Source organism: Triticum aestivum, chromosome 4D (genome assembly GCF_018294505.1).
Source record: "Triticum aestivum cultivar Chinese Spring chromosome 4D, IWGSC CS RefSeq v2.1, whole genome shotgun sequence".
Classification (NCBI taxonomy): Eukaryota; Viridiplantae; Streptophyta; class Magnoliopsida; order Poales; family Poaceae; genus Triticum; species Triticum aestivum.
In genome coordinates, this window is record NC_057805.1 from 111286965 (window position 1) to 111359053 (window position 72089).

The 72089-nt window shown below is 47.3% G+C and overlaps 3 protein-coding genes across 3 annotated transcripts; all 3 read left to right on the forward strand.

Annotated features, from left to right (window-relative positions):
- Positions 1–28203: 28203 nt before the first annotated feature.
- On the forward strand, positions 28204–32478 carry LOC123096574 (probable rhamnogalacturonate lyase C). The gene is made up of 8 exons (XM_044518341.1): positions 28204–28606; positions 28923–29044; positions 29181–29240; positions 30163–30279; positions 30365–30803; positions 30883–31236; positions 31313–31728; positions 31836–32478. The coding sequence occupies exons 1-8, from the start codon at positions 28493–28495 to the stop codon at positions 32245–32247; spliced, it is 2034 nt and encodes a 677-aa protein (XP_044374276.1). The 5' UTR covers positions 28204–28492; the 3' UTR covers positions 32248–32478.
- A 4130-nt stretch (positions 32479–36608) lies between these two features.
- Positions 36609–41691, forward strand: LOC123096575 (glutamine--fructose-6-phosphate aminotransferase [isomerizing] 2). Its single transcript, XM_044518342.1, has 11 exons — positions 36609–36928; positions 37357–37529; positions 37953–38064; positions 38411–38550; positions 39216–39377; positions 39935–40256; positions 40347–40597; positions 40686–40800; positions 40904–41159; positions 41236–41404; positions 41500–41691. Exons 1-11 carry the CDS (start codon positions 36694–36696, stop codon positions 41581–41583), a joined length of 2019 nt encoding a protein of 672 aa, XP_044374277.1. The 5' UTR covers positions 36609–36693; the 3' UTR covers positions 41584–41691.
- Positions 41692–42589: 898 nt separating this feature from the next.
- LOC123096576 (putative receptor protein kinase ZmPK1) lies at positions 42590–46933 on the forward strand. Its single transcript, XM_044518343.1, has one exon. The coding sequence runs from the start codon at positions 43514–43516 to the stop codon at positions 46049–46051; it is 2538 nt and encodes an 845-aa protein (XP_044374278.1). The 5' UTR covers positions 42590–43513; the 3' UTR covers positions 46052–46933.
- Positions 46934–72089: the final 25156 nt, after the last annotated feature.

A 72089-nucleotide genomic window follows, 5' to 3' on the forward strand; every position in this document is an offset into this window, starting at 1 on the left:
TTGCATGTAGCTTCGATTCATGCGTGTAATATGTCAAATTGTTCGTCTCATGATGCTCTTCATTTTGTTTAATTGAACCATGTTCGTTAGAGGTCATCTTGATGCCCAAATCAACTGTTGGAATAGGGCTAGTTGCTGTTATCCTCTGGTTCTTAACAGAACTTGGAGATTTGTCATTTTTGTATCATTTAATCTGTGCATCTTATGGGCATGAGCTCTACATGTGTTTTGAAGTATGCCATGCCATCTTTCCAGTGGTGTAGTCCATGTATTTTTTTGATCTCTGTGGTAACTAGCACAAGCATGCAAAGTAGGCTCCTTAATGTTTCTGATTTCAGGGACTTGGTGATTTCTCTAAGTCCTTGTCTGCTGTTATTTCGTTGCCATGTAAATTGATGCTACAGAGAGATCCATGCATATTTTCGAGATGTTCAGTAAGGATGTTTTGTAGCTATTGTTGTAATTGATCCATTCCTTCCCTTGTTTGCAATTATGGAGTGCCATGGCATGACTCAATCTTGCTCTACTTTTGCTATAAAATATTCTGGCAGATTCTTAACATGATATGCAATTTTGCCAAGCTTGTTGTAGTTGATCCATACAAGCTATGCTTGTGTTCTTGCCATGGATAGCTTTATAAACATGCCATATTGCTGTAGGTATGCTTGGTTTGTCATGCATTACTCTGTAGTGAGTGCATCAAGCTCACAAAGAGGCCTACATATTATTATTTCTGCCATGCTCTGTTTTCTGCCAAGTCTGGAACCTGATAACGAAACCTGCTATGTTTACATGCTTGCCATCATATCTTCTGGTCCTTTTTGTCTTATGGTCATTAAGGGACTTTTGTCATGTGCTTTTAGTAGAACACTTCCATGCCTTGTTTTGCTATGTTAAGTTCTTGTAGCATGTTGAGTTTGTGCTCTGAACATTGCTACCTGATGCTGTTTTCTGCCGTGTCCAGTTTTTCACCAAGTCTGTGAACCTGTTATCTTTTGCACTATTGCCATGCTTGTTTGAGCTTGATATTTTGTGATCTAGCCGTAGCTCAGTGTTCATCTTTTGTCAAGCCTCTCCTGTAGATTACTGTCATATTCTTTGTTGCTATGTTGGGGTGCTGTAGCATTGTTGCTTGTTGCATTTTAAGTGCTATCATGCTGTTAATCGCAGATTCGTGTCATTCTTGTTTTGCTTGCCATTTGCAAACCGTGCATCCGTTTTCGGTGATCTTTATATCGATTTCGACCGAAATCATCTCATCTTTCCAGTGGCATGCTTGGTTTGCCAAGTTACTGCCATGTTCATCATTTTCCTTCCGGAGCACGCATATGCATCGCACCTCATATCTTGCATACCATACATGTTTTGCATCATGTTGCTTGTGCATTTCTCGTTGTTGATTGTGGTTCCGTTTGTTTGTGTTCTTGTCTTGGGTAGAGCCGGGAGACGAGTTCGTGAACGAGGAACCTGTTGAGTACGCTTACGAGGATCAAGCTTTCGACAACTCTGTGAACCTTGCAGGCAAGATGACCACCCCTCGAAATCACTTCTATCTTTGCTTTGCTAGTTGTTCGCTCTATTGCCATGCTCCGCTACCTATCACATGCTATATCATGCCTCCCATATTGCCATGTCAGCCTCTAACCATCCTTTCCTAGCAAACCGTTGTTTGGCTAAGTACCGCTTTTGCTCAGCCCTTCTTATAGCGTTGCTAGTTGCAGGTGAAGTTGAAGTTTGTTCCATGTCAGAACATGGATATGTTGGGATATCACAATATCTCTTATTTAATTAATGCATCTATATATTTGGTAAAGGGTGGAAGGCTCGGCCTTATGCCTGGTGTTTTGTTCCACTCTTGCCGCCCTAGTTACTGTATACCGGGATCATGTTCCTTGAGTTTGCGTTCCTTACGCGGTCGGGTGATTTATGGGACCCCCTTGATAGTTCGCCTTGAATAAAACTCCTCCAGCAAGGCCCAACCTTGGTTTTACCATTTGCCACCTAAGCCTTTTCCCCCGGGTTTTCGCGAGCCCGAGGGTCATCTTTATTTTAAACCCCCGGGCCAGTGCTCCTCTGAGTATTGGTCCAACCTGTCAGTCGCCGGTGGCCACCAGGGGCAACTCTGCTCTGGCCTATCGGAAGCTTGGACAATCCGAGAACGAGATATGTGCAGCTCCTATCGGGATTTGTCGGCACATTCGGGCGGCTTTGCTGGTCTTGTTTTACCACTGTCGAAATGTTTTATAAACCGGGATTCCGGGACTGATCGGGTTTTTCCGGGAGAAGGTTTATCCTTCGTTGACCATGAGAGCTTATGATGGGCTAAGTTAGGACACCCCTGCAGGGCATTATCTTCCGAAAGCCGTGCCCGCGGTTATGAGGCAGATGGGAATTTGTTAATGTCCGGTTGTAGAGAACTCGTCACTTGACCCAATTAAAATACATCAACTGCGTGTGTAGCCGTGATGGTCCCTTCTCGGCGGAGTCCGGGAAGTGAACACGGTCTGAGTTATGTATGACGTAAGTAGGAGTTCAGGATCACTTCTTGGTCATTGCTAGATGACGACCGTTCCGTTGCTTCTCTTCTCGCTCTCTCTTGCGTATGCAACTCCACCCTATATGCTTTTGCCGCTGCAGCTCCACCTCACTACACCATCCTTTCCTATGAACTTAAATAGTCTTGATCTCGCGGGTGTGAGATTGCTGAGTCCCCGTGACTCACAGATTCTACCAAAACAGTTGCAGGTGCCGACGATGCCAGTGCAGATGATGGCGTCGATCTCAAGTGGGAGTTCGACGAGGAACGTGGTCGTTACTATGTGTCTTTTCCTGATGATCAGTAGTGGAGCCCAGTTGGGACGATCGGGGATCTAGCATTTGGGGTTGTCTTTTTTTCATTTGGATCTTGACCGTAGTCGGTCTATATGTTTGTATTTTGGATGATGTATGAATTATATTCATGTATTGTGTGAAGTGGCGATTGTAAGCCAACTCTTTATCCCATTCTTGTTCATTACATGGGATTGTGTGAAGATGACCCTTCTTGCGACAAAACCACTATGCGGTTATGCCTCTAAGTCGTGCCTCGACACGTGGGAGATATAGCCGCATCGTTGGCGTTACATTTATGAGCTTCATCCTTGGCGTCGCCATGTTCGGACAGCGGATCCGTACTATGTTCGTCGTTTGCTGGTTCATCCTACTCTGCCACTGGGTTAATGTGGTCGTCGTTTCCTCTGGAGTCGACTAGGGTGTTATTTTCTCTTGCGATGTTATCGCTGTTTTTGCCGAGGCGGGATTTGGAGCGGCGCCTACGCCGACGCTTTGGTTGCTTCTCGAGGGAGCTATCCTTTGCTGCATCCTTCCGTTCCTCGTCATTGTTTTCTTTGGGTGTATCCACCATGTATATGTCATGTGATGAAGTGGCTGTCCAGCACCCTGTGGGCGATGGTTCCTGTTCCTCTCCTGCATCGTCGTCCATGCCGTCGATGTCTTCGGAGTCGAAATCGAGCATGTCGGTTAAATCGTCGACAGTGGCTACTAAGTGGGTGGTGGGTGGGCCGCGAATTTCTTCGTCGTCCGCATCCCATTCTAGCCGGACATAGTTCGGCCAAGGGTCTCCTGACAGGGAGAGAGACCTTAATGAATTTAGCACATCGCCAAAAGGCGAGTGCTGAAAGATATCCGCGGAGGTAAACTCCATGATCGGCGCCCAATCAGATTCGATGGGCACGGACACAAGTGGCTCGGAGTCCGTGGCCGGGGACGGATCCAATAGTTCGGCAACACGGGTCTCGTAGGAGGTAAGGTCAGTATTCGGCGTTATCGCCACTGAGTGTGCGGCCTCCGTGCCGGGGTCCATCCACCTGTCCACAGAGGGCGCAATTTGTTCCTTATTGAGGGCCGGAGTAGTTGCAGGTGTGATCTCCCGAACACAGTCTGGCGGTAGAGCTAAATCATGCTCGTCGTGATTGTGCAGCACACCTGACATGGGCTCGAATCCGTCGAAGATCAAGTCTCCGCGGATGTCAGCAGTATAGTTCAAGTTTCCAAACCTGACCTGATGGCCAGGGGCGTAGCTATCGATCTGCTCCAGATGGCCAAACGAGTTAGCCCGCAGTATGAAGCCGCCGAATACGAAGATCTGTCCGGGGAGGAAAACCTCACCCTGGATCGCATCGTTGCCGATGATTGAAGGAGCCATCAAGCCTTACGGTGACGGCACAGTGGAACTCTCAATGAAAGCACCAATGTCGGTGTCAAAACCGGCGGATCTCGGGTAGGGGGTCCCGAACTGTGCGTCTAAGGCGGATGGTAACAGGAGGCGGGGGACACAATGTTTACCCAGGTTCGGGCCCTCTCGATGGAGGTAATACCCTACTTCCTGCTTGATTGATCTTGATGATATGAGTATTACAAGAGTTGATCTACCTCGAGATCGTAGAGGCTAAACCCTAGAAGCTAGCCTATGGTATGATTGTTGTTGTCCTACGGACTAAACCCTCCGGTTTATATAGACACTGGAGGGGCTAGGGTTACACAGAGTCGGTTACAAGGGAGGAGATCTACATATCCATATCGCCAAGCTTGCCTTCCACGCCAAGGAGAGTCCCATCCGGACACGGGACAAAGTCTTCAATCTTGTATCTTCATATTCCAACAGTCCGGCTATCCGAGGACCCCCTAATCCAGGACTCCCTCACAACCCCCTTCCAAGTGGGAGTAGGAGAGGAGAGGGAAGGAGAGAGACGGGGAAAGGAAAGGGGGGCGCCGCCCTCCCTCCTTGTCCAATTCAGACTGGGGGCAAGGGGGCGCGCGGCTGCCCTTGGCCGCCCCTCCTCTTCTCCACTAGGGCCCAATAGGCCCATTAGTCTCCCCGCGGGGTTCCGATAACCCCCCGGTACTCCGGTATGTGTCCGAAACTCCCTGAAACCATTCCGGTGTCCGAACATAGTCGTCCAATATATCGATCTTTATGTCTCGACCATTTCGAGACTCCTCATCATGTCCATGATCATATCTGGGACTCCGAACTACCTTCGGTACATCAAAACACAAAACTCATAATACCGATCGTCATCTAACTTTAAGCGTGCGGACCCTACGGGTTCGAGAACTATGTAGACATGACTGAGACACGTCTCCGGTCAATAACCAATAGCAGAACCTGGATGCTCATATTGGCTCCTGCATATTCTACGAAGATCATTATCGGTCAAACCGCATAACAACATACGTTGTTCCCTTTGTCATCGGTATGTTACTTGCCCGAGATTCGATCGTCGGTATCTCAATACCTAGTTCAATCTCGTTACCGGCAAGTCTCTTTACTCGTTCTGTAATACATCATCTCGCAACTAACTCATTAGTCACAATGCTTGCAAGGCTTATAGTGATGTGCATTATCGAGAGGGCCCAGGGATACCTCTCCGACAATCGGAGTGACAAATCCTAATCTCGAAATACGCCAACCCAACAAGTACCTTCGGAGACACCTGTAGAGCACCTTTATAATCACCCAGTTACGCTGTGACGTTTGGTAGCACACAAAGTGTTCCTCCGGTAAACGGGAGTTGCATAATCTCATAGTCATAGGAACATGTATAAGTCATGAAGAAAGCAATAGCAACATACTAAACGATCAAGTGCTAAGCTAACGGAATGGGTCAAGTCAATCACATCATTCTCTAATGATGTGATCCCGTTAATCAAATGACAACTCATGTCTATGGCTAGGAAACTTAACCATCTTTGATTCAGCGAGCTAGTCAAGTAGAGGCATACTAGTGACACTATGTTTTGTCTATGTATTCACACATGTACTAAGTTTCCGGTTAATAAAATTCTAGCATGAATCATAAACATTTATCATGAAATAAGGAAATAAATAATAACTTTATTATTACCTCTAGGGCATATTTCCTTCACATGCTTCACCATAAGTCTGTATAAAACCATATGCTTTGATCACCTCATCAAAGTGTGTATTCCAACTCTGAGATGCTTGCACCAGTCCATAGATGGATCGCTGGAGCTTGCACACTTTGTTAGCACCTTTAGGATCGATAAAACCTTCTAGTTGCATCATATACAACTCTTCTTTAAGAAATCCATTAAGGTATGCAGTTGTGACATCCATTTGCCAGATTTCATAATCATAAAATGCGGCAATTGCTAACATGATTCGGACAGACTTAAGCATCGCTACGGGTGAGAAAGTCTCATCGTAGTCAACCCCTTGAACTTGTCAAAACCTTTTGCAACAAGTCGAGCTTTATAGACAGTGATATTACCGTCACCGTCCGTCTTCCTATTAAAAATCCATTTATTCTCTATGGCTTGTCGATGATCGGGCAAGTCCACCAAAGTCCACACTTTGTTCTCATACATGGATCCTATCTCAGATTTCATGGCCTCAGGCCATCTGTCGGAATCTGGGCTCATCATAGCTTCTTCATAGTTTGTAGGTTCATCTTGGTCTAATAACATGACTTCCAGGACAGGATTACCATACCACTCTGGTGCGGAACGTGCTCTGGTTAACCTACGAAGTTCAGTAGTAACTTAATCTGAAGTTTCATGATCATCATCATTAGCTTCCTCTCTAGTTGGTGTAGGCATCACGGGAATGTTTTTCTCTGATGAGCTACTTTCCAATTCGAGAGAATGTACAATTTGTTGGGGATCGTAGCAGAAATTAAAAAAATTCTACGCATCACCAAGATCAATCTATCGAGTAACTAGCAACGAGAGAGAGGAGAGTGCATCTTCATACCATTGAAGATCGCGAGCGGAAGCGTTCAAGAGAACGGGGTTGATGGAGTCGTACTCGTCGTGATCCAAATCACCGATGATCCTAGCGCCGAACGGACGGCACCTCCGCGTTCAACACACGTACGGAGCGGAGACATCTCCTCCTTCTTGATCCAGCAAGGGGAAAGGAGAAGTTGATGGAGATCCAGCAGCACGACGGCGTGGTGGTGGAAGCAGCGGGATTCCAGCACGACTTTGCCAAGCGCTACTGGAGGAGGAAGAGGTGTCACGGGAGGGAGAGGGAGGCGCCAGGGCTTAGGGTGCGGCTGCCCTCCCTCCCCTCCACTATATATATGGGCTAGGGGGGCGCATGCCCCCTTTGGAGATCCCATCTAGAGGGGGGCGGCGGCCCCCGGGGCGGCGGCCCCTCGGGGGGCAACGGCCCCCTTAGGGTTTCCAACCAGGGGGGCGCATGCCCCCTCGGGGGGCAACGGGCCCCTAGGGTTTCCAACCCTAGGCGCCTTGGGCCCTTGGGTGGAGTGCACCAGCCCACCAGGGGGTGGTTCCCACGCCACTTCAGCCCATGGGGCCCTCCGGGATAGGTGGCCCCACCCGGTGGACCCCCCGGGACCCTTCCGGTGGTCCCGGTACAATACCGGTGACCCCCGAAACTCTCCCGGTGGCCGAAACTGGACTTCCTATATATAAATCTTTACCTCCGGACCATTCTGGAACTCCTCGTGACGTCCGGGATCTCATTCGGGACTCCGAAATATTTCGGTTAACCGCATACTAATATCTCTACAACTCTAGCGTCACCGAACCTTAAGTGTGTAGACCCTACGGGTTCGGGAGACACGTAGACATGACCGAGACAACTCTCCGGTCAATAACCAACAGCGGGATCTGGATACCCATGTTGGCTCCCACATGCTCCACGATAATCTCATCGGATGAACCATGATGTCGAGTATTCAATCAATCCCGTATACAATTCCCTTTGTCTATCGGTATGATACTTGCCCGAGATTCGATCGTCGGTATACCGATACCTTGTTCAATCTCGTTATGGCAAGTCTCTTGTGAACAACTCCTTGATCACATTGAGCTCATTATGATGATGTCCTACCGAGTGGGCCCAGAGATACCTCTCCGTCATACGGAGTGACAAATCCCAGTTTCGATCCGTGCCAACCCAACAGACACTTTCGGAGATACCTGTAGTGCACCTTTATAGCCACCCAGTTACGTTGTGACGTTTGGTACACCCAAATCATTCCTACGGTATCCGGGAGTTGCACGATCTCATGGTCTAAGGAAATGATACTTGACATTGGAAAAGCTTTAGCAAATGAACTACACGATCTAGTGCTATGCTTAGCATTGGGTCTTGTCCATCACATCATTCTCCTAATGATGTGATCCCGTTATCAATGACATCCAATGTCCATGGTCAGGAAACCGTAACCATCTATTGATCAACGAGCTAGTCAACAAGAGGCTCACTAGGGACATGTTATGGTCTATGTGTTCACACATGTATTACGATTTCCGGATAACACAATTATAGCATGAACAATAGACAATTATCATGAACAAGGAAATATAATAATAACCATTTTATTATTGCCTCTAGGGCATATTTCCAACAGTCTCCCACTTGCACTAGAGTCAATAATCTAGTTACATTGTGATGAATCCTACACCCATAGAGTTCTGGTGTTGATCATGTTTCGCCCGTGGAAGAGGTTTAGTCAACGGATCTGCGACATTCAAATCCGTATGCACTTCACAAATATCTATGTCTCCGTTTTGAACATTTTCACGAATGGAGTTGAAGCGACACTTGATGTGCCTGGTCTTCTTGTGAAACCTGGGCTCCTTGGCAAGGGCAATAGCTCCAGTGTTGTCACAGAAGAGAGTCATCGGCCCCGATGCATTGGGAATAACTCCTAGGTCGGCAATGAACTCCTTCATCCAGATTGCTTCATGTGCTGCCTCCGAGGCTGCCATGTACTCCGCTTCACATGTAGATCCCGCCACGACGCTTTGCTTGCAACTGCACCAGCTGACTGCCCCACCATTCAGAATATACATGTATCTGGTTTGTGACTTAGAGTCATCCAGATCTGTGTCGAAGCTAGCATCGACGTAACCCTTTACGACGAGCTCTTCGTCACCTCCATAAACGAGAAACATATCCTTAGTCCTTTTCAGGTACTTCAGGATGTTCTTGACCGTTGTCCAGTGTTCCATGCCGGGATTACTTTGGTACCTTCCTACCAAACTTACGGCAAGGTTTACATCAGGTCTGGTACACAGCATGGCATACATAATAGACCCTATGGCCGAGGCATAGGGGACGACACTCATCTTTTCTCTATCTTCTGTCGTGGTCGGGCATTGAGCCGTGCTCAATTTCACACCTTGCAATACTGGCAAGAACCCCTTCTTGGACTGATCCATATTGAACTTCTTCAATATCTTGTCAAGGTATGTGCGTTGTGAAAGACCTATGAGGCGTCTCGATCTATCTCTATAGACCTTGATGCCTAATATGTAAGCAGCTTCTCCAAGGTCCTTCATTGAAAAACACTTATTCAAGTAGGCCTTTATGCTTTCCAAGAATTCTACATCATTTCCCATCAATAGTATGTCATCCACATATAATATGAGAAATGCTACAGAGCTCCCACTCACTTTCTTGTAAACACAGGCTTCTCCATAAGTCTGTGTAAACCCAAACGCTTTGATCATCTCATCAAAGCAGATGTCCAACTCCGAGATGCCTGCACCAGCCCATAGATTGAGCGCTGGAGCTTGCATACTTTGTCAGCATTCTTAGGATCGACAAAACCTTCCGGCTGCATCATATACAATTCTTCCTTAAGGAAGCCGTTAAGGAATGCCGTTTTGACGTCCATTTGCCATATTTCATAATCGTAGAATGCGGCAATTGCTAACATGATTCGGACAGACTTCAGCTTCGCTACGGGTGAGAAGGTCTCATCGTAGTCAACTCCTTGAACTTGTCGATAACCCTTACTGACAAGTCAAGCTTTATAGATGGTAACATTTCCATCCGCGTCCGTCTTCATCTTAAAGATCCATTTATTTTCTATCGCTCGCCGATCATCGGGCAAGTCTGTCAAAGTCCATACTTTGTTTTCATACATGGATCCTATCTTGGATTGCATGGCTTCAAGCCATTTGTTGGAATCTGGGCCCGCCATTGCTTCTTCATAGTTCGAAGGTTCACCGTTGTCCAACAACATGATTCCCAGGACAGGGTTGCCGTACCACTCTGGTGCGGAACGTGTCCTTGTGGACCTCTGAAGTTCAGTGGTAACTTGATCATGATCGTCATCATTAACTTCCTCTCTAGTCGGTGCAGGCACCACAGAAACATTTTCTTGTGCCGCGCTACTTTCTGGTTCGAGAGGGGTCATCTCATCAAGTTCCACTTTCCTCCCACTTACTTCTTTCGAGAGAAACTCTTTCTCCAGAAAGGACCCGTTCTTGGCAACGAAGATCTTGCCTTCGGATCTGAGGTAGAAGGTATACCCAATGGTTTCCTTAGGGTATCCTATGAAGACGCATTTTTCCTACTTGGGTTCGAGCTTTTCAGGTTGAAGTTTCTTGACATAAGCATCGCATCCCCAAACTTTAAGAAACGACAGCTTAGGTTTCTTTCCAAACCATAATTCATACGGTGTCGTCTCAACGGATTTTGACGGAGCCCTATTTAAAGTGAATGCGGCAGTCTCTAAAGCATAACCCCAAAATGATAGTGGTAGATCGGTAAGAGACATCATAGATCGCACCATATCCAATAGAGTGCGATTACGACGTTCGGACACACCATTACGCTGAGGTGTTCCAGGCGGTGTGAGTTGTGAAACAATTCCACATTTCCTTAAGTGTGTGCCAAATTCATGACTCAAATATTCCCCTCCATGATCTGATCGTAAGAACTTTATTTTCCTGTCACGCTGATTTTCAACCTCACTCTGAAATTCCTTGAACTTTTCAAAGGTCTCGGACTTGTGTTTCATTAAGTAGACATACCCATATCTACTCAAGTCATCAGTGAGGGTGAGAACATAACGATAGCCACCGCGAGCCTCAATGCTCATTGGACCGCACACATCAGTATGTATGGTTTCCAATAAGTTGGTTGCTCGCTCCATTGTTCCGGAGAATAGAGTCTTGGTCATTTTTCCCATGAGGCATGGTTCGCACGTGTCAAATGATTCATAATCAAGAGACTCCAAAAGTCCATATGCATGGAGTTTCTTCATGCGTTTGACACCAATGTGACCAAGGCGGCAGTGCCACAAGTATGTGGGACTATCATTATCAACCTTACATTTCTTGGCATTCACACTATGAATATGTGTAACATTATGTTCGAGATTCATTAAGAATAAACCATTGACCAGCGGGGCATGACCATAAAACATATCTCTCATATAAATAGAACAACCATTATTCTCGGATTTAAATGAGTAGCCATCTCGCATCAAACGAGATCCAGATACAATGTTCATGCTCAAAGCTGGCACTAAATAACAATTATTGAGGTTTAAAACTAATCCCGTAGGTAAATGTAGAGGCAGCGTGCCGACGGCGATCACGTCGACCTTGGAACCATTCCCGACGCGCATCGTCACCTCGTCCTTCGCCAGTCTGCGCTTATTCCACAGCTCCTGCTTTGAGTTACAAATATGAGCAACCGCACCGGTATCAAATACCCAGGAGCTACTACGAGCGCTGGTTAGGTACACATCAATAACATCTATATCACATATACCTTTGGTATTGCCGGCCTTCTTATTCGCTAAGTACTTGGGGCAGTTCCGCTTCCAGTGACCGTTTCCCTTGCAATAAAAGCACTCAGTCTCAGGCTTGGGTCCATTCTTTGTCTTCTTCCCGGCAGCTTGCTTACCGGGCGCGGCAACTCCCTTGCCGTCTTTCTTGAAGTTCTTCTTACCCTTGCCTTTCTTGAACTTAGTGGTTTTATTCACCATCAACACTTGATGTTCCTTTTTGATCTCCACCTCCGCTGATTTCAGCATTGAATATACCTCAGAAATGGTCTTTTCCATCCCCTGCATATTTAAGTTCATCACAAAGCTCTTGTAGCTAGGTGGGAGCGACTGAAGGATTCTGTCAACGACCGCGACATCCGGGAGATTAACTCCCAGCTGAGACAAGCGGTTGTGCAACCCAGACATTTTGAGTATGTGTTCGCTGACGGACCTATTCTCCTCCATCTTACAACTGTAGAACTTGTCGGAGACTTCATATCTCTCGACCCGGGCATGAGCTTGGAAAACCATTTTCAGCTCTTGGAACATCTCATATGCTCCGTGCTGCTCGAAACGCTTTTGGAGCCCCGGTTCTAAGCTGTAAAGCATGCCACACTGAACCAGGGAGTAATCATCAACACGTGTTTGCCAAGCGTTCATAACGTCTTGGTTTGCTGGGACGGGTGCTTCACCTAGCGGTGCTTCAAGGACATATGCTTTCTTGGCAGCTATGAGGATGATCCTCAAGTTCCGGACCCAGTCCGTATAGTTGCTACCATCGTCTTTCAGCTTGGTTTTCTCTAGGAACGCGTTGAAGTTGAGGTTGATATTAGCGTGGGCCATTTGATCTACAAGACATATTGTAAAGATTTTAGACTAAGTTCATGATAATTAAGTTCATCTAATCAAATTATTAATGAACTCCCACTCAGACAGACATCCCTCTAGTCATCTAAGTGATACATGATCCGAGTCAACTAGGCCGTGTCCGATCATCACGTGAGACGGACTAGTCATCATCGGTGAACATCTTCATGTTGATCGTATCTTCTATACGACTTATGTTCGACCTTTCGGTCTTCCGTGTTCCGAGGCCATGTCTGTACATGCTAGGCTCATCAAGTCAACCTAAGTGTATTGCGTGTGTAAATCTGGCTTACACCCGTTGTATGCGAACGTTAGGACCTATCACACCCGATCATCACGTGGTGCTTCGGAACAACGGACTTTAGCAACAGTGCACAGTTAGGGGGAACACAATTCTTGAAATTTTAGTGAGAGATCATCTTATTTAGGCTACCATCGTTCTAAGCAAATAAGATGTAAAACATGATAAACATCACATGCAATCAAATAGTGACATGATATGGCAAATATCATTTTGCTCCTTTTGATCTCCATCTTCGGGGTGCCAAGTTCATCATCGTCACCGGCATGACACCATGATCTTGAAATATCATGGATGTCGCCTAGAGGGGGGTGAATAGGCGCTTTAAAATAATTACGGTTGAGGCTTGAAAAAATGCGGAATAAACCTAGCGGTTAATTTGTCAAGCACAAAACCTACAACAACTAGGCTCACCTATGTGCACCAATAACTTATGCTAAGCAAGAAAAACTACTTAGGTGATAGCAAGATATATGACAAGAAACAATATGGCTAACACAAAGTAAAGTGCATAAGTAAAGGGCTCGGGTAAGAGATAACCGAGGCACGCGGAGACGACGATGTATCCCGAAGTTCACACCCTTGCGGATGCTAATCTCCGTTTGGAGCGGTGTGGAGGCACAATGCTCCCCAAGAAGCCACTAGGGCCACCGTAATCTCCTCACGCCCTCGCACAATGCAAGATGCCATGATTCCACTAAGGGACCCTTGAGGGCAGTCACCGAACCCGTACAAACGGCAACCCTTGGGGGCGGTCACCGAACCCGTACACTTTGGCAACCCTTGGGGGCGGTCACCGGAACCCGTCAAATTGCTTGGGGCGATCTCCACAACCTAATTGGAGACCCCGACGCTTGCCCGGAGCTTTACACCACAATGATTGAGCTCCGAACACCACCAACCGTCTAGGGCGCCCAAGCACCCAAGAGTAATAAGCTTCTCAACTTGTAACTTCCACGTATCACCGTGGCGAACTCAAACCGATGCACCAAATGCAATGGCAAGGGCACACGGAGTGCCCAAGTCCTTCACTCTCAAATCCCACCGAAGCAACTAATGCTAGGGAGGAAAATGAGAGGAAGAACAAGAAGGAGAACACCAAGAACTCCAAGATCTAGATCCAAGGGGTTCCCCTCACATAGAGGAGAAAGTGATTGGTGGAAATGTGGATCTAGATCTCCTGTCTCTTTTCCCTCAAAAACTAGCAAGAATCCATGGAGGGATTGAGAGTTAGCAAGCTCGAAGAAGGTCAACAATGGGGGAAGAACAAGAGCTCAAAGGATAAGGTTGAATGGGGAAGAAGACCCCCTTTTATAGGAGCTCCCAAATCCAACCGTTATGTGCTCAGTCCGCGCACGAGCGGTACTACCGCTCAGGGGAGCGGTACTACCGCTCGGGCGGTAGAACATAGAGAGCGGAGCAAAACAGAGGGCGAGGCAGAGCCGTATGAGCGGCACTACCGCTGGAGCCAGCGGTACTACCGTTGGCCGCAGCGGTACTGCCGCTTGGCCCAGCGGTACTAGGGGCGGTGGTACCGCGGTACTACCGCACACGAGCGGTACTACCGCTCCTACTGCTGCTACTACTGCCGCTGAACCCGACACGAGAAAACCACGTCTCGAGTCGAGGCGGTACCGGCGCGGAACCGGAGTCGTACTACCACTTATGGCCATAGGCGGTACTACCGCTATGGGTCGGCGGTACTACCGCTTGTGGCGATCCGCGGTACTGCCGCTCCGGTCCAGCGGTACTACCGCTGGCGCCAACCTTATGCCAAGTCCACGAAAACAAGTACACTCCAAGGAAGACTAGGACTGCCATAACTTCTGCAAATGAGCTCCGAATTGAGCAAACTCAAGCTTGTTGGATACAAGACTTGAGCTAGATGATGACGATCTTGACTCCCTCAAGATGGACCACCTTTCTTGATTGCGTTGGCTCGATGAAGACTAGTTGATTGCTCCCCCATGCTCCACTATGGGTGAGCCACCCTTCCGCACATCTTCACAAGTCCATTGTCACCACAATGGCTTCAAGCATTTGATCTCTTCGTGATTCTTTACTTGAACTTGCCTGCTTGACTTGAACTTGCACACCACAACCTAACCCCACAAAGAACTCTCACGAAGACCATGGGTTAGTACACAAAGCGTAATTGACAATGCTTACCATACCATGGGATCGCTTGATCCCTCGGTACATCTTGTGCGCTTTGTGTGTTGATCAACTTGATTCACTCTTGACTTAGTCTTGATCAACCTTGACTCTTTCCAACTCTCTTCATTTGGATGATGTCTTGAAGGTAAACATGAATGATCACACAATCTTCTTCTTCAAGACATGCTTGCAATAAGCTCAATTCTCACATGACCAATCTTTGGATAATTCCTTAATAACACCTTGGTCACCACATAAACTCCTTGAAACCAACACATGGACTTCAAGAAATGCTTATGGACAAATCCTTCAAATATAACTCAAGGCAACCATTAGTCCATAGAGATTGTCATCAATTACCAAAACCAAACATGGGGGCACCGCATGTTCTTTCATCCATCATCATGATCTCCATCATCGTGTCTTCATGAAGTTGTCTCGCCAACTATTACTTCTACTACTGTAGCTAACGGTTAGCAATAAAGTAAAGTAATTACATGACGTTCCAGTTGACACGCAGGTCATAAATAAATTAAGACAACTCCTATGGCTCTTGCCGGTTATCATACTCATCGACATGCAAGTCGTGATTCCTATTACAAGAACATGATCAATCTCATACATCACATATCATTCATCACATCCTTCTGGCCATATCACATCACATGACACTTGCTGCAAAAAAAAGTTAGACGTCCTCTAATTGTTGTTGCAATTTTTTTTAACGTGGCTGCTATAGGTTTCTAGCAAGAACGTTTCTTACCTACGCCAAAACCACAACGTGATATGCCAATTTCTATTTACCCTTCATAAGGACCCTTTTCATCGAATCCGATCCGACTAAAGTGGGAGAGACAGACACCCGCTAGCCACCTTATGCAACTAGTGCATGTCAGTCGATGGAACCTGTCTCACGTAAGCGTACGTGTAAGGTCGGTCCGGGCCGCTTCATCCCACGATACCGCCGAATCAAGATAAGACTAGTAACGGCAAGTAAATTGACAAAATCGACGCCCACAACAACTTGTGTTCCACTCGTGCATGGAAACTACGCATAAACTTGGCTCTGATACCACCGTTGGGGATCGTAGCAGAAATTAAAAAAATTCTACGCATCACCAAGAACAATCTATGGAGTAACTAGCAACGAGAGAGAGGAGAGTGCATCTTCATGCCGTTGAAGATCGCGAGCGGAAGCGTTCAAGAGAACGGGGTTGATGGAGTCGTACTCGTCGTGATCCAAATCACCGATGATCCTAGCGCCGAACGGACGGCACCTCCGCGTTCAACACACGTACGGAGCGGAGACGTCTCCTCCTTCTTGATCCAGCAAGGGGAAAGGAGAAGTTGATGGAGATCCAGAAACACGACAGCGTGGTGGTGGAAGCAGCGGGATTCCAGCAGGGCTTCGCCAAGCGCTACTGGAGGAGGAAGAGGTGTCACGGGAGGGAGAGGGAGGCGCCAAGGCTTAGGGTGCGGCTGCCCTCCCTCCCCTCCACTATATATAGGGGCTAGGGAGCGCATCCCCCTTTGGATATCCCATCTAGAGGGGGGGCCCCGGGGCGGCGGCCCCTCGGGGGGCAACGGCCCCCTTAGGGTTTCCAACCAGGGGGCGCATGCCCCCTCAGGGGGCAACGGCCCCCTAGGGTTTCCAACCCTAGGCGCCTTGGGCCCTTGGGTGGAGTGCACCAGCCCACCAGGGGCTGGTTCCCACGCCACTTCAGCCCATGGGGCCCTCCGGGATAGGTGGCCCCACCCGGTGGACCCCCGGGACCCTTCTGGTGGTCCCGGTACAATACCGGTGACCCCCGAAACTCTCCCGGTGGCCGAACTGGACTTCCTATATATAAATCTTTACCTCCGGACCATTCCGGAACTCCTCATGACGTCCGGGATCTCATCCGGGACTCCGAACAACTTTCGGTTAACCGCATACTAATATCTCTACAACTCTAGCGTCACCGAACCTTAAGTGTGTAGACCCTACGGGTTCGGGAGACACGTAGACATGACCGAGACAACTCTCCGGTCAATAACCAACAGCGGGATCTGGATACCCATGTTGGCTCCCACATGCTCCACGATAATCTCATCGGATGAACAACGATGTCGAGTATTCAATCAATCCCGTATACAATTCCCTTTGCCTATCGGTACGATACTTGCCCGAGATTCGATCTTCGGTATACTGATACCTTGTTCAATCTCGTTACGGCAAGTCTCTTTACTCGTTCCCGTAACACACCATCCTGTGAACAACTCCTTGATCACATTGAGCTCATTATGATGATGTCCTACCGAGTGGGCCCAGAGATACCTCTCCGTCATACGGAGTGACAAATCCCAGTTTCGATCCGTGCCAACCCAACAGACACTTTCAGAGATACCTGTAGTGCACCTTTATAGCCACCCAGTTACGTTGTGACGTTTGGTACACCCAAAGCATTCCTACGGTATCCGGGAGTTGCACGATCTCATGGTCTAAGGAAATGATACTTGACATTAGAAAAGCTTTAGCAAACGAACTACACGATCTAGTGCTATGCTTAGGATTGGGTCTTGTCCATCACATCATTCTCCTAATGATGTGATCCCGTTATCAATGACATCCAATGTCCATGGTCAGGAAACCGTAACCGCATATTTCCAACACAATTACCTCATCAAGTTCTACTTTCCTCCCACTCACTTCTTTCGAGAGAAACTCCTTCTCTAGAAAGAAACCATTCTTAGCAACAAAGATCTTGCCTTCGGATCTATGGTAGAAGGTGTACCCAATAGTTTCTTTAGGGTATCCTATGAAGACGCACTTCTTTGATTTGGGTTTGAGCTTATTAGGCTGAAGCCTTTTGACATAAGTGTCGCAACCCCAAACTTTAAGAAACGACAACTTTTGTTTCTTGCCAAACCATAGTTCATACGGTGTCGTCTCAACGGATTTGGACGGTGCCCTATTTAACGTGAATGTGGTTGTCTCTAATGCATAACCCCAAATGATAAAGGCAAATCGGTAAGAGACATCATAGAACGCACCATATCTAATAGAGTACAGTTACGATGTTTGGACACACCATTACGTTGTGGTGTTCCAGGTGGCGTGAGTTGTGAAACTATTCCACATTGTCTTAAATAAAGACCAAACTCGTAACTCAAATATTCGCCTCTGCGATCAGATCGTAGAAACTTTATTTTCTTGTTACAATGGTTCTCCACTTCACTCTAAAATTCATTGAACTGTTCAAATGTTTCAGAGTTGTGTTTCATCAAGTAGATATACCCATACCTACTCAAATCATCTGTGAAGGTGAGAAAATGACGATCCCGCCGCATGCTTCAACACTCATCGGACCGCATACATCGGTATGTATTATTTCCAATAAGTCATTAGCTCGCTCCATTGTTCCGGAGAACGGGGTTTTAGTCATCTTGCTCATGAGGCATGGTTTGCAAGTATCAAATGATTCATAATCAAGTGATTCCAAAAATCCATCCGCATGGAGTTTCTTCATGTGTTTTACACCAATATGACATAAACGACAGTGCCACAAATTTGTTGCATTATCTTTATCAACTTTGCATCTTTTGGCATCAATATTATGAATATGTGTATCACTACAATCGAGATTCAATAAAAATAGACCATTTCTCAAGGGTGCATGACCATAAAAGATATTACTCACATAAATAGAACAACCATTATTCCCTGATTTAAATGAATAACCGTCTCGCATTTAACAAGATCCAGATATAATGTTCATGCTCAACGCTGGCACCAAATAACAATTATTGAGGTCTAAAACTAATCCCGAAGGTAGATGTAGAGATAGCGTGCCGACGGCGATCACATCGACCTTGGAACCATTCTCGACGCGCATTGTCACCTCGTCCTTAGCCAATCTTCGTTTATTTCGTAGCTCCTGTTTCGAGTTACAAATATGAGCAACCGAACCAGTATCAAATACCCAGGCGCTACTACGAGCATTAGTAAGGAACACATCAATAACATGTATATCAAATATACGTTTGTTCACTTTGCCATCCTTCTTATCCGCCAAATACTTGGGGCAGTTACGCTTCCAGTTACCACTCCCTTTGCAGTAGAAGCACTCAGTTTCATGCTTAGGTCCAGCTTTGGGCTTCTTCATGGGAGCGGCAACTTGTTTGCCGTTCTTCTTGAAGTTCCCTTTCTTTCCTTTGCCCTTTTTCTTGAAACTAGTGGTCTTGTTAACCATCAACACTTGATGCTCCTTCTTGATTTCTACCTCCGCTAATTTTAGCATCGCGAAGAGATCGGGAATTGTTTTCTCCATCCCTTGCATATTATAGTTCATCACGAAGCCTTTGTAGCTTGGTGGCAGTGGTTGAAGAACTCTGTCAATAACACTCTCAACTAGAAGATCAATTCCCAGCCGAGTCAAGTGGTTATGATACCCAAACATTTTGAGTATGTGTTCACTGACAGAACTATTCTCCTCCATCTTGCAACTATAGAACTTGTTGGAGACTTCATATCTCTCAACCCGGGCATTAGCTTGAAATATCAATTTCAGCTCCTGGAACATCTCATATGCTCCATGACGTTCAAAACGTCTTTGAAGTCCCGGTTCTAAGACGTAAAGCATGGCACACTAAACTATCGAGTAGTCATCAGATCAAGCTTGCCAGACGTTCATAACATCTTCATCAGGTCCTGTAGCAGGTCTGTCTCATAGCAGTGCATCAAGTACATAATTATTTTGTGCAGCAATGAGGATAATTCTCAAGTTACGGACCCAGTCCGTGTAGTTGCTACCATCATCTTTCAACTTAGCTTTCTCTAGGAACGCACTAAAATTCAGGGGAATGGTAGCATGGGCCATTGATCTACAACATAGATATGCAAAACTATTAAGACTAAGTTCATGATAAATTAAGTTCAATTAATCAAATTACTAATGAACTCTCACTTAAATTAACATCCCTCAAGTTACCTAAGCGATACATGATCCAAATCAACTAACCCATATCCGATCATCACATGAGATGGGGTAGTCATCAATGGTGAACATCTCTATGTTGATCATATCCACTATATGACTCACGTTCGACCTTTCGGTCTCCAGTGTTCCGAGACCATGTCTGTACATGCTAGGCTCATCAAGTTTAACCCAAGTATTCCTCGTGTGTAGATCTGGTTTACACCCGTTGTATGTGAACGTAGAGTCTATCTCACCCGATCATCACGAGGTGCTTCGAAACGATGAACTTTAGCAACGGTGCATACTCGGGGAGAACACTTTTATCTTGAAATTTAGTGAAGGGATCATCTTATAATGCTACCGCCGTTCTAAGCAAAATAAGATGCATAAAGGATAAACATCACATGCAATCAAAATATGTGACATGATATGGCCATTATCATCTTGTGCTTTTGATCTCCATCTCCAAAGCATCGTCATGATCTCCATCGTCACTGGCTAGACACCTTGATCTCCATCGTTGCGTCGGGGTCGTCTCGCCAACTATTACTTCTACAACTATTGCTAACGCATAGCGATAAAGTAAAGCAATTACATGGCGCTTGCATTTTATACAATAATTAAGAGACAACCCTAAGGCTCCTGCCAGTTGTCAATATTACAAAACATGATCATCTCATACAACAATGTATATCACATCACATCTTGACCATATCACATCACAACATGCCCTGCAAAAACAAGTTAGACGTCCTCTACTTTGTTGTTGCAAGTTTTACGTGGCTGTTATGGGCTTCTAGCAAGAACCGTTCTTACCAACAGCAAAAACCACAACGGTGATTTATCAAGTTTGTTGTTTTAACCTTCTTCAAGGACCGGCCGCTGTCAAATTTGAAACTAAAGTAGGAGAAACAGACACCCGTCGGCCACCTTTATGCAAAACAAGTTGCATGTCTGTCGGTGGAACCGGTCTCATGTACGTGGACATGTAAGGTTGGTCCAGGCCGCTTCATCCCACAATGACGCCGAATCAAAATAATTCGTTGGTGTTAAGCAGTATAACTATCACCGCCCACAACTCTTTGTGTTCTACTCGTGCATATCATCTACGCATAGACCTGGCTCTTGATACCACTTTTGGGGAACGTTGCATGGAAAAAAAAATCTGCACACACGCAAGATCTATCAATGGAGATGCATAGCAACGGGAGGGGAGAATGTGTCTACGTACCCTTGTAGACCGTAAGCAGAAGCGTTTAGTAACACAGTTGATGTAGTCGAACTTCTTCGCGATCCAACCGATCAAGTACTGAACGTACGGCACCTCCGCGTTCAGCACACGTTCAACTCGGTGATGTCATCGCCTTCTTGATCCAGCAAAACGGGCGAAGTAGTGGATGAGTTCCGGTAGCACGACGGCGTGGTGATGGTGATGGTGATGCTATCTCCGCAGGGCTTTGCCTAAGCACTACAAAAATATGACCGAGGGACGAAACTATGGAGAGGGGCGCCGCACACGGCTAAGACAATGTTGTGGCTTGTGTGGCGCCCTCTCCCCATGTATATATAGGTGGGGGAGAGGTGAGGCAGCCAGGAGGCGCCCCAAGTGGGGCCGAATCTCACTTGGGCACCTGCCCTTGGCCGCCCCCCCTTCCTTCTTTTGGCGCCAGGGAAAGGAAGGAGGAGGTGGCGCCCCCCCCCCCCCCCCGTCCTTTCTCCCATAAGGAGGGGAAGGCTGGAGGAGGTGGCGCCCCCCTTTCCTTCTTCTAGGGCCGGTGGCCAGGGAGAGGGCGTGCCAGCCCCCTTGTGGGCTGGTTTGTGCCTCCCCTTGGCCCATTAGGTCCATAGACCTCCCGGGGCCTCCCGGAACCCCTTCCGGTGTTCCGATGACTACCCGGTACCCCTGAAACTCTTCCGGTGTCCAAATAGTATCGTCCTATATATCAATCTTTACCTACGGACCATTCTGCAGCTCCACGTCAGACTCCGAACAACATTCGATCACCAAATCACATAACTCATATAACACTATATCGTCAACGAACGTTAAGCGCGCAGACCCTACGGGTTCGAGAACTATGTAGACATGACCGAGACACATCTCCGGTCAAACCAAGAGCCGAACATGGATGCTCATATTGGTTCCTACATATACTATGAAGATCTTTATCATTCAAACCGTAATGACAACATACGTCATTCCCTTTGTCATCGGTATGTTACTTGCCCGAGATTCGATCGTTGGTATCTTCATACCTAGTTCAATCTCGTTACCGGCAAGTCTCTTTACTCGTTCCGTAATACATCATCTGGTAACTAACTCCTTAGTCATTTTGCTTGCAAGGCCTCTTATGATGTGTATTACCGAGAGGGCCCAGAGATACCTCTCCGATTCACGGAGTGACCAATTCTAATCTCAATCCATGCCAACTCAACAAACATCTTCAGAGATACCTGTAGAGCATCTTTATGATCACCCAGTTACGTTGTGACATTTGATAGAACACAAGGTATTCCTCCAGTATCCGGGAGTTGCATGATCTCATAGTCGAAGGAATATGTATTTGGCATTAAGAAAGCGATAGCAATAAACTGAATGATCATATGCTAAGCTAACAGATGGGTCTTGTCCATCACATCCTCCTAATGATGTGATCCCGTTATCGAATGATAACTCATGTCTATGGTTAGGAAACCTTAACCATCTTTGATCAACTAGCTAGTCTAGTAGAGGCCTACTAGGGACACGGTATTTGTTTATGTATTCACACATGTATTTACGTTTCCGGTCAATACAATTCTAGCATGAATAATAAACCTTTATCATGAATAAGGAAATATAAAATAATAACAACTTTATTATTGCTTCTAGATCATATTTCCATCAACATGTTCCAAAGCTAAAGTTGTTTCATTAATCATGATTGGTGGTGATCCCACCAAATTTCCCATAGCATTAAAAGCATCCATAGGGTGACTACCCAAAAAATTACCCCCAGTGATAGTATATAGAACAAACCTATACCAAGTAGTAACTCCCACATAAAATTTTCGAAGAAGAACATTAGTGGACTGCTTACGGGTAGATATATTTTGAGCATCGCAAATTCTATACCAAGCATCTTTTAGATTTTCTCCTCCCATTTGTTTAAAATTAAGAACTTCACTTTCCGGGGTACTAATTACGATAGAAGGACTAGCCATGATAGCAAGCAACAAATTTAGCACACAAGCAAACAAAAGACAAACTAAAAGACGAATGGAAAGAAAGCGAATAAAAAGGAAAATATTTTGTATTTTTTTGAAAATGTTTTAGAAGTGGAGGAGATGAAAATGAGAGGCAAATGGCAAATAAAGTAAATGCAAGAGATGAGTGTTTATGATAGGTACTTGGTAGGCTTGATGTAGAACCTCCCCGACAACGGCGCGAGAAATTCTTCATGCTACTTCTTGAGCTTGCGTTGGTTTTTCCCTTGAAGATGAAAGGGTGATGCAACAAAGTAGAGATAAGTATTTCCCGCAGTTAAGAACCAGGTATCAATCCAGTAGGAGGAACACACAAGTCTCCAATAATAGCACCTGCACAACAAACAAATACTTGCACCCAACGCGATAAGGGGTTGGCAATCCCTTCTCGGTTACTTGCAAGGATTAGATCTGATAGTGATAGATGTAAAAAAATAGAAGTAAATAAAACTCAGCAAGGTATTTTTGTGTTTCTGATTTTATAGATCTGGAAATAATATGATAAAAGTAGACTCGTGGGCCATAGGTTTCACTAGAGGCTTCTCTCTTGAAAGAACGCATACGGTGGGTGAACAAATTACCGTTGAGCAATTGATAGAAAGCGAATAATTATGACGATATCTAAGGCAATGATCATGAACAAATTACAAGTAGACCGACTCATGCCTGCATCTTCTACTATTACTCCGCACATCGACCGACTCTGCCTGCATCTAGTGTAATTAAGTTAAAAACAGAGTAATGCTTTAAGCAAGATGACATGATGTAGAGGGATAGATCCAATCAACATAAAATAAACCCCATCTTTTTATCCTTAATGGCAACAATACAATACGTGCCTCGCTACCCCTTCTGTCACTGGGTGAGAACACCGCAAGATTGAACCCATTACAAAGCACCTCTCCCATTGCAAGAAAAAACAATCTAGTTGGCCAAACCAAATCAATAGATCAGAGAGAAATACAAAGCTACCAAATCATGCATATAAGAATTCAAAGAAGACTCAAATAATATTAATAGATAATCTGATCATAAACTCACAATTCATCGGATCTCAACAAACACACCGCAAAAGAAGATTACATCATATAGATCTCTAAGAACATCGAGGAGAACATTGTATTGAAGATCAAAGAGAGAGAGAAAAGCCATCTAGCTACTACCTATGGACCCGTCTGTGGTGAACTACTCACACATCATCGGAAGGGCGGCAAGGTTGATGTAGAGGCCCTCCATAATTGAATCCCCCTCCGGCAGAGTACCGGAAAAGGCCCCAAGATGGGATCTCATGAGGTTAGAGGCTTGCGGTGGCGGAAAAGTATTTTTGGTGTCCCCTCTGATGTAAAGGGAATATTTGGGTATTTATGGAGCAAGAATTAGGGTTAGGGGGGCTATTAGGGACCCACAAGCCCTAGGGGTGCGCCACCCCCCGGGGCGCGCGCCCTGGCGGCTTGTGGCCACCTGTGGCTCCCCTGGCCTCCTCCCGAAGCTTCCTAGATGTCTTATGGTCCAAGAAAAATCATCAAAAAGTTTCGTTCCATTTGGAATCTGTTTGATATTGATTTTCTGTAAAACACAAAAATAAGGAAAAAACAGCAACTGGCACTAGGCACTAAGTTAGTAGGTTAGTCCCAAAAAATGATATAAAATAGCATAATAATGCATATAGAACATTCAAGATGGATAATATAATAGCATGGAACAATCAAAAATTATAGATACATTGGAGACGTATCACCGCCCGTGGTCAGCTGGGCCATAGACAATGATCACCTCCCAACTGAGGTTCACACGCTGGTCAGTGACAACCATACTAAGGAAGAATTCTCGTTGGTCAATATCCTCAACCGAGAAGAGATCCTCCCTGGCCCCCAACAGGATGCCTCCCGATAGCCCAGCCGCCGGCAGCCATCGCCAAGTGAATGGGTGCCTGGATAGGCCCTGGAGTTCCTGAATGGAGAAGTAATGTCAAATCGTCTCTTGCAAACCCATTATATCGATCTCTTCCTGCCTAATGTCGTCGATAAACTCGCATCGCCGGCCCAAGTTGTCGAAGCCCCTAATGTTCCAACATAGAAGCTTCATATGGGATCTGAGGCTGAGCTACTAGGCCCCTCAGGAGGAGCCGAAGTAGCCCTCCTGCCCTGAGCAGGGCGATGTAGCTGCCTTGTCGGGCGACCGCGGCGTCCCTGCTTAGAGGGGGCACTACGTACGATCTGTTCTTCCCTAGAGGGAAACCAAACACTAGCACCTCGGACCACCAAGACCACCTGCTCGCTGGGATGGAGGTGTGTAGGCTGTCTACCCCTCTGGGTCCTTCCTACTGAAGAACCACCAACGGGGTCAACTGTAGAGGACGGGTGACTGGACCCCAGACCATCCCTGGGCTCTCCATGCCCAGGGACGTAAGGGGTCGTGTCAGTCGTCACTCCATGCTCTGCTCAAGCGTGGGCCTCTACAAGGGCCCCGTCCAGCCGCTCCTTAGCACGGATGGCAAAAATCTGGTCCAGCCGGGCCCCTTTTCTCCACGGAACACAGTCGCAATCAGCAGCTACATCGCCAAGGTGTGCGAGGGGAACCGAATTGAGAGCCGCGAACCGAGAACCAAAATATAATGGACTAGAGGGGGATGGTACCGTACCTGGGGTGAGGTCATGAGCAGCCGCGCGCATGGCCGCCTTCTCCGTGATTGTCGGGACCCGGGCGTCCATGAGGATCCGAGTCCGGCTCAGGCGGGCGCTCTTCCTGGCTGCCACCATGGGAGAGGACACCGAACTGACCCCGAGGTCGGCACCGGAGGGCTCGAGGCTGGCCGTGACATCCTCCAGATCAGCCATCGGCGATGTCGCGATCACGCGAGCCGGGAACCCCAAGGCTGGAGAAGGAGGGGACCCAGGCAAGCGGGTGTAGCAGACCACCCCCGGCGAGCGCAGATATGACGGGGGGCACACCTCCATCCCCGAGTTCCGAGAGTCATCCATAGTAACCGGCTAAGATGCTGGCGCATCGACAGGGGCCGACTCCTTCCCAGCGGCCGAGGACCTAGGGCGACTCGCCTCCTGCGCCGATGAAGCAGGCCGGTCGCCTGTGTCTGAGTAACTGCCCTCAAACAAGTCATCACCCCCATCCTATCCAGAAGCTGGCGGCGCCGGCGGAGGCCGAGGCACGTCCCACTCACGCTCTTCCAAGACCTCCTGGTCCAGCTCGTAGATGAGGCAAGCCCCCCTAGCCTTACCGAAGTAGAAGACCAGAGAGAGGTCGTCGATGACGTTAGGAGACTAGCACATGACCTCTATGCGCGCTGGGCCAGCTCCCTCCGGAGAGTCCACGTCAACCGTCAGAAGGTTGCTCACCGGCTTTGAGATGGCCTTCAAAATGTGGTTGCACTTGCCCCCATCTGGGAGCCCGTAGATGTACAACCACACCTGAGACAACGGGGGCAGCGCATCCAGCTCCACCTCAGCCTTCTTGATGGAGATCATGAACTTGTTGATCAGGCACTTGACATTGTCTCTGGTGCAGACATTGAGCATCTCAGCAAAAGGGAAGGGCACAGAAAAGATCATAAGTTCCGTCTCCGTGACCACCCAAGAGAAATCGTTGTCCCTGTAGTCACCAATGTATGCTGACAGCTCCGCGTGAATGACCACCGCGGTAATCTCAATCGCCGGTGGCGACACCTGACCCGGCACGACGGTGATCGTCGCCAGGTGGGGCCTGACGGGGGCCTCTGCCAAGGCCATGTCAGCGTAGTAGAACCCACCATCGACCTCCCCATACCCCTAATAGTATACATGGATGGCTAGGATTTAAACCTTCCATTTCCCCCCTAAAAAAAGATAAACCTTCGATGCATTGTTAGATGCAATCAATAACTTGTTATTATTATTTTTTGAAACGGAGGCATAAGAGTTGCCTCATCTATTAAATAAGGAGAGAATAGAGTTTCGAGTTTTACATAACCCCACACACAAACGGCATGAGAATTACTCGCACAAAATTACAGACCCAAGCTTCTTTGCGCCGGTAGAAACCCATAACTTTGTTTCTTCAAGAATGGATCTAAGGAGAACAGGCGGTGGAGCAAATTTTCGACGGAACACTCTAGCATTCCGCTCGTTCCAAACGGTCCATGAGATGAGCATGGTGAGGGAGGTCATGGCATGCCAGTGTGGGTTGCAGTTATCGGTTCGTTTGACCCACCACTCGTTGATGGACTCAACAAGATGCCACTCAGAGGTGTTGACGTGAGGTAGCCCAAGCTTCTCGATGATAGATCTCCATAGCCTAAGCGTGTGGCGACACTTGAAGAAGAGGTGAGGCCCCGTTTCTTGTTCTCTCTTGCATAGTTGTCAAAGGCCACAGTTTGCCCAACCACGCCTCTCCAACCGATCGGCGGTCCAAATACGGTCTTGTAGAGCTAACCAAGCGAATAATTTAACCTTGAGGGCGGGGCCAAGCCTTCCAAACCATGCGGTCCATGGGTGAGAGAGTCAAACCAAGGAATTGAGGCTTATACGCGGTGGACGCCGAGTAGATCCCATCATTCGCATGTTTCCAAATGATATCATCTTCGGCTTGCCCATCAAGGTGGAAGTCATGGACAAGCATCCAGAGAGTGAAGAATTTGTGGGGATTGATTTTGAAAATCCAAGCATTTCCCTTGAGAGCCTCTCGTACCTTCCAATATTTTCTCCTTGAGGCCTCGAAGATTAACGATGCAATATCCTTGGGCTTCCGCGCAAGCAGCCAAGGAGAGTCCCAGAACGGCGTCTTATCACCGTCACCTTGCACTGACGACCTGGAGTTTTTCTACGCCTCTATAACTTGTTATTATGGGTGAAATGCCCATGTGCCAAACAATCCCTATTCAATCGATGGCTAGAATTTAATACTCGCCTTATCTCCAACTGTTGCTATAGGCAAGTTGGATATGCAGGATATCCATTAATTAGAACCTCGCAATCCATTCAGAAGAGATTCACTGCCCTTTTTTAGAGGCAAATTAGAACAGAGGGATACCCAGCTACGAACGTTCTTTGGCAAGCTACATATGTCTCGGTATATATAGTCCGCCATGTTTTGGTGTTTGGGCGAGCATCTTTGCGTGGCCGCCGGCGCAACGAACTCGTACGTCCGTCGGCGTCGACTCCGGCGCGGCGCCTTTATAAAAAGCGGCAGATCCATCGCCGCGCGCAACGAACCCGCGGCCAGCTAGCTTGCTTCGCCTTAAACTATTCTGCCGTAACAAACAGCAGGGCAGCGGGAGCAAGAGCAGCTGCCTTCGATCACGTACATATATAGAAGCCATGCAGCTGTGCGGCTGCTAGCTTGTGTTGCTCCATCGGATCCGGCATATCGACGACGTGCTCTGGATATATAGCTAGGCGACGGCGCCGATGGCGGCGGTTCTGATCCTCCTGCTCGCCGCCGCGGTGGGCGTGGCTGCGCCGGTGGCGCCGTCGCCGGCGGCACGCGGCGCTGGCGTTACGCTGCATGTAGAGCATCACCAGGTACGTACGCGCTGTGGCAGCCATTCCTTTTAACTACTCTTCTTCTTCGTGCTGCATATAATGGCGTCGGTCGATCTTGGTGTCTCTTACATACGTTTTCGCGTGCTGCTCCAATCAATTGATTGTTGTATTTCTCAAGTACTAACCGGCGTACGTTATGTTTTCCAGTATCGCCGCGCGCGTTATAGAATTGTCGAGATAGCTTTCCGGGTCAAACAATTGTTAAGCCTTGGCATGGACATTTTGGTTTGGTTTTGTTTAATATTATGTACGCGTACGTGCGTGCATGCATATGCATGGTGATGGTGTGGTGCAGGTTGTGGTGGACAACGGCGTGGTGCAGGTAACGGTGTCGAAGCCGCAAGGCCAGATCACCGGCGTCCGCTACGCCGGCGAGCGCAACCTCCTCCACTTCACCAGCGACGAAAACTCTGGCGGGTAATTAACCATGCATGTGTATATTCGGTTCTCTTATATATATATATATATATATATATATATATATATATATATATATATATATGTGTGTGTGTGTGTTTCTGATCAGTTGATCGTCATATCTGTATGTATGCAGGTACTGGGACGTGGTTTGGAACTTTCCAGGGTCCGGTCATCCAAGAGGCATGATCGACATGTACGTACAATCTCACTGCAACTGACGTGTATTATACTAGTATGTCTTAACAACACTATACAATTGATGCTGTCGGTACATGCTTTTTATCTCTTCCGTGTTAATCTTTGCCTGTGCTTTGCATGTAATTATTTCCGTTAATCTTTAGGCTAGTCTTAGTTTAACTTGCCAAACTCAAGAGTATCATATACAGCCGACTATTCTGCGTAGCCTAACCGTAATCGTACGGTTCAACCTCAACCACAATAAGCAATCCTACTTTAGGATGGATTAAGTTTTTGCAAATGCAAATACCTAGCCAAAATGTTTTCTTTTCCATTGCGAAATTTTTTGCGTCTGAGAGCACATACACAAACCGTACCATGGGATGTCATAAAACCGCAGTTATAAATAAAAGACTAACAAGCATAGAGCCAAAGATTTGCAGCCATATTTGCCAGTTCTTTTTCAAGTGCTTACTCTGTCCTGTGCCGCACAGCTCAATAAATAGTTAGTGTGCTTACTTTGTCCTGTGCCACCATATTTCATTAAACAAAATAAAAAACAACCCACTAAATCAGCAGTACATATAGCAGCTAGCTACTTTGATTTGAAGCCACTTCACCTGATCGACCGTACCTGCATGCTAGCCGGTAATAAGGTCAGTTGATTTGGTTGAAACCAACATGGTTGATAGCATGCCATGAACAAATCTGAACGGTTGCACCGAAAGGGTGCGTGGTAGCTAGTGGTGCTATTTAACAACAAGACTGTGAACTGTAAAGTGTTGCTCCTTCAGTACAATCTGGAAAAGTAAAAATCAGTTATTGCTGAATGAACAGAGCATGCACGTACACATGTTCTGATATCTCTGAAAGAGAATCGAAAGAAGGAAAAATAGTTGCTCAACCAAATTTAGCCGTGCGTCTTTGAATTCGCGCAGGCTGGACAGCACAGATTTCCGGGTCGTATCGGCCAGCGAAGAGCAAGTGGAGCTCTCCTTCAGGAGCACCTACGACCCATCACGCCTCAACAGCGTCCGGCTCACCGTCGACAAGAGGTGCGCCGTCGAACCTCCATCTTCTACTCTGACAGGCGCATGCATGCAGCGAACCAATTGATTAACATGTGTTGTTGATGATCAGGCTGGTGATGCTGAGAGGCAGCTCCGGGTTCTACTGCTACGCCGTCCTGGAGCACGCCGGCAGCTGGCCGGCCCTCAACATCACGGAGGCCCGGCTCGCCTTCAAGCTCAACACGGCGAGGTTCACCTACATGGCGGTCTCGGACGAGATCCAGAGGTACATGCCGCGGGCGGCGGACCGGGACGCGCCCCGCGGCATGCCCCTGGCCTACAAGGAGGCCGTGCTCCTCCTCAACCCCGCCGAGCCGCAGTTCAAGGGCGAGGTGGACGACAAGTACCAGTACTCGCTCGACAACAAAGACAACGCGGTTCACGGCTGGATCGCCGGCGCTCCCGGCCCGGCCGTGGGGTTCTGGGTCGTCACCCCCAGCAACGAGTTCAAGACCGGCGGCCCGCTCAAGCGCGAGCTCACCTCCCACGTCGGCCCCACCTCCCTCACCGTAAGCGCACGCAGCCGGCGGCCAATCTTTCCTGTGAAATGAAATTCCCGCGTTACACTGTCGTCGATCTGATTTGCAGATGTTTATGGGAACACATTACGTCGGGAACGACATCGTCGCCAAGATCAAGGAGGGCGAGCACTGGAAGAAGGTCATGGGCCCGGTGTTCATCTACCTCAACTCCAACCCCGAGAGGGGGAACTTCCACACGCTGTGGGAGGACGCCAAGGCGCAGGCCGAGGCCGAGGCCAGCAAATGGCCCTACACCTTCCCGGAGTCGCCTGATTTCCACAAGGCCGGCCAGAGGGGCTCTGTCACCGGCCGATTGCTGGTCAGGGACAGGTTCGTGAGCGGCAAGGACATGCCCGCCCGCCGTGCCTACGTCGGCCTCGCCGCGCCGGGGCAGCCGGGCTCCTGGGCGATAGAGAGCAAGGTACACACCCAAAGTCACTTCCAGAATTTTATTTCTCAAGTGCCGTTTGCGACGTCTGACTTTGCGTTGCATGCAGGGTTACCAGTTCTGGACGAGGGCGTCGGCGACATGCGGCAGCTTCGCCATCGGCAACGTCCGGGCAGGGGTGTACAACCTCTACGCCTGGGTGCCCGGGACCCTCGGCGACTATATGCACACGGCTGCCGTGACGGTGGATGCCGGCGGCGCCGTTGCCCTCGGCGACCTCGTGTTCGAGCCGCCGCGGTCGGGGCCGACGCTGTGGGAGATCGGCGTGCCTGACCGGAGCGCCGCCGAGTTCTTCGTTCCTGAGCCCAACCCCAAGTACGTCAACAAGCTCTTCCTCAGCAAGGACAAGTACAGGCAGTACGGGCTGTGGGACAGGTACGCTGAGCTGTACCCCGCCGGCGACCCCGTCTTCACCGTCGGCGAGAGCCACTACTCCAAGGACTGGTTCTTCGCGCACGTCACGAGGTAGTATAGTAGACGGAAAACGAACTCTCAAATCTTATAATGCTCTAAAAAAAAGAGACACAGCACAGGTAAAAGAAAAAAAAAACTGACTTGCTTTCACCGTGCAGGAAGATGAGCAACGGCTCTGACGCGCCGACGACGCGACGGATCCGGTTCGGCCTGTCCCGCGTCGTTGCCGACGGCACCTACACGCTGCGGGTGGCGCTCGCGGCGGCCCACATGTCGAGGCTGCAGCTGCGGGTGAACGGGGCGCCGGTGACGAGGAGGGGATCGTCGGCCGACGCCGGAGTGTTCGTGACGCCGGACTTCGGCGACGGCAACGCGATCGCGAGGCACAGCGACCACGGCACGTGGTGGAGCTTCGAGTTCGGGATCAATGGGTACCTGCTCATGGAAGGGGAGAACACCATCAGCATCACGCAGGTCAGGGCCTTGAGCGAGTTCATGGGGGTCATGTACGACTACATCCGGCTGGAAGGGCCTCCCGGTTCTTGGCGAGATCCCACACAACTTCCGTGAATGAGTTTAGAAGGTTGTGCCATATGTTTTTGCAATTTTGTACACAAGTTGTAGAACGTAGGTAGTTCAGCGAGGAGTGCATTTTGACCCCCGAGCTCACCATCATGCCGCCGGGTAAACATTAAACTGGAAAGTACGTAAAAGAGTAGAAAATCAGAAATATCTGGATATTTTGGCAACAAGCATGTTTGAGTGCTATATCTGTGTTCAAATTTTTGCGAAGAATTTGTGGATTGTTGTGGCCTGAAAAAAAAAACAGCGCTCACTCAATAAGTTTTTTTCTTCATAATAAAAAGGGTCAAGCCCCCCCCCCCCCCCCCCCCCACCCACAAACAAAAAGGGTCGAAAGCAAATGCTAACCAACTACCATACCCACAGTCAAAATGTTAAAAAGAAAAGAAAAGCTACTCGCTCGGTTCCAAAATAATTAAAGTTCTAGAATTTTTCTAAGTCAAACTTTAAAGTCTATAGAAATATACACAAAAATTTGTGCTATCAATATATACAATATGAAAAATTCATTTCATAATGAATCTAATGAAGTAAATTTGGTTTTGTAGATGTTGACCAAGTTTTGTATAGACTTGGTCAGACCAAGTTTTGTTATAGACTTGGCCAGTACATCTATTCTTTTTAGATATTTTCTATTAGTTAGTATAAATATTTACAAGCTACAAGGGAACAACTAGGAAACATTGGAGATGTGATTAGAAGTTGCAGGTCCTTTTTGAATCTGATTTTCCAGTAGGTAGTGTTTGGTGTGATATGCCTGAATTTTTAATCATTTCGCCGCATCCATATATTGTGGCATGTTGTGATGATAACATCAATAGCAATTGAAGGGGGGCAATACCTGACTAGTCAAGGTGAGTTCATCATAAACTGATATACATCTCTGCCTATTGGGTAGGATTGCGTGCCGACATTCTAGGGAGAAGTTGCAGTCCCCAAAATAGGTGCATAGGAGTTTCCAGGTTTCCAGCAGGACATAGGACACATGTGTATTCAGGGATGACAAAGCATTGGTGCAACAACAAACTTCTAGTGTTCAACCTATGATGTAACATGAACCAACAAAAAAAATTATGCTTCAATCTGCTTACTGCTTTCCACGACCATTCAAAAAGAAATTAGATTCTTGTCCTATGATCAGGTGCTCGTACATATGCATAGGTCAGAAAACACCTCTGCCCCATGAGTAGGTCCATATATCAGGGGTGTCCAAGAGGGTGTTGTTGTTAGTAGAATTCTGCAACAATAGAAATTGCTGGTATGCTTGGATAGGCAATGGTCTGTGGAAGTGAGAGGCCACATCTTCAGAGTTTAGGAAAGCACTGTTTGTTATATCCTGATGGATGCCAAAAGGGAATAGTTCAGGAAATTTGTTTGCCAAAGATGTAGATGAGGGCCTTGACCAGTTGTCCATCTAGAACATAGTTGAGGAGCCTTGTCCTACAATACTAGATGCCACCTGTTTGAAACTTGGCAAAAGCTTCAGAATGGATTTCCACCAGAGTGAACCTAGCAAAGATTCAAAAGGCAGGCTAGTGGAATAGTATGTTTCCCATATGAGTTTAACCTGGGTTAAATCAACATGGTTGAAGAATTTGTGGAGGTTTTTGATCAACAAGGCTTTATTGTGGGTGGCAACATCAAGGATACCAAGATCTCCTTGCAATTCTGGCTTACAGGCTTTATCCCAGGCAATTAAGGCAGTTCCCTTATCATCCATTCCAAATTTTCTCGAGAAGTGCTTTATGTATCTGTTGATTTGATCTATCATAGCAACAGGAAATGCAAAAGAACACATGAAGAAAGTTAGCAGTGAGGAGAAAACTGATTTAATAAGGACCAATCTTTCATCATAGGAGAGGAAAGTTAAACAATGTCCTTTCAATCCTAAGAAGGATGGGATTAAAGTCTTCAATTCTTGGCATGCTGGTGTCGAGGGGGAGCCCGAGGTATGTGTAAGGAAAACTTTGAATTTGGCATCCCATACTGGTAGCAAGTGTCACAATTTTTCTCTTGGGGGACATTTATTGGCACCATCACAGATTTTCATAGTTGATATGCAGTCTAGTGAAGGCATCAAAGTGTTGAAGATGGTTTTCAATGTGTGAGAGCTGAGGTGAGTCTGGAGGCATGACAAGAATTGTATCATTAGCATACTGTATGATAGGGAAGTGAGGGCAGGAGTTGACTAGAATAGGTGTAGATATGAGGTTGTTGTGCATGGCTTCACTAAAAGTTGTCTGAAGTAGATCAGCAGGCAGGGAAAAAAATCAGAGGAGAGACAGGATCACCCTACCTCACTCCCCTTTTGCAAAGAAACTGCTTGTCTGGCACCCCATTGAGCAGCACATAGGAGAACCCAGAACTAAAGATCATTCTCATCCAGTTGAGCCATCTACCTCCAAAGCTCTTAGTCTTTAGAATATCTAGGATTGTGGAATGATCAGTCAAGTAAAAGGCTTTGGCAAAGTCCAATTTGAGCACAGTGATGTCCTTCTTAGACTTGTGACACTGATACAAATATTCAAAGGTCCAACCCAGACATTCTTGGAAAGATCTGTCTTTTAGAAACCCATACTGGTTGATATGGACAAGCTTGAGAATAATTTTTTGAAGCCTCTTGGAAAGATCTGTCATTTGGTGTCGAAGGAGTGTCTTTTTTGGGAATCAAGGTGATGAAGGAGGAGTTAATGCTTTGTAGGTTATGTTGCCATGATAGAAATCCTGTATGGGTCAGTATAGGTTCATTGTTGCATCTCGATTGGTGCCTTGAGATATCAGGAGTTGTGACAGTACCTACTTTCAATGTTGTTTTTTTGTATCCATATGTTTTATGTAAATTCTGAGTTGGTCTACATGGTAGCATAATTGCAGTTCCCTTTGAAAATGACGTGTACAACTCTGACATGTGCTACTTCCACGTTGCAACTTATGAAGAGTATCACGGTGATGGCATTGGCTGCATTATCAGTGGTTGTTCACTAGAGGAAGATATACAAGAGACCTTGATCGAAGGTGTACTTCAAGATTTTATTAGTTTTTTAGTTGCTGCCAGAACTAGGATATTACAAATGCATTATGTTAACTTCTTGGAGATATAATCATTAAACCATTCCATGATGCAAAGTAATATGAAAAGGTTGCTTATCACATGTGGCTAGTTTAGAATTCTTTTAAGGACATATGAAGGTAGGGTACATTTCAAGACATGCGATATCCTTAGTGAATTGTTTTTAAATAAGAATGTATTAGTTTATATCAGTGTTATGACAAGGCTGAATCATTTTTCTGCAGGAATGACCAGGGACACCGATTCATGTTTTGGTCTCAAACACGAATCAGAAATGAGTGTAAGTATGGGAAATACACTTTGGTTCCTGGTTGTATATGCACCCTATATGGGGATTTTTAAAAATATTTTAATAAAAAGTCAAAATAGGTAAGAACTATTTCGACAAAACACTTGACTCACTTTTGCTTGATATATAAATCTCGACGAAAAAAAACAAAAGTTGACCTCACAGCAAAAAAGACAAAATTTATTTGCTATTATAGGTCACTATTCACACTATTTTAGCCAAAAATTTGTCTTTTTTGAAAAGAAGTCCAAAGGATATTTTTTTGGGGGTATTTTATTTCTCACGAGTACAATAGAAGGTCAAGCTTATTTCAAAAATATTTTCAGGAATTTTTGACTTTTTGTTGAATTACCATTTTTTCCTATATAGGATGCATATGTCCCCATAGATCAAAAATTCCCCTCGTGTAAGTATCTACTATTTTCACAATTATACTTGGTTTAGGAATCTAAAAAAAAATCACCGGTGATGCTCCCCTATTCCGATGGAGGCACGCACCTACGTGCCGACTTGAAGCGGGTTTTTTTTCTGAAGAGGTACAAGTACCCGAGTCAAAAACCTGATCGGTTCTACGAGAAGCAGATTCATGCACATAGCAGATTGATCCAGCTGGTCGAATGCGCACCAGAGTTAGAGCAACGCCATGGGATGGAATGGGACCAAAGGTAGGGCAACGCCATGAGATGGAGATCACGTTGATTGTGATCATGATCGAGCTAGGTAGTGATTTATGTCGGGGGTGGGGGGCAGGTTAGAACATGAGCGGGTAGGCAGATCTAGCATAACATTTAGTCTCACATATTGGTTTGTGTGGCAAACTTTTGATGTGATACGAATTGTTGGATCCAATTAGTAGGCTTGATAGGACGCCCTTGATAATCCTGTGTACTTTTTTATATGGTTATAGAGTAATTTAAGTTTGCTCGTATAGTCAGCAAACACGTATTCGACGAGAAAAGACGTAAACTGTTTTCCCACCTAAAATACGCCTCCTTCTTCTGTATCCTCCACCTCGAACGTCGTCTTCGCCCGCGCAAGCACGCGGCAGAACCTTCTAGAAGACCTGCCGCCCGCCATGTGCGGGATCTTCGCCTACCTCAACTACTGTGCGCCGCGGGACCGACGGTATGTCCTCGAGGTCCTCCTCAACGGCCTCCGCCGCCTCGAGTACCGCGGCTACGACTCGTCCGGCATAGCCCTCGACGCGGACCTCCCGCCGCCTGGTTCCGTGGCAGCGTACGCGGGGGCGCCGCCACTCGTGTTCTGCCAGGAGGGAAAGATCGATAACCTCGTGCGATCCGTCTACTCCGGTGAGTACCTTCTACTTCTGACCCTGCTGCAACTATTTTCAGTTTAGGACAGGTTGTTCCTCGGCCAGAGGCAGGATTTTACACGTCCGTTTGGACTAGGTTTCATATCACATTTTGGGAGAAAAATGAAGGATCGTGGATGTCCTGTACTCATTTTGGAGGTTGATATTAAAATCCCAAACTCGCATAATTCTGGACCCTCGTAGCTCCAAATGAGATTAACCGGTTGGATGAAGTATATGGGTTTATCAGACCATACCGCTTGTCAACTCTTTTATGCAATTCCTCCCTTAAATTCCTTGCTTTTTTTATTTCCAAATAATTTTACTGTATCCATTTTCCCTACTTGCGTTGGTAATTTTACAACAGAAGCTAAAACTTACCCAATTAGTCTAGCTTTTAAGGGCTGTTTGGCGTCTGATTTCTAGAGGTTGATGAGAAGTGTGTGAACCTGGATGCCACATTTTCCGTTCATGCTGGAATCGCTCACACCAGGTGGGCTACGCATGGCGTTCCTGCCCCAATGAACAGCCACCCTCAATCCTCTGGCGCGGGCGATGAGTTCTTGGTCGTCCACAATGGAATTATCACAAACTATGAGGTCTGCTTACTCTGTTCTGTGATATTGCATATAGAATTTATTTGTGTAGTATTTGAACCTTGTTATCATCGCAGTTGTAGAATGCACATGCAGCTATGAACTTATGCCAGTGGAGACTGTAATAAGTGGCTCCTTGTGCCAAAATCTCATGTTCTGATCCCTCCAAATGGATTCTCTCCTTATTTTCCTTTGTGTGTGCGTTTTCAAGAGAATTAATCTTGTAGTTTCAAAGAATCTCCTTAGTTTGGTTGTTTGCACCATATGGCAAAAGCTTTTGTTGGAATTGCAATACATAATGTGAGACATCAAAATATGATAATATGCTCATCAAAGACCTATGATTCAAGCATCGAGTCAATGTGACATCATATGGTAACACGTGATAATTTCCATTCTAATTTGATATTTGGTGTATCTGTCCAGATTCTGAAAGAGACACTGGTTCGACACGGGTTCACCTTTGAGTCTGATACCGACACAGAAGTCATCCCTAAGCTAGCAAAGTTCGTTTTTGACCAGGCTCGTGATGGAGAAGGTATTATGCTCTATAAGATGTAATACTGTTGTCATAGCAAACTGTGACAAGATTAACCGCTTGTTCTTTATCTGGTTCAGTTCTTCCCTAGTTTCCATTGAGTTGTTTCTTTGGAGAAGTATACTATGCTGCCACCTAGGAACCAAATTTGGCAATAACGTATAAACCTGTTATACTATTTGTGGTCACCAGGAAACTTTTTTGGCAATACATTACCTTGAATGTAGCAGGAGACATACTTTAATGCAAGAGCACTCATCATAGTATTACAGAATAAAATCATTGTTGACTGAGCTCTGTATTAGTTGTAGTTAAGGCTGTTTTGAGATTTTGTTCATTTTCTCAGGTGATATGACATTTAGCCAAGTTGTCATGGAAGTCATGAGGCAGCTCGAAGGAGCCTATGCACTTATCTTTAAAAGTCCACACTACCCCAATGAGCTGATCGCATGCAAACGAGGCAGCACGCTGATACTTGTTGTCAATGTAGGCAAATAACATCCTTGTTTACTTTTAACTATTAGATATATTCAATTAAAGCAAACATAATGTCGAAATTTAAGTGCAAAATTAACTTATATTTCCATTTTTGATATTTTCATTTGGTTCCACTTGCTTTATTCCAACAACAAACTGGTTTTCTGTTTTGTGCAAGAGTATATGCTGTGCTCGGGCCTATGATGTTTGCTGTTAAAAGTTAATAAGCCTTCTAACATGTGCACTATAAGTGGCATTTCATGTAATGATGCGAAGTCACTTTTCATTTATCTGTAAGAGGCTTGTCGGCTGTCGCCACCTGCTAAGTAGAGATGTACATTACTGACGCAATATTCAATTTTACCTTTTTCGTGGCACATGACCTATAATTGTTGTTTTAGCCTTGAACTCGTCATAGGTCTGCAGTCAAATACTTGATTCCACATGATTCAGTATTTTTTGAGCAGTAGATGGTAATCAGTAGCAGATTGATCTTCTAGAGAGTTTGGTTATGACATACAAGTAATCATTCTAATCGCCTAACCATTTTCGCAATGATATGCCTATCTGTTATTGGTTATTGCAGTCTTATGGATCGCATAATCCCCCCAATTTGTGTTGACATTCCTATTTCATAGTTACACAAATCATGACTAGTATCTCTGTATTATCAGGAAGTAAGTGATCAAAATCGCGCAAAGTCATTTCAGAATGTCAAATCCCTGACAACAAATGGAAACCCCAAGGAGTTCTTCTTCTCCAGTGATTTATGTGCTATTGTAGAGCACACCAAGAACTATTTGGCTATTGAAGACAATGAAATTATTCATATTAAGGTACTCTTTACTCATTAGTTAAGTGCTTCATCTGTTAGTCTGCATGTGGTTCTGTTTTATTTTGTCCACCTTTATTTCTAATCAGCATGGTTCTGGAGTATCCTTATTTTCTGGACCTTAGTTTATTTACTCTTCATCAGTGCTAGTCTTATTTGCATGCTATGTACTATGACGCGTAAGAAATATAATTGAAATTCACGACCTTAGTCTGGTATTTTCTTTTACTTTCTCGAACACGCACCCAAATGTGTGTTGTTTAATATTAGAAGGAAGCCTCAAGATGGCACAAGAGTTGCACATCCAAAGGAACTAAAAAAAAAACCAAAGCACCCTAGGTTAGCCAGAGCAAAGAAGAAAGAACAAAGCCAAAAGTTAAGGGGAAAACAAAACCAAAAACTGTACAGCTAGCTAGCCATCAACTGTATTTTCTTACTGTGATTCTTTCCATTGACTTGAAAAGGCGTGATGAAAACGCACTATGTGCAGCAATTCTGTCATTTTTCCACAAGTGTTATACTTGACATCTTACCCAAGTTTTAACAATGTGGACACTGCAGGATGGTAGTGTGTCTATCCTTAGGTTTGACAAGGAAAAAGAGAAGCCAGCATCTGTGCAACGAGCATTGTCTGTTCTAGAGATGGAAGTGGAGCAAATAAAGAAGGGAAGCTATGACCACTTCATGCAAAAAGAAATCCATGAACAGCCGCATTCACTGACAACAACCATGAGAGGTAGACTGAAGGATAGTGGAGTTGTTTTAGGCGGACTGAAGGAACACCTCAAAACACTCAGACGCAATAGAAGAGTAATCTTCATTGGCTGTGGTACTAGTTATAACGCTGCCTTAGCTGCACGGCCTTTTGTAGAAGAACTTACCGGTAAGTCTTATCAGTTTGTCCAATTGTTTCTCATGATCTTTTTTTATCACCAGTGCAATAATTATTTAGCTAGTACTCCTTGCACCGCAGGTATTCCTGTGACTATGGAGGTTGCAAGTGACTTGCTGGACAGACAAGGCCCCATCTACAGAGAGGACACTGCAGTTTTTGTGAGCCAGTCAGGGGAGACAGCAGACACCCTCCTAGCTCTTGAGTATGCACTAGAGAAGGGAGCACTTTGTGTTGGTGTTACAAATACGGTGGGGAGCACGCTGTCAAGAAAAACACATTGTGGAATTCATATCAATGCTGGTTGTGAGATTGGTGTTGCCAGCACCAAGGCAGGTTTCAGTACACGTTCATCTTGCAGTACTTTACCAAAATTTAGGCATTTTTTTCCTAACATAACAGTATGTGGCAATCTTGCAGGCTTATACAAGTCAAATAGTAGTCATGGCGATGATAGCCTTGGCTATTGGATCTGATCAGTTATCCACTCAACCTAGAAGGGAGTCTATAATCACTGGTCTTTCAAGTCTTCCAAGTACGACAAATTGGATCAACAACCTACCATGTAGTAGTCAAGCAAAGTGTCGTTTCGCAATCACGATTTGAAACACTGCTTGAAGTATTATTTTACGATGCAGGCCATGTCAGTGAAGTTCTCAAGCTTGATGCTGAAATGAAGGATCTCGCATCTTCACTAATCGACTCAGAGTCACTCCTTGTGTTTGGAAGAGGTTATAACTATGCCACTGCCTTAGAGGGTGCTCTCAAAGTGAAGGAGGTCGCGCTGATGCACAGCGAAGGCATGCTTGCTGGCGAGATGAAGCACGGGCCACTAGCACTGGTGGATGAAAACCTTCCCATCATCGTCATCGCAACACGCGACTCGTGCTTCAGGCAAGCGCTTTGACAGAGGTCGATCTATTTTTGCTGATCATCTGATAATGGCGTCCTTCTCATCCTCCTCTTGCAGCAAGCAAAAGTCGGTGATTCAGCAGCTCCTTTCTCGCAAGGGGCGTCTGATCATAATGTGCTCCGAAGGGGACATATCCGCGGTCGGTCCTAGTGCATCATGCAGGGTCATTCAGGTTCCAGAGGTCGCTGACTGTCTCCAGCCAGTGATCAACATAATTCCGTTGCAGGTTTGGTGTCAATCGTATCCCAAAACCTTTGTTGTCCGTTGTGCTATATCTTGATTTTACTTACCGACGAGCTTCATTTCCTTTTCATGATTCAGTTGCTCGCATACCACCTTACTGTTCTCCGTGGATTCGATGTCGACCAGCCAAGGAATCTGGCCAAGAGCGTGACTACACAGTAAAGCATACCACAGGGCTGCGCCACAGCGCGCGCCCACACACACACAAAGTAAACGAAATCATATTTTTTTAGAGAACAAATAAGTAAAAGAAGCAAGTGTTTGCCGGGAGCAACTAGTTAACGAGCGCTTCGGGAGCCTCGCAACGATCAGCGCCACTTGGCGCGCTCTCAGCCATTCGCCACGTGTCGCGCTCTGGACGCTCCCTTCGGATTTTGTTTTTTATTTTTCCACACGCTTTTTCGGCTTTTTAAACGGTTTTTTTTTCGGTTTTTTCGACGTTTTGGTTTCCCCCGGTCTTTCTTAGCTTTTCGATTAAAAAAAATTAGCGAAAAGACGCGTTTTTCTTCCTTTCGCGAAAGTCACGGTTTTTCTTCCGCAAGAGGCATGGTTGTGCTTTATCGAGAGTCACGGCCGTGCCTTTCGGAAACGAAAAAAAAACGCGTTTTCTGTTTTTTTTTCGCGAGAGTCACGGTTTTTGCTTCCGCGAGAGGCACGGTTGTGCTTTCGCGAGAGTCACGGCCGTGCCTCTCGGAAAGGGAAAAACAAAACGCGTTTTCTTTTCTTTTTCTTTCGTGAGAGTCACGGTTTTACTTCCGCGAGAGGCACGGTTGTGCTTACGCGAAAATCACGGCCGTGCCTCTCGAAAAGGGAAAAAATACGTGTTTTCTGTTTTTTTTTCTTTCGCGAGAGTCACGGTTTTGCTTTCGCGGGAGGCACGGTTGTGCTTTCGCGAGAGTCACGCCCGTGCCTCTCGGAAACGAAAAAAAACGCGTTTTCTGTTTTTTTTCTTCCACGAGAGTCACGGTTTTGCTTCCACGAAAGGCACGGTTGTGATTTCGCGAGAGGCACGGGCGTGCCTCTTTCGGAAAGGGAAAAAACCGTGCTCCCGGTTCGGTTTTTTCGCCTGATTTTTTCGTCCGTTTTTTTCTGAAAAAAAATTCGTCAAAACATATCAACATGGGATCTAATTTTGAAGATCTTGACGCGAAGAATTCAATGATGAAAACGGTTCGAGATTTGGACGCACGGTTTAAGAGATAAAACGTTTTGAATAAACGGATTTACGAAAAAAGGAAAAACTCCCAGGTTGCGACAAGTGGCGCGCTCCATGTGCGCCACTTGTCGTGACTTGGGAAATTGGAGTGTTCTTTACCACGAGTACTCCTTAATTAGTGATTTCGAAGTTTGCCTCCGGGTTGTGTAAATATTTTACTGTAGGCTGTAGCGTAACTAATTTACTAGTAGATGATGATTAAGCAAGATGCCTGAGGTGGTTACCATTGCATTACACTGTGTTGATTGGCCAACTGATTACGAAGTATATGTCAGCTATTTCCTACTGATGACGATCCATTGACTCACTCCGGTTTTGCAAGGTGTCCCAGAACTGAAATTGCGTGCAGCTTTTCCATTGGCTGATGTGCCGAGCCCGCAAGGCACCACCTTGTGTATATTGTATAGTGTCCATACAGTGAGATTGTCTAGACCATTTGTCTAGAGAGTCAGCGCTACAGATCATCAAACCAAGAGCTGACTGAAATTAACTTTTGCCAATATAACCACCACCAGTGCATTATAGTACACTGTTGCCGCAGAACCATGGACAGGACAACTGGACAAGTGGTGTGAAAAGCCAATCTTTGCTCGTCAGCTTTCTTTGAGCTCAAGCATCAGAGTTCCAGTCAGATTCAACCAAACCGACCGACTAAACTCCTCGTGATGCTTATACAATAATCAGATCACAGCAACGGAACCTCCAGTGAACACTAGTTTATTACACGATGCTTAATTACCTCCCAAGAAATTCCATCTCATCTTCTTAGATCACCGTGGATGCATAAAATAAACCTGTTTGACTTGACCTGATCACTCCGTAGTACATATGAACAGTGATCTTCACTAACCTGTCCAAATCAACAACATTCTAGTGATGGTACGGTCGATGAGACCCTTCGTCCTGGTGCTTTTGATCACTGTCAGTGGTTTGAGCTTGTTGCTCCCATGCCCGCCAGCCGTCGCGGCGGCGCGCGAGAGCCTCGTCCGGGGCGCCTCTATTGCCGTCGAGGACTATGCCACCGACTTCCTGCGCTCGCCGGGCGGCACCTTCGCCTGCGGCTTCTACCGCGTCTCCTCCACCGTTTTCACCTTCTCCATCTGGTTCACGCGCGCCAAGGAACGCTCCGTCGTCTGGACCGCCGATCGCACGCGGCCTGTCCACAGCACGGGCTCGCGCCTCACGCTAGATAAGCGCGGTGGCGCGCTCATCCTCACCGACTACGACGGCGAGCCGGTGTGGAACTCCACCGTGGCCGGCGCTCCGACGGCCTCGCGCGCCCAGCTCCGCGACACCGGCAACCTCGTCGTGGAGGACGCCGACGGGAGAGCGCTCTGGCAGAGCTTCCACTTCCCCACGGACACGCTGCTGCCCACGCAGCGCCTCACCGCGACGACTCGCCTGGTGTCGTCGCGCGACGACAGGCTGCTCTCCTCCGGCTACTACAGCCTCGGGTTCAGCGACTACGCCATGCTCTCCCTCTTCTACGACAACGGCAACTTCTCCAGCATCTACTGGCCCAACCCCTACAACAACTACGTCGCCAACAACCGCAGGATCTACAACTTCACCCGCGAGGCCGCCATGGACGCGCTCGGCAACTTCCTCTCGAGCGACAACGCCAACTTCCAGGCGGCCGACCTCGCCGCCGCCGGTGTCCGGAGGCGGCTCACGCTCGACGCCGACGGCAACCTCAGGGCGTACAGCCTGGACGCGGCGACGGGGACGTGGGCGGTGTCGTGGATGGCGTTCCGCAACCCCTGCACCATCCACGGCGTCTGCGGCGCCAACGCGGTGTGCCTCTACGCGCCGGCGCCTTCGTGCGCCTGCGCGCCGGGGCACGAGCGAACCGACCCCGGCGACTGGACCAGGGGGTGCCGGCCGACTTTCCGGCAGCGCCAGTGCGGGAAGCCGACGCGGACGCCGACGAGGCTGATGGCACTGCCGCACTCCGACTTCTGGGGCTACGACCTCAACGACGGCGAGATCATGCCGTTGGCGGAGTGCGCCAGGAGGTGCCGCACCAACTGCGCATGCGTCGCGTTCCAGCACAAGGCCAACATGGAGTGCTACCTCAAAAGCGTCCTCTTCAACGGCAGGACGTTCCCCGGCTTGCCGGGGACGGTGTACATCAAGGTCCCGGTCGACTTCGTCGTCCCGGAGTTCCACGTCCACCAATGGCAAGCGCACGTACACGGCGGCCTTGCCATCCTTGAGGAGAACATCACCGGCTGCGGCGACCGCGCCGCTCAGGAGGTCCTCCTCAACGCCTCCGCCTTGTCACACAAGCACGTCGGTGACGCCGCGGGGAAACCGGTGTGGCCGTACCTGTACGGGTTCCTGTCGGCGCTGCTCGTCGTGGAGGCCGTTGTCATTGGGCTCGGCTGCCTGCTCTTCTCCAGGAAGGGACTGTTCACGCGGTCTTCCCCGGTGTACCCCATGGACGAAGGCTACAGACTCATCCTCCTCACCACAAGTTTCCAGAGATACAGCTACGCTGCGATCAAGAAGGCCACGGGGAACTTCGCCGACGAGATCGGCCGCGGCGGGTCTGGCGTGGTGTACAGGGGCGTTCTCGACGACGGCCGGATCGTGGCCGTCAAGGCGCTGACGACGAGCGTGAGCCGCTCCCACGGGGAGGAGGAGTTCCAGGCGGAGCTGAGCGTGATCGGCAGGATCTACCACAAGAACCTGGTGAGGATCATCGGCTGCTGCTCCCAAGGCAAGCACCGCATCCTCGTCTCCGAGTTCATCGAGAACCGCTCGCTCGCCACGATGTTGTTCTTGGACGAAGACGGCGACGGTGACGGCGGCGATGATCACGACGACGTCCTCGGGTGGAGCCAGCGGTTCCGGATCGCCGTCGGCGTGGCCAGGGGCCTCGCCTATCTGCACAGCGAGTGCCTCGAGTGGATCATCCACTGCAACATGAAGCCGGAGAACATATTGCTGGACCGTGATCTGGAGCCCAAGATCACCGACTTCGGGCTCGCCAAGCTGCTGGACCGCCGCCCCCTCGGGTCCGCCTCTCGCCTAGTGCGGGAGGCGAACCCGTCGCGGCGGATCAGGGGGACGAGGGGGTACATGGCGCCGGAATGGGTGTCGAGCCTGGCCATCAGCGACAAGGTCGACGTGTACAGCTTCGGCGTGGTGCTGCTGGAGCTGGTGAAAGGGGTCAGGGTGGCGGACGGCGACCAGAATACGGACGTCAGGGCCGTGGCCAAGGCTGTGAGCGAAAAGATGCATTCCGGCAGCGTGGATGATCTTGTGGATGGCCGGCTCGCCGGCGACTTTAACCGCGCGCAGGTGAAGGTGGTGGTTGGTGTTGCCTTGTCGTGCTTGGAGGAGGACAGGAACCGGCGGCCGAGCATGAGCGCGGTGGTGCAGGCGCTCGTCTCCGTTGAAGATGCGTGAACCCAAAGGTGATCTGCGCCCTTCTCCTTGGAACAGACGACGTCTACTTTATTTATTTTATTTTGGCCGATCAGTAATTCGTGTACTCAACACTTTTGCTCACTCTTGGTGATAACCGTATTCTCCGAAAACTCCATAAAATACTGTGCTGCCAAACGTAGTCTTTGCTTTGCCCCAAAAGTGCCCATCATTCAGCGTACAAAATATTGACCGAAAGTAACTGTAGCAAATATTGAACTTGTATTAAACTCCCTCCGTCTGGAAATGCTCGTCGGCGAAATGGATTTATCTATGGGATAATTAAGTTGGTGAAAATGCTTGGACACCACATGCATTTGAATGAACAGAAAAATAGCAGAAAAGTTAAATCATTCTAAAATTTTAACAAACATGGTCGAGTGTTGTACTCGCATGTGTTTTCATGAAGAAACATGATGTTTTAGGCGAAAAAGACAAAATCGAACCTCCAAAACATTCTTTGTAGAGCATCGGTTCTGTCTTTTCTTTTGTTTTCTTTTCCCAGAGCACGATTTCATTTTTCACGAAAATTCGAGCATGGGAACCGATGACGTTTGTTAAAAGTATTTTTTTTAACTCTTTGGTGCAGCTGTTGTTTATCTGGTGCCATTGCACCTAGGAGCCAAACGTCCGCGTTGGTGAGTTTGGGATCAAAATGTTTGGTTGTTTATTCAAAGGTTTACATGATTTTCATGGAGTTGCATGCTTTGTTATCCTTGTTGTAGGATTTTCACCTTTTTCACAATAATGATGAGCGCTTCCTCGACAGGGGCTACCCTTCTCCACCAAGCATGCATATAACCTTTTAACGCTAGAAGAAGGCAATTTTTTTTGCTAATGTTCGATCTAATTTTGGCTATAAAGTTGCACCAAAGAGAACAATCTTTGCACGGTTTCTATTCTGCAATAGGTTAAACTCCAAAGCAAAACTTTCTTGTGTAGACATACTGCGTCTACAAGTGAGTGTTGTCGGTGTCATCACCAACTCAAGCATGTTGCCCACATTTTTCTCTCATGCCCTCTTGCCCTAGGGAATTGGCGACGTATGGGCATCTCGCCAGTATTAATCATTGAAGGGCAATGGGATAGATGTACCCCCAGTGACTACTATTCCTCAGTTTAGACACCTATCCTTTTGTGCATTGCTTCCTCTAATCTAAGAATTTGTTGCCCCCCTGAAAGTGCTAGTTATCGACTAGAGGGGGGAAGGTGAATAGGCGATTTTTATGAAAGTCTTCAAAACACGGGGGCTTTGAAGACAAATGATAGAAATGGACCTATTGATATGCAGCGGAAGGTAGACTACACTAGACAAGCCATAGTCAAGTAAGCAATGAAGTGAAAGCACGAAGACTATTAGCAGCTAGGTAGTATAGATCAGGATGAAAGATAGTATGAAGCCAAACAACAACAGTCTTCACACAGTGAAGTCAATCAGATAATGCAAGCAGGCGATGACTTCACGAAGACAAACTGTAAGTAAAGAGAGATAGGAGATAGAACTAGTTGCTTGGGGAGGACAGGGATTTGTTGGACCAGTTCCAGTTGCTGTGACAACTATACGTCTGGTTAGGGAGGCTGAGATTTAACTCAGAAGACCGCGTCTTCACCTTATTCCCCTTGAGCTAAGGACACTTAGTCCTCGCCCAATCACTCTGGTAAGTCTTCAAGGCAGACTTCCAAACCTTCACAGACTTCGTTCAATGATAATCCACAATGACTCTTGGATGCTCAGAACGCGACACCTAACCAGCTGGAGGATTCACAATCCTCAAGTGTAATAAGTCTTCAGATCACGCGGACAGAAAGACTTCAGTGATGCCTAACACTCTTTGGCTCTGGGTGTTTTGGGCTTTGTCCTCGCAAGGATCTCTCTCTCAAATGCTTCGAAGGTGGGTTGCTCTCAAACGACAAAAGCCGTGTACTAACTCTGAGCAGCCATCAATTTATGGTGTAGGGGGTGGGCTATTTATAGCCAGGAGGCAACCTGACCTGATTTGTCCGAAATGACCCTGGGTCACTAAGAAACTGACACGTGTCCAAGGTCATATTTCAAACACACGCGGCAACTTGACTTGGGCTACAAGTAAAGCTGACTCATCCAACTCTAGATAAGATTTTCTCTCATTGTCTTCGCTTGAAGACATAGGATTTGGTTGAGCATCCTTCAGTCACTCTGACTTTGTTCACTTGGACCCCACTTAACAGTGCGGTGGTTCCTATGACTCAACAAAGAAGAAAAGGAAACTACGAAACAACTATGTCTTCGCACTCCATAGTCTTCACGTGAATGTCTTCTCGAGTCATAATCTTCATTGTGAATATCTTCACAACCACCATTGGCTTCAATGTCTTCACACATTTTTAGGGGTCATCTCTGGTAGGTAAACCGAATCAATATGGGACTACTACCTGTGTTATCCTGCAATTCTCACAGACACATTAGTCCCTCAACCAAGTTTGTCGTCAATACTCCAAAACCAACTAGAGGTGGCACTAGATGCACTTACAATCTCCCCCTTTTTGGTGATTGATGACAAACTGGTTGAAGTTTTCAACAGGGATAAAAGTATGTGAACGTTTAAGGGTTAAGGCATTGTCTTCATAAGTAGCAAAGGCTCCTCCTGAAGATGTGCATACAAGTAATTTGCTTTTGAATGCAAATGCACATGGCAGGTTTTACTTTGTGGAGATCCTCTTCAAATTATGAAGATAATTCATCATGCATATAAAGATATAGCGAAGATAATGACATGCATAATGAAAAATGGACGTCTGCGGAATGACTTCATGCGGAATTTATCATCGCATCACAAAGTAGCAGAAAAAAGTAGTAGACGACCATCGAGTTTAAGTGTTACAACCGAAGAACCAAATGTATCAAAAGACGAGAGTTGTAAACACTTAGCAAAATATGGTGCAACCACCCATAATGACCCGCTTGAAGACTATCAACTCATATGCTTCTCCCCCTTTTGTCAGTAATGACCAAAAAGGTTTGAAGACATAGAGCATCTACTCGTTCCCAGAAGGAGCAGATGATGGCACAGGGTCGATGTTGGAGTTTGGTGGTGCAGAAGGGCCTGGTGCAGTGTCGAGACGCGGCGAAGCCATGGTTGGTGAAGTGGCATCATCTTCTTCATCGACGACTCTCGCAACAACAGTTGCAGCTGAAGATGAATACGCATAGTCTTCTATGGAAGGAGTCCGACGCAAAACGGCATTCTGGGGAGGCGTGGAATCAAATTTGAAGCGCTCTGTGAAGCCATCGTCGCGAAGATCGTCTTCAGAGGATAGCAATGTAAGACTCTTCCAAGACCGCGACAGGCTTCATGTGCTACGAATGCGTTCTTGGTGGCAAGATTGCGAATGCGATTAACGTCCACCAAGAGGCTCTGCATCTGACGCTTTAGCCAGTCATTGTGTCTATCCTGTTTCTGATGTAAGGCCACAAGAATGCGTTCTTGTGCTCTCGATGAGGTGCACGCATATTTCCATAGATCCGAGTTGCAGCAAGAACTCCCTCAATTGGTTGCGTGAAGCTTTGGCGATCAACATTATGAAGATAAAGTGGCTCCTTGGCAGGCTCAGGGTAGATGGCTTCGACAGACATATCAACCTCAGGCAAAAAGACAAGATGGTTGCGCGCTGAGGGCTTATAATCAACAGAGGAGTGAAGCTTGATTAGGCGCATCACCCATGGAGCATAAAACTTCAAGCCAAACAGATCAATTCCAGATCCAGCCAGTTGTTTGATGAAGAAATCCTGAGAATTGAATCTGATGCCATTGACAATATAGAACACCAAAGTCTTCATGGCTCCTTCAAGTTTGGCTTCAGCTGAGTTTCCCTTGATGGGCCAAAGAGTACGCCTCAAAATATGATAGATTGTGCAGGGCAGGTACTCAAGGTCCTTGACGAAGAATTCCTTGGGATAATCAGCATCTTGAGGCAATGGCTTCATCATGCTGAGCATCTGACTCATATTTGGTTCAGGCCGCTGGAAGATACTCTGCAGTTCATTTTGGTGTAGCTGACAACCAGGCTCATAGAGTTCACCTGGAGTGGGCAGGGAAGTAAGCTCAATAATGTCTTGAGCTTTGGCTTCATGGTGTACATCGCCTGACATCCACTCAAGGACCCATCTCTTCGGATCCCTGTTGTGGCCACGAATGTGAAGTGTGGCGTAGAACTGCAGTAGGAGCTCTTCATTCCAGTGTACTTTATCAGTGACAAACTATAGAAGACCAACCTCCCTGAAGCAGTCAAGAGCTTCTTCCAGACAGGGCAGCCCAGTAATAGCTTCACAATCAAGGCGCATGTGTTGAAAGATTCGCTCTTGATTGTATAAGACACATGAATAATAGTTGCGCTGCTGATAGCTCCAGAAGCGATCAGATGAGATCTTTGGCTTCGAGTATGGATTCTTGGCGCTATCGAAGAAGGTGTTGTGGGCTCTGAAGCTGTTGACACTGAAGGATCCTGGTGAAGTTGCGGTACCTGGAAGCCTTGGTAGCCTGGGCTTTGGCTTCTGAACCTGTGGCCTCTGCTCCACATGATAGTCATATTGAGGTCCTGAAGCAGTGGGAGGCACCATGATGGGCCACCGAACCGTGACAAGTTCACCACGATTATAGGCCTGCTCAATTGTGTGAGGCCTTGGGGCTGGAACAGTGGCTTCGGCATTGACTGTGGCTTCAGGTTGCACACTAGCTTCAGGCGCAACATTGTCTTCATCCATGACAACGTCATTGGCTTCAGCAGTGTGTGTGGCAGCCTCAGTGTTCTCAACCTCCGTGTCCTCAATGACAGGAGGGTCGGGCACAGTCACATTCTCCTCGAGAACGACTTCTTGAGTGAGAGGGGGTGTGGCAACTCTTTCTTCTTCTTGTCTTGGTTCTTGATTGTCATCGGCTGATGCAGCTGGAATGTCTTCAGCAGCTTTAGCTTCAGACACGGAGACATTCGCAGTGGGAGCGGCTTCAGGGAACACTTGGCGTGCAACTGAGCTTTGTTGCACTTCTCCTTCTGGAATGCTCGACATGGTGACCTGTGGCCTAGGGCCTTTGCGAAGCCTGCGAAATGCGGGTGACGCCTGTGGTGATCGAGTGGTCTGCACCATGTAGCTATCGTCGTCAAGCACCGGAGAGGTGACTTGAGGTGGTGGAGTTCTTGGAGTTTCATCATGAAAGGGGGAGTCTTGAGGGCGATCGGCCCACGAATCATCTTGAGCAATTGGCGTCAAGGGACGACCAATGCTAATGAGTTCGCTGTTCATAAGAACAGGCGATGATACCAGTTGGTGCTCGATTTGAGGAAGGACTTCATCATCATCTACATTGTCTTCACGACCAATGTCTTCAGCTGTGACGGGGTCAACAGCTGGTACTTCTTCATTTTCAGGAGCCTCTGTGAAAGCAGGCTCGTGGATCACAAGTTGACGCTCTTGGTTTGTAGAGGCAGGACGAGCAACCGAAATGGGCTCGACAATAAGAGGCTCAGAGGCCGCAGCACGCTCTTTCTTTGAAGCCTTTTTCAGTTTCCTCTTTGATGGAGCATCATCAGAAACATTCTTGTGCTTGCGCTTCTTGGCTTTGGCTTCAGCTGTCTTTGTCTTCTTCAGCTCTGAAGCTGCTGTGGGGACCTTAGGCTTCAAGCCTGTCATGCTGGCAGGGAAGACAATGCGAGGTGCTTCCTGCCTTGATGCTTCAGCTTGGGCCACAGCAGACTTCTTCTTCTGTTTGGCAGCCATCTTGGGATCAATGCCAGGACGCCCAAGTGCCTTGCGCTTCTCTTCCTCATTGTGTGCTTGAGCACATTTCTCTGCAAAGTATTTATCCGCTCTCTTGAACCTTTTGCTTCTTCATGTTTCTTGTGAAACTCTTCCTTGAGGTCATGTAGCATCTGCTTGAAGCTTTGAACATCAGCCATGCTGAGCTTGGCCATGTTCTTCTTGAAGTGAGCCTTCTCATAATCAATTTTGTTCTTCAGATCGACAATCTTCTGAGCCAAGGCCAACTCATTAGCAATGGCTCCGTGGAAGGTGGCGCTGATGTCAACTGGCAGCTGGAGATCATCAATGTTGAGGCTCGGGTTGTCAAACCACTCATCGATGAAGTTGTTTAGAATATCCACATAAAAGAGGGGCAAATCGTTGAAGATCTCTGCCTCTTGCTTGATCTTGATTAGCAGCTCAAGGGCATCATCACCAAGATCTTCGTCGCTTGATAGATCAATGGCTTCATTTTTGTTCCGCAGAACGGCAGCTGGAGTTAGTTCATGCCCAGAAATCTTCATGGGCTTCTCCGTCTTCTTGGAGACACGAGAGAGATCTTCAGATTGCACACTGAGTTCAGGAGGTGCAGTTGCCAATGGCTTCTCACGCGAAGCTTTTGGTGTGGCAGAGGGCTTTGAAGCCTTTGATTTCTTCTGCTTCTGCGGCTTAGGTGGAGCTGGCGCTTCATCAGAATCTGCATCATCAGTTGAGTGCTCCACAGCGGCCCCCTATACTGCTATGTGAGTGATGAGGCCTTCGAGGTTATAGAAGGGGCCGACGACGTTTGGATTGGCATCACGGGTGCCATCAGCCCTTGGAGCAGATGGACCAGGGTTGAAGTCGAGTCCAAATGCTTTCTTGTTCTTCACAGCAGAATCTTTTGCAAACTTATAGTTACGCTTGAACAGATTGTCGTCGTGACACCATAACAGTGATGATGGGTCGGCATTCTCTGGCTGTGGTCCTAGGACCATGCAAGGATAGAAACCTTGAGCAATGGCTTCGGACTTGGACTTGGGCTGAAGATTTTTGTATAGAATATCTCCCCATGGTCGCTTGATGGCGTTCTTTCAGCATATTCAGCAGTCACAAATCTGTATTGGAACCATTTTTCTGCCCAATATCTTCGAATCCATTGGATTCGAGTCTTGCGCTGATTGTAATTCTCTTCGGGATTTGTCTTGTACATTTCAGAGAGATCTGGTGGCAAATCCTTAGCTGTATCCCCACGGCACTGCCTGCCGCCCTTTCTAGCTGATTTCTCAGTGGCCATTATATTCAAGCTGAAAGGCTTGAAGACTGTGAATGGCTTCCGTCTGCTGGACAGACAGGAACTGGCTTCAGGAGAATTGATGTGTCGCTGTAAGAACTCTGCAAATGAATGCAGACTATGAGAACCAAGGGATTCTCCCACGGACATGTGTTGGGGAACGTAGTAATTTCAAAAAAATTCCTACGCACACGGAAGATCATGGTGATGCATAGCAACGAGAGGGGAGAGTTCCATGTACCCTCGTAGACCGAAAGCGGAAGCGTTAGCACAACGCGGTTGATGTAGTCGTACGTCTTCACGATCCGACCGATCAAGTACCGAACGCACGGCACCTCCGAGTTCAGCACATGTTTAGCCCGATGACGTCCCTCGAACTCCGATCCAGCCGAGTGTTGAGGGAGAGTTTCGTCAGCACGACGGCGTGGTGATGATGATGATGTTCTACCGACGCAGGGCTTCGCCTAAGCACCGCTACAGTATTATCGAGGTGGACTATGGTGGAGGGGGCACTGCACACGGCTAAAAGATCAAGCGATCAATTGTTGTGTCTCTAGGGTGCCCCCTGCCCCCGTAAAAAAAGGAAGCAAGGGGGAGGTGCGGCCGGCCAGGAGGAGGCGCGCCAGGAGGAGTCCTACTCCCACCGGGAGTAGGACTCCCTCCCTTCCTTGTTGGACTAGGAGAGGAGAGGGAAGGAGAGAGGGGGAAAGGAAAGGGGGGGCGCCGCCCCCTCCTTGTCCAATTCGGACTTGGGGGGGGAGGGGCGCGCGGCTGCCCCTTGGCCTCCTCTCCTCTTCCACCAATTGGGCCCATGAGGCCCAATAGCCTCCGGGGGGGGGGGGGGTTCCGGTAACCCCCCGGTACTCCGGTATATATCCGATAACCCCCGGAACCATTCCGGTGTCCGAATATAGTCATCCAATATATCAATCTTCATGTCTCGACCATTTCGAGACTCCTCGTCATGTCCGTGATCACATCCAGGACTCCGAACAACCTTCGGTACATCAAAACATATAAACTCATAATATAACTGTCATCGAAACGTTAAGCGTGCGGACCCTACGGGTTCGAGAACTATGTAGACATGACCGAGACACGTCTCCGGTCAATAACCAATAGCGGAACCTGGATGCTCATATTGGCTCCCACATATTCTACGAAGATCTTTATCGGTCAGACCGCATAACAACATACGTTGTTCCCTTTGTCATCGGTATGTTACTTGCCCGAGATTCGATCGTCGGTATCTCAATACCTAGTTCAATCTCGTTACCGGCAAGTCTCTTTACTCGTTCCGTAATACATCATCCCACAACTAACTCATTAGTTGCAATGCTTGCAAGGCTTAAGTGATGTGCATTACCGAGAGGGCCCAGAGATACCTCTCCGACAATCGGAGTGACAAATCCTAATCTCGAAATACGCCAACCCAACAAGTACCTTCGGAGACACCTGTAGAGCACCTTTATAATCACCCAGTTACGTTGTGACGTTTGGTAGCACACAAAGTGTTCCTCGGTAAACGGGAGTTGCATAATCTCATAGTCATAGGAACATGTATAAGTCATGAAGAAAGCAATAGCAACATACTAAACGATCGAGTGCTAAGCTAACGGAATGGGTCAAGTCAATCACATCATTCTCCTAATGATGTGATCCCGTTAATCAAATGACAACTCATGTCTATGGCTAGGAAACATAACCATCTTTGATCAACGAGCTAGTCAAGTAGAGGCATACTAGTGACACTCTGTTTGTCTATGTATTCACACAAGTATTATGTTTCCGGTTAATACCATTCTAGCATGAATAATAAACATTTATCATGATATAAGGAAATAAATAATAACTTTATTATTGCCTCTAGGGCATATTTCCTTCAGTCTCCCACTTGCACTAGAGTCAATAATCTAGATTACACAGTAATGATTCTAACACCCATGGAGCCTTGGTGCTGATCATGTTTTGCTCGTGGAAGAGGCTTAGTCAACGGGTCTGCAACATTCAGATCCGTATGTATCTTGCAAATTTCTATGTCTCCCACCTGGACTAAATCCCGGATGGAATTGAAGCGTCTCTTGATGTGCTTGGTTCTCTTGTGAAATCTGGATTCCTTCGCCAAGGCAATTGCACCAGTATTGTCACAAAAGATTTTCATTGGACCCGATGCACTAGGTATGACACCTAGATCGGATATGAACTCCTTCATCCAGACTCCTTCATTTGCTGCTTCCGAAGCAGCTATGTACTCCGCTTCACATGTAGATCCCGCCACGACGCTTTGTTTAGAACTGCACCAACTGACAGCTCCACCGTTCAATGTAAACACGTATCCGGTTTGCGATTTAGAATCGTCCGGATCAGTGTCAAAGCTTGCATCAACGTAACCATTTACGATGAGCTCTTTGTCACCTCCATAAACGAGAAACATATCCTTAGTCCTTTTCAGGTATTTCAGGATGTTCTTGACCGCTGTCCAGTGATCCACTCCTGGATTACTTTGGTACCTCCCTGCTAAACTTATAGCAAGGCACACATCAGGTCTGGTACACAGCATTGCATACATGATAGAGCCTATGGCTGAAGCATAGGGAACATCTTTCATCTTCTCTCTATCTTCTGCAGTGGTCGGGCATTGAGTCTTACTCAACTTCACACCTTGTAACACAGGCAAGAACCCTTTCTTTGCTTGATCCATTTTGAACTTCTTCAAAACTTTGTCAAGGTATGTGCTTTGTGAAAGTCCAATTAAGCGTCTTGATCTATCTCTATAGATCTTGATGCCCAATATATACGCAGCTTCACCGAGGTCTTTCATTGAAAAACTCTTATTCAAGTATCCCTTTATGCTATTCAGAAATTCTATATCATTTCCAATCAGCAATATGTCATCCACATATAATATTAGAAATGCTACAGAGCTCCCACTCACTTTCTTGTAAATACAGGCTTCTCCAAAAGTCTGTACAAAACCAAATGCTTTGATCACACTATCAAAGCGTTTATTCCAACTCCGAGAGGCTTGCACCAGTCCATAAATAGATCGCTGGAGCTTGCACACTTTGTTAGCTCCCTTTGGATCGACAAAACCTTCCGGTTGCATCATATACAACTCTTCTTCCAGAAATCCATTCAGGAATGCAGTTTTGACATCCATTTGCCAAATTTCATAATCATAAAATGCGGCAATTGCTAACATGATTCGGACAGACTTAAGCATCGCTACGGGTGAGAAGGTCTCATCGTAGTCAATCCCTTGAACTTGTCGAAAACCTTTTGCAACAAGTCGAGCTTTATAGACAGTAACATTACCGTCAGCGTCAGTCTTCTTCTTGAAGATCCATTTATTCTCAATTGCTTGCCGATCATCGGGCAAGTCAACCAAAGTCCACACTTTGTTCTCATACATGGATCCCATCTCAGATTTCATGGCCTCAAGCCATTTCGCGGAATCTGGGCTCACCATCGCTTCTTCATAGTTCGTAGGTTCGTCATGGTCTAGTAGCATAACCTCCAGAACAGGATTACCGTACCACTCTGGTGCGGATCTTACTCTGGTTGACCTACGAGGTTCAGTAACAACTTGATCTGAAGTTCCATGATCATCATCATTAACTTCCTCACTAATTGGTGTAGGCGTCGCAGAAACCAGTTTCTGCGATGAACTACTTTCCAATAAGGGAGCAGGTACAATTACCTCATCAAGTTCTACTTTCCTCCCACTCACTTCTTTCGAGAGAAACTCCTTCTCCAGAAAGATTCCGAATTTAGCAACAAAAGTCTTGCCTTCGGATCTGTGATAGAAGGTGTACCCAACAGTCTCCTTTGGGTATCCTATGAAGACACATTTCTCCGATTTGGGTTCGAGCTTATCAGGTTGAAGCTTTTTCACATAAGCATCGCAGCCCCAAACTTTAAGAAACGACAACTTTGGTTTCTTGCCAAACCACAGTTCATAAGGCGTCGTCTCAACGGATTTTGATGGTGCCCTATTTAACGTGAATGCGGCCGTCTCTAAAGCATAACCCCAAAACGATAGCGGTAAATCAGTAAGAGACATCATAGATCGCACCATATCTAGTAGAGTACGATTACGACGTTCGGACACACCATTACGCTGTGGTGTTCCGGGTGGCGTGAGTTGCGAAACTATTCCGCATTGTTTCAAATGAAGACCAAACTCATAACTCAAATATTCTCCTCCACGATCAGATCGTAGAAACTTTATTTTCTTGTTACGATGATTTTCAACTTCACTCTGAAATTCTTTGAACTTTTCAAATGTTTCAGACTTATGTTTCATTAAGTAGATATACCCATATCTGCTTAAATCATCTGTGAAGGTGAGAAAATAACGATATCCGCCACGAGCCTCAACATTCATCGGACCACATACATCTGTATGTATGATTTCCAACAAATCTGTTGCTCTCTCCATAGTTCCGGAGAACGGCGTTTTAGTCATCTTGCCCATGAGGCACGGTTCGCAAGTACCAAGTGATTCATAATCAAGTGGTTCCAAAAGTCCATCAGTATGGAGTTTCTTCATGCGCTTTACACCGATATGACCTAAACGGCAGTGCCACAAATAAGTTGCACTATCATTATCAACTCTGCATCTTTTGGCTTCAATATTATGAATATGTGTATCACTACTATCGAGATTCAACAAAAATAGACCACTCTTCAAGGGTGCATGACCATAAAAGATATTATTCATATAAATAGAACAACCATTATTCTCTGATTTAAATGAATAACCGTCTCGCATCAAACAAGATCCAGATATAATGTTCATGCTTAACGCTGGCACCAAATAACAATTATTTAGGTCTAAAACTAATCCCGAAGGTAGATGTAGAGGTAGCGTGCCGACCGCGATCACATCGACTTTGGAACCATTTCCCACGCGCATCGTCACCTCGTCCTTAGCCAATCTTCGCTTAATCCGTAGCCCCTGTTTCGAGTTGCAAATATTAGCAACAGAACCAGTATCAAATACCCAGGTGCTACTGCGAGCATTAGTAAGGTACACATCAATAACATGTATATCACATATACCTTTGTTCACCTTGCCATCCTTCTTATCCGCCAAATACTTGGGGCAGTTCCGCTTCCAGTGACCAGTCTGCTTGCAGTAGAAGCACTCAGTCTCAGGCTTAGGTCCAGACTTGGGTTTCTTCTCCTGAAGCAGCAACTTGCTTGCTGTTCTTCTTGAAGTTCCCCTTCTTCTTCCCTTTGCCCTTTTTCTTGAAACTGGTGGTCTTATTGACCATCAACACTTGATGCTCCTTCTTGATTTCTACCTCCGCAGCCTTTAGCATTGCGAAGAGCTCGGGAATCGTCTTATCCATCCCTTGCATGTTATAGTTCATCACGAAGCTCTTGTAGCTTGGTGGCAGTGATTGAAGAATTCTGTCAATGACGCTATCATCCGGAAGATTAATTCCCAGTTGAATCAAGTGATTGCAATACCCAGACATCTTGAGTATATGCTCACTGACAGAACTATTCTCCTCCATCTTGCAGCTGTAGAATTTATTGGAGACTTCATATCTCTCAATCCGGGCATTCTTTGAAATATTAACTTCAATTCCTGGAACATCTCATATGCTCCATGACGTTCAAAACGTCGTTGAAGTCCCGGTTCTAAGCGGTAAAGCATGGCACATTGAACTATCAAGTAGTCATCAACACGCGACTGCCAGGCATTCACAATGTCTGCAGTTGCTGGCGCAGGTGGTACACCTAGCGGTGCTTCCAGGACGTAATTCTTCTGTGCAGCAATGAGGATAATCCTCAAGTTACGGACCCAGTCCGTGTAATTGCTACCATCATCTTTCAACTTTGCTTTCTCAAGGAACGCATTAAAATTCAACGGAACAACAACACGGGCCATCTATCTACAATCAACATAGACAAGCAAGATACTATCAGGTACTAAGTTCATGATAAATTTAAGTTCAATTAATCATATTACTTAAGAACTCCCACTTAGATAGACATCCCTCTAATCCTCTAAGTGATCACGTGATCCATATCAACTAAACCATGTCCGATCATCACGTGAGATGGAGTAGTTTCAACGGTGAACATCACTATGTTGATCATATCTACTATATGATTCACGCTCGACCTTTCGGTCTCCGTGTTCCGAGGCCATATCTGTTATATGCTAGGCTCGTCAAGCTTAACCTGAGTATTCCGCGTGTGCAACTGTTTTGCACCCGTTGTATTTGAACGTAGAGCCTATCACACCCGATCATCACGTGGTGTCTCAGCACGAAGAACTTTCGCAACGGTGCATACTCAGGGAGAACACTTATACTTTGATAATTTAGTGAGGGATCATCTTATAATGCTACCGTCAATCAAAGCAAGATAAGATGCATAAAAGATAAACATCACATGCAATCAATATAAGTGATATGATATGGCCATCATCATCTTGTGCTTGTGATCTCCATCTCCGAAGCACCGTCATGATCACCATCGTCACCGGCGCGACACCTTGATCTTCATCGTAGCATCGTTGTCGTCTCGCCAATCTTATGCTTCTACGACTATCGCTACCGCTTAGTGATAAAGTAAAGCATTACAGGGCGATTGCATTGCATACAATAAAGCGACAACCATATGGCTCCTGCCAGTTGCCGATAACTCGGTTACAAAACATGATCATCTCATACAATAAAATTTAGCATCATGTCTTGACCATATCACATCACAACATGCCCTGCAAAAACAAGTTAGACGTCCTCTACTTTGTTGTTGCAAATTTTACGTGGCTGCTACGGGCTTAGCAAGAACCGTTCTTACCTACGCATCAAAACCACAACGATAGTTTGTCAAGTTGGTGCTGTTTTAACCTTCGCAAGGACCGGGCGTAGCCACACTCGGTTCAACTAAAGTTGGAGAAACTGACACCCGCCAGCCACCTGTGTGCAAAGCACGTCGGTAGAACCAGTCTCGCGTAAGCGTACGCGTAATGTCGGTCCGGGCCGCTTCATCCAACAATACCGCCGAACCAAAGTATGACATGCTGGTAAGCAGTATGACTTATATCGCCCACAACTCACTTGTGTTCTACTCGTGCATATAACATCAACGCATAAAACCAGGCTCGGATGCCACTGTTGGGGAACGTAGTAATTTCAAAAAAATTCCTACGCACACGCAAGATCATGGTGATGCATAGCAACGAGAGGGGAGAGTGTTGTCCACGTACCCTCGTAGACCGAAAGCGGAAGCGTTAGCACAACGCGGTTGATGTAGTCGTACGTCTTCACGATCCGACCGATCAAGTACCGAACGCACGGCACCTCCGAGTTCAGCACACGTTCAGCCCGATGACGTCCCTCGAACTCCGATCCAGCCGAGTGTTGAGGGAGAGTTTCGTCAGCACGACGGCGTGGTGACGATGATGATGTTCTACCGACGCAGGGCTTCGCCTAAGCACCGCTACAGTATTATCGAGGTGGACTATGGTGGAGGGGGGCACCGCACACGGCTAAAAGATCAAGCGATCAATTGTTGTGTCTCTAGGGTGCCCCCTGCCCCCGTATATAAAGGAGCAAGGGGGGAGGTGCGGCCGGCCAGGAGGAGGCGCGCCAGGAGGAGTCCTACTCCCACCGGGAGTAGGACTCCTCCCTTCCTTGTTGGACTAGGAGAGGAGAGGGAAGGAGAGAGGGGGAAAGGAAAGGGGGGGCGCCGCCCCCCTCCTTGTCCAATTCGGACTTGGGGGGGAGGGGCGCGCGGCTGCCCCTTGGCCTCCTCTCCTCTTCCACCAATTGGGCCCATGAGGCCCAATAGCCTCCGGGGGGTTCCGGTAACCCCCCGGTACTCCGTATATATCCGATAACCCCCGGAACCATTCCGGTGTCCGAATATAGTCATCCAATATATCAATCTTCATGTCTCGACCATTTCGAGACTCCTCGTCATGTCCGTGATCACATCCGGGACTCCGAACAACCTTCGGTACATCAAACATATAAACTCATAATATAACTGTCATCGAAACGTTAAGCGTGCGGACCCTACGGGTTCGAGAACTATGTAGACATGACCGAGACACGTCTCCGGTCAATAACCAATAGCGGAACCTGGATGCTCATATTGGCTCCCACATATTCTACGAAGATCTTTATCGGTCAGACCGCATAACAACATACGTTGTTCCCTTTGTCATCGGTATGTTACTTGCCCGAGATTCGATCGTCGGTATCTCAATACCTAGTTCAATCTCGTTACCGGCAAGTCTCTTTACTCGTTCCGTAATACATCATCCCACAACTAACTCATTAGTTGCAATGCTTGCAAGGCTTAAGTGATGTGCATTACCGAGAGGGCCCAGAGATACCTCTCCGACAATCGGAGTGACAAATCCTAATCTCGAAATACGCCAACCCAACAAGTACCTTCGGAGACACCTGTAGAGCACCTTTATAATCACCCAGTTACGTTGTGACGTTTGGTAGCACACAAAGTGTTCCTCCGGTAAACGGGAGTTGCATAATCTCATAGTCATAGGAACATGTATAAGTCATGAAGAAAGCAATAGCAACATACTAAACGATCGAGTGCTAAGCTAACGGAATGGGTCAAGTCAATCACATCATTCTCCTAATGATGTGATCCCGTTAATGAAATGACAACTCATGTCTATGGCTAGGAAACATAACCATCTTTGATCAACGAGCTAGTCAAGTAGAGGCATACTAGTGACACTCTGTTTGTCTATGTATTCACACAAGTATTATGTTTCCGGTTAATACCATTCTAGCATGAATAATAAACATTTATTATGATATAAGGAAATAAATAATAACTTTATTATTGCCTCTAGGGAATATTTCCTTCACATGTACCTGTGACAGCATTAGAGGTGCGAGGGGAGGGGAAGAGGTCATATGCACTCTCAGAAGATTTTGAAGATAAATCAGTTTGAAGACATTGACCTCATAGCGCGAAGACATTCACTTATTTGGAGAGAGTTGGTTCCAGATTTGTACGAATCCATGAATAAGTACAAGTGAGGAATCTAACTAGTTGTGAAGCATAAGTGAATATACTTGGCATGATATGAGATGTAGAACCAGATAGATCCAGATTTAGAAGTTTAGAAACCACTTTTGATTGAAGTGGATGGATCTGATGGATCAAAAAGGCAGTAAAAAGTAAGTTTTAATTACCCTTGAGGAACTGCTAGACGAGGCGAAGAGGGAGGCCGAGCAGTTCAATCTCCCGTGCCCTAACTTGGCGGTGGAAGACACCTACGGCGGCGGCGGAGAGGACGAGGTCCGCGGCCGGCATGAGGACGGCATCAAAGAAGTCGCGGCAGCTAAGCGCTTCATCTCCGGCGTCGACGCGAGCTAGGGGAGGCGCTAGGGTTTGTGCGAGGTGGCGAGGTGGAAGAAGAGATTGTGACCGCGGTGAGTTGTATATTTATAAGGAAAGGGACAGCACAGCATAATTACGCAGGTGCCCCTGGCGGTTCACATCTGAAGGACACGTGGCATGCATGCAACACCTTGAAAGTTGTTCCATGTTCCCACGCACGCCAGGATTGTCGGGTGGTCGTTCCGGCTTCTTCGGGTTTCAGGCAATAAGGATATGGCATTAAAACAGATTCAACTTTTGTCTCTGTGTCTTCTGCTGACAAGGACTCAGAGAAGACAATCGACAGATTCAATAGAATGCATATGATTTAGATAGATAGAATCTGAGGTGGAAGCATAGAGGGGGTTAGGGTCTGATCACATTCACTTAGATCAAAAGATTCAAACATGAAGACATAGCTATAAGTGAATGCTGCAGAGGACAGAACACAAATATATGTATATATCAGTATAAGACCAAATCAACATTGTGAAGATAAACGCGAAGACAAATCAAATGCAAATGTAACGCCAACTGAAACACATCAACAAGAATTTGGTGGTGGCGTTACGCACCGTATAGGAAGTATTAGACCCTGACACGGCGCACAATTATCGTGGCGCTCCGGAGTCAAATTCCGTGTTAATGTATTCACACTTAGAGTGTATGTCTTCATTGATTGAAGATATACGTTACTTCGTGTGTTGCACATCTAAGTCATGAACATGCATAAGTGTTAGGATGTGTGTCCAATTACAGGACATTCGAGGATTCTAAGATATTTATCTCACACCGCAACTTGCAAAACCTTTTCTCATCCAAGGGCTTTGTGAAGATATCTGCCAATTGCTCTTCAGTGTTGACGTGAATGATATAAATATCTTCCTTCATGACATGATCTCTGAGAAAGTGATGACGAATTTCAATGTGCTTTGTCTTCGAGTGCTGAACTGGGTTGTTGGCAATCTTGATGGCGCTTTCATTGTCGCAGTAGAGTGGCACATGCTTCAGGTGGATACCATAGTCCTTGAGAGTTTTCTTCATCCACAGAAGCTGAGCACAGCAAGATCCAGCAGCAATGTTTTCAGATTCAGCAGTGGAGAGAGATACACAATTCTGCTTCTTTGAAGACCAACAGACAAGTGATCGTCCAAGAAAGTGACATGTGCCTGATGTGGACTTGCGATCAACCTTGTCACCAGCATAATCAGCATCTAAGAATCCAACTAGATCAAACTCTGAGCCCTTTGGATACCATAATCCTAGTGTTGGGGTGTAAGCCAAATATCGAAGAATTCGCTTCATAGCTAAGTGATGCGATTCCTTTGGTGCCGCTTGGAATCAGGCACACATGCAAACACTAAGCATTATATCTGGCCTAGATGCACATAAATAGAGTAAAGAACCAATCATGGAGCGGTATACCTTTTGATCAAACTCTTTACCATTGACGTCAGGACTCAGATGACTTTTGGTTGGCATTGGCGTCGTGTATCCTTTGCAATCTTGCATTCCAAACTTCTTCATGCAATCTTTGAGATATTTTTCTTGTTGTCGGTGTCAAAACCGGCGGATCTCGGGTAGGGGGTCCCGAACTGTGCGTCTAAGGCAGATGGTAACAGGAGGCGGGGGACATGATGTTTACCCAGGTTCGGGCCCTCTCGATGGAGGTAATACCCTACTTCCTGCTTGATTGATCTTGATGATATGAGTATTACAAGAGTTGATCCACCACGAGATCGTAGAGGCTAAACCCTAGAAGCTAGCCTATGGTATGATTGTTGTTGTCCTACGGACTAAACCCTCTAGTTTATATAGACACTGGAGGGGGCTAGGGTTACACAGAGTCGGTTACAAGGGAGGAGATCTACATATCCGTATTGCCAAGCTTGCCTTCCACGCCAAGGAGAGTCCCATCCGGACACGGGTCAAAGTCTTCAATCTTGTATCTTCATAGTCCAACAGTCCGGCCAAAGGATACAGTCCGGCTGTCCGAGGACCCCTAATCCAGGACTCCCTCAGTAGCCCCTGAACCAGGCTTCAATGACGATGAGTCCGGCGCGCAGATTGTCTTCGGCATTGCAAGGCGGGTTCTTCCTCCGAATACTCCATAGAAGATTTTGAACACAAGGATAGTGTCCGGCTCTGCAAAACAAATTCCACATACCACCGTAGAAAGAATAATATTTCCACAAATCTAATCTGCTGACACATTCTGCAGCATGTCATCACACCACGGCCCGGTCATTATTCGAACCATTTTTCATAACCAGCCACTGCACATATCACGACGCGGTTTTCTTGGCACGTCTTGTCGAAGCAGAGATCGTGTCCCCTTATCACGGGATTCTCATCAATACGGGTGTGGGTAACCCAACTGCGCCATCAATTACGACGCTTGGGGAATAAGCGAGTTTACCAGGTAGGTGGGGAGGCGCATAGCTTCTTCCGCCCTTATAAAAGGACAAGGATTCCCCCTTTTTACCCACGCCTTCTTCCTCCTTGCTCATCCATTCTTGCGCACTTGAGCTCCAGCACCCAAGTTCGCGTTTTTCTCCTCAAACCACTCCAAGCATGTCCGGAGCGGGAGGAAAGTGGATGGTCTCCTCCGTCACGGCGGAGGACATCACAAAGCTGCGGGGAGCCGGATATCTAGCCGCGGATATCGCACACTGGCTGCCAGATGCGGGGCAGATCATCCCTACTCCAGAACCCCATGAGAGGGTGGTTTTTCTTACCCACTTCGTCCGCGGACTGGGTTTTCCCCTCCACCCGTTTGTCCGCGGGCTCATGTTCTACTACGGGTTGGACTTTCACGATCTGGCCCGCAATTTCATCCTCAATATCTCGGCATTTATCGTCGTGTGCGAGGCCTTCCTCCGCATCAAGCCCCACTTCGGCCTGTGGCTGAAGACCTTCAATGTTAAACCGAAGGTGGTGGTCGGCCAGCAAGCGGAGTGCGGAGGCGCCATGGTGGGCAAAATGCCCAACGTCACCTGGCTCGAAGGCTCCTATGTGGAGACCATAAAGGGGTGGCAACCGGGGTGGTTCTACATCACCGAGCCGTGCGGCACCAACTGGGTGGCGGCCCCCGAATTTCGATTCGGAATCCCCATGCGGATCACCTCCTGGAAAGAGAAGGGCCTGTCCTGGGGTTCCTCGGTAGAGCTGACCGGACTCCAGACATGCATCAAAAACATGATGAGCAAGAAAATCAAGCTCGTCAACGTGGTTCAAGTCATGCTCTTCCGCCGGATCCTCCCGTGTCAAAGACGGGCATTCAATTTGTGGGAGTTCGACCCGGCCGAGCACCAGACGCTGCGTGAGCTCTTTGACACGACGCACAAGGACGTCTAGAAGGTGTTGTTCAAGGGCGCCGAGGTACCTCCTCCCCTCACCGAGGACCGCGGACCCAGCGCAAAGCGCCCCGCCAATCCGGTAAGTCTTTTACATCTCATAAGATGTTCTTTTCCCCAGTATAACCATGCGCGGGATCTAAACCTCCACGCCATTCAACAGGACTGGGTAGCGACAGCGGAGCAGATCGATTGTCCGGCTCCCCTGCCCGAAGATCCAGCAGATGCTCTCTAACGGAGATGCTGGTTCCGGCGCCTTATGAGGTGCTGGAGAAGAAGGCCACGGGGACCAGGAAGGGTCTCCGGCGTAAGGTTATATCGGACTCATCGTCCGAAAACACCGACGCGCACTCCTCCCACGAAAACAAGGAGGAAGAAGAGGAAAGTTCTCCCCCCAGCCGGGGAGACAAGAAAAGGAAGGCCGCCCCGTCTGGGGCGGCCGAAGGGTCCAAGAGGGAAAGGACCCTCCTTCCGGACAACTCCACCACCGCCGCCTTCAGCGAAGAGGAGTGGTTGCCCAGGGACAAGCCCCTGGCGAAGTCGTAAGTATCCGGACAATTCCAGTATGTTTCGTTTTGTTGCTTCTTATCATGCCGAACATGATCATACAGCCCATCTCGAGCCCACATCGACGTATCTTCGTCGGATGATTCTTTGGGCTCGTCGGATATGAACAGCGATTCACTCCCGACCGCCTCCTCCCCCCGCCCTACGGATGATGCCGAGGTGTTGTCTCAAAGGGGACTGAACCAAGGGGAGACAGTTCCAGAGGCGCTTCAAGGCGACATTCCAGGTGCTGGGCGCACGAGGGGCAAGACTCCTCTGGGCCCTAACGTCGGGGGCAGCAAGTCTAGCCCCAAGCCGAATACGGCGCCGGAACCTCCAGTGGTTCCAGATTCTGTCAGGCAACCCCTCGCTAAGGGGGGCCAGCCGTCTGTGCCGATGGCCTCTGTTCATCCAGAGGCATCGGACAACTTGCTGGAAGTGCTTCGCAACGCTTCCATTGATGAAGAGCACCGCACTATCATGTGTGCGGTGGTCAAGAAGGTTCAGTCTGCCAAAAGCGGATTGACTGAAGCCTGTGCCAGCCTCCTAACAGGCTTTGAGGTAAGTAATCAAATTATAATAGAATGTTACCGCATAGACAGTAGCCCCTGATGCTTTGTTTGGCGTTCGCGAAGGAAGGCCGAATAGAGGATCAAAAAATCGCAGGAGTCTAATCATAATATGTCCATGTGCATATGCAGGCTTCACTACTGGCCGCTGTCGCACGTACTGCGGAGGTCACCGCACTGAAGCGGGACCTTGAGCGGTCCAAGGAAGAGCTCGGCCTTACCAAGAGTCAGCTCGAAGAGAACAAAGGTAAGTGATACCCCGTCTGTATATTATAAAGAAAATTTTGGTTTTGGAATAATAGGATCGTCATGAATTTTGCTAGGGGCCACGACCGAAGTGGCGGCCCTGCAGAAGGCGCTATCCGAGGCCGAAGGCAAAGCAGCCAAGGAGCGCATCGAGCGAGAAAAGCAAGAAGCCCAAGTAGGCGAGGTGCAGCAAGAGCTCCAGGCTCTCGCCAAAAAACATGAGTCCTTGGAGTGTGACTCTAAGACGCAAGGGTCCGAGCTTGCGAAGGCCCTCGAAAACGCACAACACGCCAAGGCCGAAGCCCAAAAGGCCCTCCGGGAAATTGAGGCGGTTAAGAAGATAGCGGCGGGTAAGGCGTTCATTATGCAAAGCAAGCATGTGAAGGAAACTTTCTTTTTACTTACCCGAGTTCGGAGCTCTCCAGGAGCGTTCACAGATCTACCCCGCAGGGTGTCAGATGCCGCGGAGTTCTACCGGAACGAGGAGGGTAGCTCGACGAAGAAGTTGTTCTGGTCTCAGTATACTGGGACCGAACACCCAATTCCCTTGAGCGACCAGCTGAAGCAACTCGTCGAGCTCCACAAGGCGGCTGAACAGGCTATGAAGGGTCTTATAGTCCGGATGTGGCCTGGCGAGCCCCTGCCTGATAGCTACTTCGGTCTGGTGAGGCGGCTTGTGAATGCCTGCCCATGGCTTGAAGTCATAAAGCGGTCCGTCTGCATCGAGGGTGCGCCCAAGGCTTTTGCCGGGGCGAAGGTGCACTGGGCGAAGCTGGACGCCGAAAAGCTGGTGAAGGAGGGGCCGCCGGAAGGCAAGGAGCATCGCCACCCCGAAAAGTATTATGAAAGTGTCCTGAAGGGTGCTCGCCTTGTGGTGGATGAATGTGCGAAGGATGTAATATTTGAATAAATGTACTCATGCGATCCTGTAATATGAAACGATTTCATTTGCGCTATGCAACGCTTGTGAATTTAAAATATTACCTTCTGTGCGGCCGTTTATAAAATCTGAGAGTTGGCCAGTCGTCGGCTTCTGCCCCCATGTAACTAGTACTGGGATGTTCGGGATAAATTTGAGCACTCTTTATCCCAATTTTGGGTCCTTCGAGGGAGGTGTTCAGCGCAACGAACTAGGCAATCGGACTATAAGGCTTTATCACTCTCACTTAGCCATAGAAGTCTACAATTTTAAATTTTGGCGAAGCCCCTAGTATTCGGAAGGCCGAATTTGGGGCGCTATATATGCCTAAGTCGGGCAAGGCCGACTCCTCGCCCGAACCGGAAAAAGTCTTTAAGGACTTGGGACCTCTCGAACAGCGACCAGCTCTCGCCTTGTCATGACAGTGAGTTTTCGGCTTTCTCTACTGAGGTGCTCGTCCGGAAGAACCGGGACACAATCACAGTAGTTCTCCCAGTGCTACCTTAGCCGATATTGCGGAACGTGAGGTACCAAAACATGGGAGCCGGGCAAACCCAACTATTGACCCAAGACATGATTCAGAACTGATGCATATAATGCTATAAGTTCGGGGTGCCGCACTGTCGAAAGTGTTCGGACTTCTTACGCCGTATTTATGGGGTATACTGAAGCCCCTGGCGTACTGGTCGTACCAGAATGTACGGGTGCAATTTGCCGTAAATAAACAGACCAAAAAAGAAAGAAAGGGTAATGCAATAATAGACTAATGCTATGTATTGTTATTTAAATAATACGTCGAAGCGTACGGATACAAGTAGTGCAATAAGCAAAAAATAGGACTATTTGACATGTCCTATCCAAAGGCAAGCTGCGTATGGGTATTTAAAACAGGTATTTCGATCGTTATCAGAGACCACCTGGGGATTCCCTTATACGTCTTAGCTTCTTGCCTCCTTGGTATTTCCTTCCCGTAATGCGTCCAGCAATCAGACTGCCGAAAAGGGCTTCCAGAGTGTAAGGTCCTGAAAGAGAGAAAATGATAAAAGTATACAACCCCTGGGGCGGTTGAGCCGCATTGTGGGGCGTGTCCTGGCCGTGCCTCCGCCTATGCCCATGGTATTTTTAGTGCGTAATTATGTACGTGCGGCACAGATTTCATCGCTTGAGTGGGACTAGGACGGAGGCCGAATTGCTAGGCGAGCTCTGAATGTGCCAGGCGATCCTGTTGCAGATTACTCCGGACTCGCTTGAAGGTGTCCGGGGGCTTTATCGCCGAATTGGCGGTTTGCCTTAAAAGGCTGCTTTGTGCTTCTGCTGCGAGGGCCGCAGTGTGCTCCTCCGTACGGAGCGAGTGTTCTGTGTTTCCATTGATTGTTATAACCCCACGAGGTCCTGGCATTTTGAGCTTGAGGTATGCATAATGCGGTATGATGACCCACAAGTATAGGGGATCTATCGTAGTCCTTTCGATAAGTAAGAGAGTTGAACCCAACGAGGAGCAGAAGGAAATGATAAGCGGTTTTCAGCAAGGTATTCTTGAAGGAAATATGCCCTAGAGGCAATAATAAAGTATTATTTATTTCCTTATATCATGATAAATGTTTATTATTCATGCTAGAATTGTATTAACCGGAAACATAATACATGTGTGAATACATAGACAAACAGAGTGTCACTAGTATGCCTCTACTTGACTAGCTCGTTAATCAAAGATGGTTATGTTTCCTAGCCATAGACATGAGTTGTCATTTGATTAACAGGATCACCTCATTAGGAGAATGACGTGATTGACTTGACCCATTCCGTTAGCTTAGCACCCGATCGTTTAGTATGTTGCTATTGCTTTCTTCATGACTTATACATGTTCCTATGACTATGAGATTATGCAACTCCCGTTTACCGGAGGAACACTTTGTGTGCTACCAAACGTCACAACGTAAATGGGTGATTATAAAGGTGCTCTATAGGTGTCTCCAAAGGTACTTGTTGGGTTTGCGTATTTCGAGATTAGGATTTGTCACTCCGATTGTCGGAGAGGTATCTCTGGGCCCACTCGGTAATGCACATCACTATAAGCCTTGCAAGCATTGTGACTAGTGATTTAGTTGCGGGATGATGTATTACGGAACGAGTAAAGAGACTTGCCGGTAACGAGATTGAACTAGGTATCGAGATACCGACGATCGAATCTCGGGCAAGTAACATACCGATGACAAAGGGAACAAACGTATGTTGTTATGCGGTCTGACCGATAAAGATCTTCGTAGAATATGTGGGAACCAATATGAGCATCCAGGTTCCGCTATTGGTTATTGACCGGAGAGGTGTCTCGGTCATGTCTACATAGTTCTCGAACCCGTAGGGTCCGCACGCTTAATGTTACGATGACAGTTTTATTATGAGTTTATGTATGTTGATGTACCGAAGGAGTTTGGAGTCCCGGATGAGATCGGGGACATGACGAGGAGTCTCGAAATGGTCGAGACATAAAGATCGATATATTGGACGACTATATTCGGACTTCGGAAAGGTTCCGAGTGATTCAGGTATTTTTCGGAGTACCGGAGTGTTACGGGAATTCGTATTGGGCCTTAATGGGCCATACTGGAAAGGAGAGAAAGGCTCCAAAGGGAGGCCACACCCCTCCCCATTGACTAGTCCGAATTGGACTAGGGAGGGGGGGCGCCCCCTTCCTTCCTTCTCCTTCCCCCTTCCCTTCTCCTACTCCCACAAGGAAAGGAGGAGTCCTACTCCCGGTGAGAGTAGGACTCCCCCCTTGGGCGCACCACCTCCCCTTGGCCGGCCCTCTCCCCCTTGCTCCTTTATATACGGGGGCAGGGAGGCACCTCTAGACACACAATTGATATACGATTTTTTAGCCGTGTGCGGTGCCCCCCTCCACCATATTACACCTCGATAATATCGTTGCGGAGCTTAGGCGAAGCCCTGCGTCGGTAGAACATCATCATCGTCACCACGCCGTCGTGCTGACGAAACTCTCCCTCAACACTCGGCTGGATCGGAGTTCGAGGGACGTCATCTAGCAGAACGTGTGTTGAACTCGGAGGTGCCGTGCGTTCGGTACTTGATCGGTCGGATCGTGAAGACGTACGACTACATCAACTGCGTTGTGTTAACGCTTCCGCTTTCGGTCTACGAGGGTACGTGGACAACACTCTCCCCTCTCGTTGCTATGCATCACCATGATCTTGCGTGTGCGTAGGAAATTTTTTGAAATTACTACGTTCCCTAACAGTGGCATCCGAGCCTGGTTTTATGCGTTGATGCTATGCACGAGTAGAACACAAGTGAGTTGTGGGCGATATAAGTCATACTGCTTACCAGCATGTCATACTTTGGTTCGGCGGTATTGTGATATGAAGCGGCCCGGACCGACATTACGCGTACGCTTACGCGAGACTGGTTTCACCGTTCGGAGCACTCGTTGCTTAAAGGTGACTGGCGGGTGTCTGTCTCTCTCACTTTAGTTGAACCGAGTGTGGCTACGCCCGGTCCTTGCGAAGGTTAAAACAGCACCAACTTGACAAACTATCATTGTGGTTTTGATGCGTAGGTAAGAACGGTTCTTGCTAAGCCCGTAGCAGCCACGTAAAACTTGCAACAACAAAATAGAGGACGTCTAACTTGTTTTTGCAGGGCATGTTGTGATGTGATATGGTCAAGACATGATGTGATATAATTTGTTGTATGAGATGATCATGTTTTGTAACCGAGTTATCGGCAACTGGCAGGAGCCATATGGTTGTCGCTTTATTGTATGAAATGCAATCGCCATGTAATAGTTTTACTTTATCACTAAGCGGTAGCGATAGTCGTAAAAGCAATAAGTTGGCGAGACGACATCGATACTACGATGGAGATCAAGGTGTCGCGCCGGTGACGATGGTGATCATGACGGTGCTTCGGAGATGGAGATCACAAGCACGGTGCTTC

Coding starts and splice junctions, on each gene's coding strand:
- LOC123096576 (XM_044518343.1), top strand. CDS start 43,514: ATGGTACGGTCGATGAGACCCTTCGTCCTGGTGCTTTTGATCACTGTC.
- LOC123096574 (XM_044518341.1), top strand. CDS start 28,493: ATGGCGGCGGTTCTGATCCTCCTGCTCGCCGCCGCGGTGGGCGTGGCT. Junction 29,241..30,162: donor CCAAGAGGCATGATCGACAT/GTACGTACAATC, acceptor GAATTCGCGCAG/GCTGGACAGCACAGATTTCC. Junction 31,237..31,312: donor CCTGGGCGATAGAGAGCAAG/GTACACACCCAA, acceptor CGTTGCATGCAG/GGTTACCAGTTCTGGACGAG.
- LOC123096575 (XM_044518342.1), top strand. CDS start 36,694: ATGTGCGGGATCTTCGCCTACCTCAACTACTGTGCGCCGCGGGACCGA. Junction 36,929..37,356: donor CGTGCGATCCGTCTACTCCG/GTGAGTACCTTC, acceptor TCTGATTTCTAG/AGGTTGATGAGAAGTGTGTG. Junction 40,598..40,685: donor TTGGTGTTGCCAGCACCAAG/GCAGGTTTCAGT, acceptor GCAATCTTGCAG/GCTTATACAAGTCAAATAGT.